Raw genomic sequence first — 72,089 nt, forward strand, 5'->3', positions numbered from 1 at the left:
TAATAAGTTTTTAGAAAAATATTATTAAAAGATGAATTTAAAATAGAAAAAAAAATTATTTTTATGATCAGTTTTTTAAAAATTATTATAAAAAAATTAAAATTTATTTTAATAATTTGTTTCTATTTTAAATTCATTTTTTAATATATTTTTTTTCTAAAAATTGATTATAAAATTAAATTTTAATTTTTTATTGATTAAATAATTTGTTTCTGTTTAAAATTTATTTTTTAAATAATATTTTTCTAAAAATTGATTATAAAAATTAATTTTAACTTTTTTTACAGATTTTAATTTTTTTTACTGATTAAATTTTTTTTAATAATTTTTTCTATTTTAAATTTAATTTTTAAATGGGCCAATAAAGAGCTGACACGTGGGTCCAGAGTCAGCGTTTAAAGGACTTAATGGGCTGGGTACTAACAGATACCGACGGAAGTGGACATTGGGTACTTTTCCCACAAAAAAAGATTGAGTATTAATTCACAAGTTTTTCAAAACATTGGGTACTTTTGCCGCTATTTCCCCTATACTTTTTTTTTTGATCAAGAAGAATAGAACTTCATTAATCAACAAGCAAATACACCCTCAAAAACTCACTGCAAAGAAAGAAGATGCAACAGGCTGCAACTTCCAGCAGAAAAACCAAAGCCTAATATAATTTTAATCTGTGTAAAAAATCCCTCTCTTGACTAGACAATTTTCTATTTTGTATAATAAAAAACCTGTACAACAGGACACTTTTTATATCAAGAACAATCTTCACTTCAGAATAGGAAAAACCTTCAAAAATGCACCTATTCCTGTTTAGCCATAAGCTGTAGCAGGTGCTTATTTCCCCTATACTTTTATTTGGTGCTAAAAGGTGCTTATTTGTGTGTGGATACTTTGATGTTCCAGAAGATACACTTGTAAGTAAATGATTTTGAAATGGGTTTTTTTCAGCTTCAGCCTTCATTCTTTAAGTTTTATGACACTTAGATCCCAAAAGTTGATTTTGTAACACTGAAATCCCCAATCTTTTTAATTTGTATCATTTGGGTCCCCATATGTGTTTTACATCCAATTTCTCAGTTATAATTGATAGAAACACTATAAAGGGAGGGGCAAATATGTCTTATTGATTCAAGACCATTATTTGGGCACATATATACCTTCAAATGAAGCATTTTGTTCAACTTCATCTTTCTCCCTTTCTTTTGAAGTCATATGAACAAGTTACTATAGGATTATTGTAGCAAGAGTACAATCATAGTTGCCATTGACGTTTCGAATCTTGAATGTTACCTTGTCAGCCATAACTCTTGCATATAGTAAAAAACGACATCCTTCAGCACACACACATCTAACTCTCATTTTGTTATTCTTCAAGTATAAAATAGCACGATTATTCTTCAAAGCATACTCTCTAAGTGCATCCCTAAGAACTATCATTAATGGAAACTCCATACCTAAAAAAATGTTTCAAAGTACTATTTTGTAAAAAAAAATGATAAACTAACTAGCAAAGAAGATAGCATACTTACCTAAGCCAAAATGAGGATTCTTCATGTCGATATTTTGGTTGAATAGAAAGTTCTTTTGGCCATTATAACCTTCATCACCATGTGTGACATTTGTTAGAATTTTGAATGAAAAAACAATTGAGATTTTTGTCCCACATTGGTTGCAAAAGGTTTTCCTCTTTTTCCTAGGGCTATATAATGGAGTCTAGCCTTGTAGTTTAAAGTACATCAAAAATCCATTTTCTTTAAGGTATATAATTGATATTAATTATATTTAATTAATATTTTAAAGTTATATGTTTTATATTCTTAGTGTGATAGAGTTCTGGCATATTTGGTCTGGCGAAGTAATTGAGTTACTTGTCGTTCACCGTTGTATCTTGGGAGATAGACGTCAAAACCTTGAAGAGGCGGCGAATCTGTTTTAAGGAAACTGTGTGTTACACAAGCCTCAGCTTTTTTTTTTGTTCATTATAATTATTGTCTAACTTAATTATAATTGTTATTTATATATTATAATTATTTATATTGTGTTATTTATAATTATAATAATATTGTTATTTATATTATAATTATTTATATTGTGTTATTTATAGTTATAATAATATTGTTATTTATATTATAGTTATTTATATTGTGTTATTTATAATTATAATATTTATGTATCTTTAATTCAGTAGATATAAATATTGTATTTATTCAAGTATTATATACGTTATATATTTCGTACAATCTTAAAACAGATTTTCGTTTAAATATAATATTTGAATGTTAGATATATTTTATATTATGATGTTTAATATATCTATTAGTAATATTTCTATATCTATATATTGAAAGATATTGTGATTACGAAAAGTTCGTTTGAACTTAAATCTCACTAGAGAAGTTCTGGGAACTGAATATTTCCAAAGAAACTAGACTGTTGAGGCAGGGGCTAGACCCTCCTAGTATTCTTTGGAAATTATCTAGTAGAGATATTTGGGGCTGGATAAATACTCAAAGAAATATTCTACGAGAGGCTAGAACATGAATGGTTGGGTTTTTTAACCCTTCTAGGCTAACCTAAGAATTTTCTTTAAGTTTGATCTAAGCGAACCTGTATAATTTTCCGTTGTCAGGAAAATAACATTGTTGGTATTGTGATTTTAGAAAATGACAACTGAAACAAACCAAAATAGCGGGAATAATGAAGTGTCAGCTGAGACCCAAGTTCAGGCAATTCAAGCTCATACCCAAACGGTTACGGCCTCGGTTAATACGAGCCATCATTTCAGCTTTGGGGAAAGACCTGATAAATTCAATAGACAGAATTTCAAAAGGTGGTAACAAAAGGTCACTACAAGAAAAAATGCTTTTAATAAGACCAAAAATGTGTTATCAAAACATACCATAACACTTTTTGACGTGTTAAGACCGACTATGTTATCGTAGGTCAGGGTACTTTACATAACAGTTTATCATTGTTATGCATATGTGTTATTATACTGTCAACGATAACACACTTTCTGTGTTATTTTAATAAATAGAGAAGTGTTTAATTATATTATTTATAGTCGATTATATAACACATTTAAATACTTCATTTTTCGTATTATTTTAATATTTAGATAAGTTTAAATTCTCATTGTATATTTATTTATATAACACTAATTTATTCTATTATATTTTTATTTTTATTTATATAATTAAAATTAACTTTCTAATATATACTAGCATCATCAAATGAACTTGATTTTCAAATAACAAAAAGTAAAAACATTCAACATTGTATTAACAATCCACAAATTAGTTTAAAACATTCAACACTGTCATCAACAACAAAATGTTCTTTAAGTATTCAAGTAGTCTTAAATATTCAACATATTGAAAAGTTACTACTTTCAGCACAAAATATTCTACAGCTGCCCAACACAAAGCCTTCAAAATTAAGTATCATTTTCTATTTCGCTTGTCACATCTGCAAAATAAACAAAGAAATATTTTATTCTTATTATCTAGCATCACAAATTACTTCAAGAAAAATGCTATGGAAATTATTTCCAAGAGAGGACACCACATACAAAATAATGAATTCACAACTACACCAAAGCAAACAAAGAAACCAAAAACTAAATTATAAGACATTGGTTCTTTTTTGAGTATGAAAATGTACCTCTTGGAATAAATTTTTTTGAAGGTCATGCAATTGTGGAACCAACTGCTTCTTGTATTGTAAGCATCGCATTATTAGGACGAAATAAGTAAGATTCTGGTACAATATCAGCATCAACCCATACTCGCATAAAGTCTGGTCCAAGAGGCTTTCCATGTACAGTTAACTTTGGATCACTAGAATCCCAACGACCTTCAGCAACAATTACATCTACCCAGTCAAGCAAGTAGCAAGCATTCTTCGCTTCTGTAAAGTATCAAGATCCTGGAAAAGAAAATGATAAAAAAAAAAATTACTATACATATTTCAACAATAATTTCCTAGCACACACACATACAACCCATAACAAAACAAAAACAAAAAAGATTATTGCACTTTTCAAACAGCCAGAATGACCATTTGAATGGAGCCTTCTCGTTTCCAATTCCTTCAAAACCCATTTCTATGATTTAGTGTTCCTTCAAATTTCAAGAATTCTATACTATAATTAGTATAGATATTTACTCTTTGAAAATAAGCAAAATTTGTTTTGATAGTACAAATTGCCACAAAGCCCACAAGAATTTGTAAGAATATCAATTATCTGAAATCATGTGTTCATGTATATGTGTGAGAGAGAAAGAGAGGAAGGAAACGATAGAGAAGTTAAACAAAATTTATATATGTACCATACTAATCCAACCATAACAGTAATAAAATTGTTGAGATTAGCTTTTGGGACCTAGCAACAATAAAAAAGAGATAATAGTGATAAATACTGAAAACAAAAATCATTAACATGCTACTATACAAATTGAAGGCACCAAAATCACCCTTCATGAGTCAAAGTTTGCCATAATCTATACAAGAGATTGTGAAATAAAGAATTTGATTGTAGAGTGCATAACAATAAATCAACAGACCTCGTGAACTACTATAAACTACTATAGAATCACAGAAGAATACAATATTTTGATCCTAAATTATTATAAATTCACTCTTTATCAACATAACTCAAGAAAAATTAAATTAAAAGCATGTCATGTTGTTGAAAACATCTTCTCCAATATAAAATATCGTCCAACAATGCCTACATGAATGCAAGCATCATCTTAAGTCCAGCCATTAAGAAAGGAAAGTAGATATAGCATGGTGTTGTGTCTATCAAGAAATCAAAATGATCTATTTTTATTGCCTAAAGCGATTAAAGTTCCAAAGGCTTTGCAAGATTACGATGAGAATTACTATAGAAAAATAAAAAATTATTCACTTGATTTCCTAGCATTGGAGCCCTTCCTGAGGTTAGAGCCAATAGTCAAGCACATTCTATAACTTGTAAGCTTAGAAAGAATTCCAAAATTAGAATACTTTTGAGTTAAGTCTCTATAAACTATGACTGCAGCAATTTCAGCTCCACAGTAAACCATTTAGAATTTAGATAATATATGTCTCAATTCATGGAAGATTTCAGTCAATAAAAAAGCCTTCTTGACTACTCAAATAGAAAGTGACACACTAGAGCAACAAAGTTGAGAGATGTGCAACTTAAACTAGTGAACCACAAGAATATGCAAGTACAGAATATACGAAAAAAATTAAGAAAAAACAGACCTCATAGTTTAGATAACCACTTTCACGAAGAGAAGACTCAGCCTCTTCAATATTGCTATTATCAACCTTTGGATTCGCTTCTCCTGGACGAGACGAATACCCACTTGCTGAATAGTCCCTAGTGACCAAAGAGTCTGATGAATGATCAATTTCATCCATTTTCACTTGCTCCCCTGAACGCATGCACTTCAACATCTTTCTTACCCTATTTGGAATACCAAAGAATTTTCTTTTGTTCATGAAATTCTTGGTTCTCATACCCGATTGTACCACTTCAAAATGTTCTGTACATCAACCACATACACAGAAATTGAAAACCAAAATAATTGAAAGAACCTAAATTGCAGACATAACATGAGCATTAAAGCTAAGTTAATAATAGACCATTGACATTTTGAACCTTTAAATTTAAGACACTTGAAGCGTAAGAAGAGAAAGAGAGAGATACAAATCTGCTACGTTCTCTAGCTGTGTCAAAAAACGTAAGATAAATAACTAACCACTGCGTTCAAAATTCCAAAACAACTTTATTTTTCTCTTTAAATCAATATGTCATACACTTTGAGTTCTATTTCACTCCTAGTGAAAACCCCCCTATTATTCTCATGGTTGAACTCCAAAACTCCCAGTAAATTTGAGATATTGTATCCGAACCACACCCAAACACAAGAAGAAATTTCAAATCTCATTGACAAAAGTAAACTTAATATATATATATATTATTTTACCTATGAGCAAAAGAGAACAGTCAGAGAAGTAGAGATTGAGAGCCCAAGAAAAACACATATCTGAAAAGAAAAAAAATCAAGAAAATCAAAACAAGATAAAATGCAAATGCAAATGCTTAGTTTTTACAAATATGCACACAAAATACCAATCCCTCCAATAAATAGATTAGCTTATATACATATATATATATAACACCAAAATAACATATAATAAACTTACATATATATAAAACATATACATAAAACCGAAATGACATATATATATATAAAACATAGAAAGCAAAAAAACAAGACATATAATAAAATTACCTGCTGAAAGAGGGTCGAAGGAGAAGTGAGATGGAGAAGACACACCTGAGAGAGAAAAGTTAGAGAGATGAAGGGGAGAGAACCCTCACAGGCGGGGTGAGCATCTAGCCGGCGTGCATGAGGCAGCAGAATAATTTGGGGGAAAATTAGTTAGGGATTTTGGGAAATGAGAGAAATGGGGATTTGGGGAAACCCAAATGAACCTCTGCTGAGAAATGAGGATTTCAGTTTTGGGGTATTGAGAAGGGAAATGAGAAAAGAAAATTGGGGCTCATTTTTTTTAGTGAGAGAAGAGGCGGGAGACATTTTAAGTTTCGGCCCTTTTGCCACTTCTTATTCTTATGCTAAGAAAATATAATACTTTTTCAATAGTATTATATTCATGTGTTGTGGAAAGTGATTTTTGGTGTAGTGGATGTTGTTCTATCTGACCACCATGAATCTTGCGCGATTTGTTACTGATAACGAACAAAAGCTGAAAGAAAATGAGGATGATATCCAAGTCATTAATGTTGTTAATGATTGGATCAAATCTGATTTTCTATGTCGTAACTATGTTATGAATGGTCTAGAAAATTCTTTGTATGAAGTTTATTCTACAAAGAAGATGGCTAAAGAACTATGGGAGTCTTTAGACCAAAAATATAGAACTGAGGATGCTGGCACAAAGAAATTTGGGGTTGGGCGATTCCATGACTATAAAATGGTAGATTCCAAGACTGTGATTAGTCAAGCTTAAGAATTCCAATTAATCTTACATGACATTTCCTCTGAGGGAATGATCCTGAGTGAGACCTTCCAAGTTGCTGCTTTGATTGAAAAACTTCCCCCTGCATGGAAGGAGTTCAAGAGCTACCTTAAGCATAAGCGAAAGCAGATGAACATTGAAGAATTAATTGTCAGACTTCGTATCGAAGCAGACAACAAGAATTCTGAAAAAAAAAAAAAGGAGTTCAAGACAAGATGTGGCTAAGGCCAATCTGATGGAGCAAGGTCAAAACTCCAGGGGAAAGAAGAACAATAAACCCAATGATAAAGGGTTCAAGTTTGGACCAAAAGGAGGAATCTCCAAAAAGCCGTTCAAATTCCTTGGCAAGTGCTTTAACTATAATAAGCCAGGTCACAAGTCATCTGGCTGTAGACTGCCAAAGAAGAACCATGGTCAAGAGACTAATATGATGGATGCTATCTCCAAAGATGTTGGTGATATAAATCTATCAGCGATGGTATCGGAAGTAAACCTAGTCAACTCTAACCCTAGAGAGTGGTTGATTGACACTGGTTCTACTCGACATATATGCTCAAACAAGTGTATGTTCAGATGTTTTGAACAAGTGACCAATGGAGAGAAACTATTTATGGGAAACTCTGCCATGTCTGAGATTGAGGGTCAGGGAAAAGTGATCCTGAAAATGACTTATGGAAATGAGCTGACTCTGAACAATGTGCTGTACGTACCAGAAATCCGTAAAAACCTTGTGTCTGGTTCACTGCTGAACAAGCATGGATTTCGTATGGTATTTGAGTGAGACAAAGTTGTTTTTTCTAAAAGTGGAATGTATGTGGGAAGGGGTTATGTAACTGATGGGTTGTTTAAACTCAGTGTAATGGTTGTTAAACCAATTATCAATAAAGTTAATAACGCTTCTTTTTACTTGCTTGAGTCTTCCAATGTTTGGCATGGTAGACTAGGATATGTTAAATTATTACACTTTGTGTAGATTAATTAATTTGAATCACATACCAAAATTCCACATTGATTCAAAATCATAAGTGTGAAACCTGTGTTAAGGCAAAACTAACAAGGTCATCCTTCAAAACGATTGAAAGGAATAATGAACTCCTAAAATTAATACATAGCGATGTATGTGATTTAAAATTTGTTTAAACAAGGGGAGACAATAAGTATTTTATTACTTTTGTCGATGATAACACTAAATATTGCTATGTGTATTTGCTAAAAAGCAAAAATGAGGTTATAGAGAAATTTGTTCTCTATAAGACCGAAGTTGAGAATCAACTTAACGATAAGTATAAGGCATGACTTGTAGTTCACTACGACAATTATGCCCATATATTACATTAAAATATAACATGTTTTAAAAGTGCTATTGTCGCTATGCTAATAGAAAAAGACTAAAATATTTTACTAAAATGAAATGAAATCAGGCGGTAAAAAAAATACACTTAGGTGCCAAATGAAAGACAAAAGCAAATCCCTAATCTCTCTCTCGCTCTATCTTTCTCTCGGAGTTACTCTCCCGTTCAATCTTTCTTTCTTTCTCTCTATTTGTTGCAGGTGTGTAACATGGTGACGGGGGCCCGCGGCTTGGGTCGTGTGACAGGGATGACCGACTGTGGTCTACGGCGTGGCTCGCTCGTGGGTGCGACGGTGCTTGCAGTGGTGGGTCTACGGCGTGGCTCGACTCGTGGGTCTACGTCGGTCTTGTACCAGGTTAGTTCCAAGTTAATGGTCTGTCTTCCATCAGGTCTCGATCTTCCATCTCTGGATTTTTTTTCCTTTTGTTTCTCAAGAAAATTCTTGGGGAAATTGGTTTTTTTGCAAGTTTGTACAGTATTTTTTAATTATTTACAGGGTGTTCCAATACTTCAGTAGTCTAATGTAAATTCTACATCCCAAAATCGAGATGCAATTTGTGATTTAATATGATTTTCATTTACATATAATCCAACTTAAACGTTTTTATCCAATTTTTCGTTACCTTAACAATCTAAAGATGAAAGTTTATGTTTTTGGCTCTTATGATTATGGTTTTTCCCTAAACACCAACTATGTGAATTTTTATTTATTGATTGAATCAGTCTTTCTATTTTTTTTTCAGTGTATTTTGTGATGTTTGTCTAAGTATACCCTGCCATTGCTATATTTTTGGGGCAGTTCCTTATGTTTGTTTTTCCCAGAGTTGTCTAAGCATGGGTTGCAGATGAATGTGAATGTTAGTTATACATGGTTATACTAGCCTACAAGGTATATATATGCTGAAGTTGAATCCCTTAGTGTTTTCCTTGATGCTTAAGTTATGATGAATGTTTTGCGTCTGTGTTTGGATGGGTTGTATTAATTCTATGTGTTCCTTTTTCTGTTTATAGTTTTTATAGCTAATGTGCTACTACAGTATTTGGAAAGGAACCTATTTTGATTTCTTAACTCACTTTTATAATAAAGTATTGTAAGTAATCTATGTATAAATATATATAATAGGCTGCTGGAGTTGAATTCCCACCTCGAGAAGAGAGCAGTGTACCATTCTTTACTCCACCCCAGACCCAGCCAATAATTTCTCCTGTAACTGAATAAAATGATGCTGCTATTGAGGCCTCTTTACAGTCTGATGCTTTAGGCCTCAGGTACTGTCTCGATGACAACTGAATTTTGTTTGTCATAAACATTTATTCAAATTCTTGGTACTTATTAGGTTTTATTTTCTTATATTAAACACAAGATAGATGCAAAATAAATTTCTAGCAAAGACTAGTTTTTTTCTTATTAATAAATTGGGATATGATTCTCCTTTTCCTGGACATATTTTCTTATAGTTGTTAGTGACTAAAATGAACAGGTCAACATAGCTGACCGAACCAATTCCTACATATAGTATTAGTAATTTTTAGAATAACCAGATACTGCAACATGTAGCAGCTTAAACTTTTCCTATATAGTAGTTCCTAGATGTTGCAATAGATCATTTCAATTATCAAGTGTAATTGCTCTAATGCATGGGCATATGTTATTTGCAGTGCATATAAGTAGACTATTATGGATTTAATAAAAAGAAACCCATTATAATTCATATACATCTTGACCACTATAGTTGCATCACACCTTATATAGTCAGCTGCTAAAATACTAAAACCAAACTAAATCACACCTTTATAGTTCAGCAGAATATTCATCCATAGAAGAGAATCATCTGAGAGTCAAAGTAGAGTCCAAGCCTCACTATATTTAGGCACAAAGGAAAGAAAGAGAAAAACTGATAGTCACAATAGAATTAGAAATTTATATTAGAAAATAGAATCAAAATTATGATCCAGAAACATAAACATGAAGGAAACTGTCTGTCTATAACTGTGTACAAAAACCATTATCCCTTCTAATAGTACAAAGACTAGAACCAATATATAAAATGGTTCTGAACTGAACCGAGCATCTTGCTCTTTAAGAAACTTGTCTCCAAGTATCCGAGCAAGATTCAAGCCTGAAGAAGAGGCAAAAAGTGACTACTTCTTTATGGTAGTCCAAAAAAAAAAAAAAATGAAGTTTAAGTACCGCATAATCGTGTTTCCCCATCTCTCAGTGGCTCTCCTCTTTCTTCCATTCTCAGTCTTTCAGTATGACTAACTACTCTATGGTCCTCCGTCATCTTAATCGGTTTCCCATTGGCACTGCTACAATTAAACATATTCAGTATAAATTATCATGCTGCTGGTATAAATTACAATGCAGGTACTTCTATAATTATATTTGGACCACATCTAATAAGTATTAAACAATAATAATTTTACAGAGATATATTTAAGGAAGAAAAAAATAACATGATACGTGAAAGTAGTTACTAAACTGTATTAAAACATCATAAGTTCATTGTCATGATCATGTGTGCGTTAATGTGTTTCATCAATTGCTTAAGTTTATTATGAGTTTGTGATTTATTTGAATTTCATTGCTGGTTGGGCTGGTTCATGATATTTTAATTTTACAGAGATATATTTAAGGAAGACAAAAATAACATGATACGTACTTCATAACACATGTTGAGTCCCCCACATTTGCACATTGTGCAAAGAAATTTTCAGCACCATCAGTCCATACCAGAAGCACTGTTGCAGTACAACCCTGAGTAAAACTAGTTATATTAGCACAAACTATAGCATTATCAACATTCATCACTACACAAAATTATCAAAAAGATATCAAGTGGATATATGAATACACCATATGTTTGGGGCATACGTTTGTCATTAAAACTTTCTGACTCTAGCCAAACACCTATAGAATCAATTATAGTTGTTATTTCACTAATATCTGCATTAAAATCAATGGCTCCAAATGCAAAATATTAGATTGGATTGGATCTGGAGAAATTGTTGCAGAAGGTTATTTTATTTCAAGTGACCCAAAGGATGAGGTTCACCATGTTCCTCTTGGGCCTAGTGCTATAAAAGTGGGGATAGATCTTGTGAGAAAGAATGATGCATTTCTGTGGAGGCCTTCAATAGTTATGTCTACTATAGAAGATGCTATAGGTAGTATAATTGCATGGCCAGCTGATAAAGTTATAATTAGGTAATTAACTTTTTTATGTACTCTTTTAGTTTACTATAACTTTAAGTTGAAGCATTAATTATTTAAATTTTGTTGTAGCTAAGCAAATGGACTCACAACAAAGAAAAGTGCCAAAGGATGATGAATTGAAGGATGGAGCAAGTTTCGTTTACTTTTGTGTATCTTGTAATGTTTCTATTTTTTATTTTTGAAGTAAAAATTATTCAAGATTATAAAACTTTATTATGTTATGCTTTCAAACTTAAGTTAGAACTAAGATCTCATGAAGTAGACACATTAATGGTTTGAATTAGTTATTGTTTAATGTAATACTTATGGTTTATCAGTCTATTGAGAATTACATTTTATGATTAATTTTGATTTTTTTTATCAAAATACAATAATGAAAATCTTTTAATTAAAAAAAACCATATAAGTATACTTATCAAAATAAAATTTAAAATTTTATTACTATATGTTATGATTTAAAAACATATTCTAAGCGTAAAAAATCGTTATGGTTTATATAATATAACAAACTAAAAATGTTATCAAAATAATCAAATGTAACAGTTGAAAAGTGTTATGAAAAAAGTATAAAATTAAACTTCAAATTTATAACCAAAAACTCTATCTAAACGTTATTATTTGAATATTATAACACCTAAAAATGTGTTATTGAATAGTTTAAGATAACACCGAACATAACATTCAAATACTGTTATAGAAAACACTGGACTTTTAATAACAGGGGCTATGTTAGCATTTTCATTAGTGTTATCAATAGTCCCGGTTAGCAGTTTTTAAGTGTTATGAATACTGTTTTTTCTTGTAGTGATTAAAGGTTATAAGCAGCGTGAAGGCCTTGATTACTTTGACACTTATTCTCCTGTAACGAGAATAAATTCCATTAGGATGATACTTACTATTGCTGCGTTACACAATCTTGAAGTACATCAAATGGATGTGAAAACTGCTTTTCTAAATGGGGATTTAAATGAAGAAATTTATATGGAATAACCTGATAGTTTTTCCTCCCCAGGAAAAGAAAGAAAAGTATGTAAATTGGTGAAATCTTTATATGGTTTAAAGCAAGCACAAAACAATGGCATGAGAAATTTGATCAAACTATGTTGGCAAATGGCTTCAAAATCAATGAATGCGATAAATCTATTTATATTAAAGAAACAGATAATGACTATGTCATTTTGTCTCTTTACGTAGATGACACACTCATTGTTGGAAGCAGTGATAAGATGATCAAATCTATCAAGAGTATTTTGAACTCGAAATTTGACATGAAAGATTCAAAATCTACGAGTGGATATGTGTTTACACTCGGTGGTGAAGCTGTATCATGGAAATCTTCTAAACAATCGGTAATAGCTAGATCCACGATGGAATCTGAGTTTATTGCCTTAGACAAGTGTGGCGAAGAAGCTGAATGGCTTGATCAATTTTTAGAAGATATTCCAAAATGGCCTAAACCAGTGCCAGTTATTAGCATACATTGTGATATTCAATCTGCAATTGGTAGGGCACATAATAATATGTATAATGGTAAGTCTAGACATATACGTCGTAGACACAATACCATTAGACAACTACTCTCAACTGAAGTTATCTCTATTGACCATGTGAAGTCAAAGGATAATATTGCAGATCCGCTAACCAAAGGGTTAAATAGAGAGTTGGTTGAAAAAATCATCGAGAGGAATGGGTCTAAAGCCCATGAATGAATAAAGTCAATACAGTAGACACCCCACCTAGTTGACTGGAGATCCCAAGATCTAGGTTCAAATGTACAACTAAAACTGTAAAGATTATGTTGGATCATTGTGGGGGTTATCCTCATTGTCCATTCCTATGATGAAACAGTGATAACCGTAAGGAAAAGGTTAAGCTATGCTTTTAATGATTTCTTATGCGTCAAAATGTCGAGCAGAGTAATACGGGTTACTCTTAATTAAGAAAATCACCTATGTGAGAGAGACGATGGGCCGCTTCTATAGGGATTGAATAAGGGCTCAATTCCTAGAATATCTCTTGCAGAACCAGGCAAATGTTCAGGGCCAAAACGAACATAATCTTGAGAACCAATATATGTCAGGAAAGATTCATGTGTGTGGTATATCATCGTTTACACAAACGGCAAAACAGTTCAAAGACATCGCGTCTACTGATCAGCCAGTAAAGTAAATATACTTACACAAGGGAAGGTTCAAAGGATAACACCTACCTATCCTATCCGAGTTTCTAACGTTGAACTCTATCACCTAGGTCTTTTTTTCTTTTTTTTGTTATTTTTCCTTGAGTCAGTTTTTTCATTCATCTCAGGGATTGTTAGAATTTTGAATGAAAAAACAATTGGGATTTTTGTCCCACATTGGTTGCAAAAGGTTTTCCTCTTTCTCTTAGGGCTATATAATGGAGTCTAGCCTTGTAGTTTAAAGTACATCAAAAATTCCTTTTCTTTAAGGTATATAATTGATATTAATTATAGTTAATTAATGTTTTTAAGTTATATGTTTTATATTCTTAATGTGATAGAGTTCGGACATATTTGGTTCGACAAAGTAATTGAGTTATTTGTCGTTCACTGTTGTATCCTGGGAGATAGACGTCGAAACCTCGTAGAGGCGACGAATCTGTTTTAAGGAAATTGTGTGTTACACAGGCCTCGACTTTTTTTTTTGTTCATTATAATTATTGTCTAACTTAATTATAATTGTTATTTCTATATTATAATTATTTATATTGTGTTATGTATAATTATAGTAATATTATTATTTATATTATAGTTATTTATATTGTATTATTTATAATTATAATATTACAATTTATATTATAATTATTTATATTGTGTTATTTATAATTATAATAATATTACTATTTATATTATAATTATTTATATTGTGTTATTTCTAATTATAATAATACTATTATTTATATTGTGATATTTATAATTATAATATTTATGTATCTTTAATTTAGTAGATATAAATATTGTATTTATCATATTGCGTTTATTCAAGTGGTGTAATTCTTCTTCAGATTCTTGCTCTTGAATAAATTTTTCTCCCCAAATTATCCATTGAGCATCATTACCAACTTCTTGATCAAATACAAAAAGTGGTTCATCTTGTTCATAGTTTGGATCATTTAATCCATCGTCATAGCCTGTTTCTTCTTCATTCTCTTCCGTCACAGTTGGTTGGACAAGTCATAATTACTTGCATGTATTTTTTTAAAAACAGACAAATTTAACTTAAGAAAAAAAAATAGAAGCAGCCGTGTATTTATTTTTGAACTATCCATAAATAACCCCAATATATATATATATATATATGAGAATTTTTCAATAGGACTTCACTTTAAGTCCTATCAGTCAGTAGGGCTCTTTAGTGTTCTTGACTTGTAAATAGTTTTCGACGCGATTTTTTTTATGACCATGCATATTGTAGTTTTTTAGAGCATCATGCAAATTTTCAGAAAATTCCGAATAGTTTATAGTATCGAAAACTAGGTTAAAAAATGTTGCTTTCCACGCGCATAAAAAAAATTAGTCACACGTATAACAACATGTTTGAACCAAGTTTTTGGTTCTGTAAACTATTCGGAATTTTCTGAAAATTTGGAAGATGCTCTAAATAGCTTCAATATACATGGTCATAAAAAAACATCGCATCAAAAACTGTTCAAAGGTCAAGAACACCGAGAGCCCCACAAGTAAGACTTAAAGTGAAACTCCTGTAACTCCTATGTATATATATATATAACTATCTTCTATATATATCACAGACAAATAAAATACACTAAATTATAATATTTTATTTTGGAATCTTGTAGACCTGCACATGTGTAACTTTGGTCCAATAATCAAAACATTTTCTTATTGAATATAAATAAAATAAATATAACATATATATATATATGATATTTTTTTCTCCACGTCTAGACAAAAGGTGAATTGGAAAAGAAACAATGCCATACCTTTTTTTTATTACTATTATCTTATTATTATCTCACAAAAGCCAATTAAACATAAATATGGGAAAAGGACAATGAAACATAAATTATCTTACTTGTCATTCTTATCACTTTAAATGCATATAGTATACCACCATTCACAGACCAACTACACCATAAGAGAACACGGAGAAAGAAATAGAAATGTTAGAATTTTTGGTCTGCATTAAACATCAATACATATCACCAAAGTTACGTTTTTCTTCCAGTCTTGTTTACCATTTCGCCAGATGAGTCTGCGTTTTATTTCTCGTATTTTTTAAGTTAGATGATAGTTGTAAAACCCCCTATAAATAAGTCTTGTTATCTCAGTTGTTTATAGTGTGAGAGGAGAACAGATTTCATTTGTAAAATAGGAGCTTTTTCAGAAAGAGAAAGAGAGAGAGCTTGAGAGAGAAACACTTGGGTCTTGGGTGAGAGATTTCTTTGTACATGGTCAAGTGTACTTGGGGTTTTGCTTGGGTTCAAGGCATTGTAATCCATCAAGTGTAGAAGTTCTCTAGTGGTGACAAGTTGTAATCTTCATTGCTGTTTTCATAGTGCAGAGAAGAACTTCCCAAGGGGAGTTCAAAGAGGATGTAGGCTCAAGTTATTTGGGCTGAACCTCTATAATTCTTGGTGTTCATTTTATTGTTTTTCTTGCTGATTTTTTCTATTGAATTTGTGTATGTTGTGTCTATTGGTTTGTTGCTTTTGTGTTTGTAGATGAAGCTGGTGTGAGGAAGGTAAATTCCCTAACAGTGGTATCAAAGCCAGGTTCATTGGAAAAGTTCAGCTTCAAGATCAAATGTGACAAAGAAGGGAAAAACTGGCAGAATCAAGTTCTTCATCAGAAAGTGACACAGAAAAAGTTTCAGTCAAGAAAGAAGTCCAAGAATCGAGTTCGAAGGTTCAAGAATCTGTTCAAAGTCTCTTGGATTGGAGTTATTGCAACAATATGAGTAATATGAAGCTTGAAATAGAGAGGTTTTGGAGAAGGAAGATTAAAGGAATGTTGGCTTCTCAAAAGTTATTGCGTGTTCTTGAAGATCCCATTTCATGGCCTGAAGGTACTACAAAAGATCAAAAAGAAGAAATGCTCGAATCAGCCATTGGGATTATGATTTTTCATTTGTCGGACTCCATCATTCGAATGGTTGATAAAGAAGACACTCCATCCAAGATTTGGAAGAAACTAGATGAGTTATTTCAGCAAAAGACTCTCACCAACAAAATCTTTCTTAAGGAAAGAATCTTTGGATTTAAGATGACCAGTAGCAAGAGTTTTGAGCAGAATTTGGATGAGTTCCTAAGGATGAACATTGAGTTGGCTAACTCAGGAGAAGGAGAAGCTTTAAGTGATGAAAACCAAGCAATTATCATTTTAAATTCTCTGCCTGAATCGTTTAAGGAGGTCAAAAGTGCTATCAAGTATGGTCGTACATCAATTACTTTAGAAGAAGTAATTTCAGCATTGAAATCAAAGGATTTAGAGTTAAAATCAGAGAAATCTTCTTCACCAAACCTTGGAGAAAGCAACTACACAAGGGGTCGATCACCACACAAAAACTCAAATGGCTATCATGGTAAAAGGCACAGCAAGAGCAGAGGTAGATCTGGTTCCAGAGGTCCAAACAATTCAAGGGCGTGTTTTCATTGTGGCAAGCTTGGTCACATGAAGAGAGATTGTTATCTCTGGCTGAGAAAACAAAAGGGCAGGAGTTCCGTCTGTGAAAGTGCTAGATCCATCTACGAGGGAAAATCTGAACATACGGATTCAGCAAATATTGGAAAAGCTTGCAATGATGTTGAAGCTTTAATTGCAGCAACAGGAGAAAAACAAAAAAGATTGGAGTTTGGACTCTGGGTGTTCATACCATATGACTTTCAATAAGGAATGGCTTCAAGATTTCAGAGAGTTGAATGGTGGTAAGGTTATTATGGGGAATAATCAATCTTGCCAAGTAACTGGAATAGGCTCAATCAACATCAAAATGTTTGATGGTGTCATTCGAACATTGAAGAATGTCAGGTATGTTCCTAATCTGTCTAGAAATTTGGTTTCACTAAGCGTGCTTGATGATGCAGATTATATAGTAAAAATAGAGCTTGGAACCATGAAGATTTGTAGAGGTTCAATGGTAGTTCTTAAGGGAATTAAGAAGGACTCTCTATACTACCTAATTGGTGAAATAGTAACTGGCAGCAATACTTTAGCTGAGGCACCAGAAGATCACAAGACAATCCTATGGCATAGGAGGCTTGGTCACATAAGTGATAAAGGCTTGCAAGTGTTAAAGCAACAAAGCTTACTTGGAAAGGATAAGGTGAGCAAGGTAGATTTTTGTGAGAATTGTGTCTTGGGCAAACATCACAGATTGGCTTTCAAAGTTGGGCAACACAATTCAAGGGGCATACTTGAATACCTACATGCAGACTTATGGGGTCCAGAAAAGACTCCAACAATTGGAGGTAACAATTACTTTCTTTCTATTGTAGATGATTTTTCTAGAAAAGTATGGGTGCATTTATTGAAACATAAAAATGATGCATTTGAGGCTTTTAAAAATTGGAAAATTCTTATGGAAAATCAAACAAATAGGAAGATTAAAATATTGAGGACCGATAATGGATTATAATTTTGCAATGAGGTTTTTTATTCATATTGTAGAGAGAATGGTATTAAAAGACATAGGACTGTGAGATTAACTCCTCAACAAAATGGGGTGGCTGAAAGAATGAACCGAACACTACTTGATAAAACTAGATGTATGATGGTTAGTTCAGGTATACCCAAGGGATTTAGGGGGGAAGCTATAATGACAGCTGCATATCTAGTAAATAGATGTCCTAATACAACTATAGAGTTTAAGACACCTGAAGAAAAATGGTCCAATAAACCACCAAACTTGTCTTACTTATGAGTATTTGGGTGTGCTGCTTATGCACATCAAAGAGAGGGTAAATTAGATCCTAGAGCAGTTACGTGTGTATTTTTGGGTTACCCACAGGGAACTAAAGGTTACAAATTATGGGTTAAAGAAAACAAAGGTTACAAACTTATAATCAGTCGTGATGTTATATTTAAAGAAGATTGTTTTCCTTGTTTATCTCAAACTAACATTCCTGCAGGTACTAACAATGCAGGTATAGTAGAGACTTTAGTTCAGATGGAAACAAGAGCACCCAACACAAATCAGGTGGAAGAAAATAAGATTCAGAACCCCACTCAAACTCCAGCTGAAATGCAACCAGAATAAAGTGTAGATGCATCTAAAATTCATGCAGATCCGACTGCGTCATATCAGCTTGCAAGAGACAGAGTCAGGAGAGAACCAAAACAAGTCTAGAAGCTTACACTTACAGCTTGGGATGACATGATAGCTTATGCACTGATGTCTGCACTTGAGTTAGCTAATTCAGAACCCAACTCATATGAAAAGGCAGTAAAAGGTTCAGATTCAAAGCATTGGATTGATGCTATGAAGGAGGAAATGAGGTCTTTGTACAAGAATGATACTTGGATGATGGTTAATAGACCCAAAGACAAGAATGTAGTAGCATGTAGATGGTTGTTCAAAGTTAAAGAAGGCATGAATGATCAGGAACCAGTGAGATACAAAGCAAGGTTGGTTGCTAAGGGCTTCACTCAAAAGGAAGGAGTGGATTTTACAGAGATTTTCTCACCAATCATTAAATATAAAACCATAAGACTCATGTTATCTTTGGTTGCCCAGTTCAATCTGAAACTTGAACAGATGGATGTAAAAACTGCATTTTTACATGGTGACTTAGAAGAGACTATTTACATGGAGCAACCAAATGGGTTTGAGATGTTCAAAGGGCAAGATAAAGTTTGTTTGCTCAAGAGATCGTTATATGGCCTCAAGCAATCTCCTCGGCAGTGGTATAAACGTTTTGATGGGTTCATGATAAAGCATGGTTTTCAAAGAAGCTACTGTGATCCTTGCCTCTACTTCAAAGGACAACAATTCAAAGATGTTGAGTATTTATTGTTGTATGTGGATGATATGTTGCTGATTAGTGACAAAAGGGACAAGCTGAATAAATTGAAGGCTCTTCTCAAAACAAAATTTGAAATGAAGGATTTGGGCATGGCTACAAAGATTTTAGGTATGGAGATAAAGAGAAATAGGGATCAACATACCATCTTCATCAGTCAAAATTTTTATGTTGAAAAGGTTCTAAAAAGGTTTTCTATGAAGGGTGCTAAAGCTGTCAAACAGCCATTGAGAAGTCAATATCAGCTTACCAATGCTGATTGTCCTAAAACTAAGTTTGAAAGGGAAGATATGGCCAAGGTACCTTATTCTAATGCTGTTTGAGCTATAATGTATCTAATGATTTGCACTAGGCCTGATTTATCACACTCGATTAGTGCTCTAAGTAGATACATGGCAAATCCCGGAAGAATTCATTGGGATGCTATGAAGTGGTTGCTGCGTTATTGATTAATACTACTAGACATGGGTTGGTGTTCAAGCGGCATCTTAATCAGGTGGAAATCAGTGGGTTTGTAGACTCGGATTATGCTGGAGACCGAGACACTAGAAAGTCTACTACAGCCTATTACTTTCTAGTAAGTGGGAATTGTGTGAGTTGGAAGTCTCAACTACAATCTGTCGTTGCACTTTCAAATACTGAAGCTGAGTACATGGCTGCTACTGAAGCAATCAAAGAAGGTATTTGGATTCAAGGTCTTCTAAAAGAGCTACAGGTGTTCAAAGGAAAAGCTACAATTTTTTCAGATAGTCAAAGTGCCATACATTTGTGTAAGAATCCAGTTTTTCATGACCGGACTAAGCATGTGGAGATCAAGTATCACTTTATTCGTGACAAGGTCACTGAAGGTGTAATCAATGTTGAAAAATTCCCCACAGAAGAGAATCCCGCTGATGCTGGAACTAAGATATTGCCATTGAGCAAGTTTAACTACTGCCTAAGCTTGCTCGGAATTGATCATGGATGATAGTTGATGGCTGAACTGGGATCCTTGGGAAGTTATGTTTATCTCTGCAATCTATGTTTAATGAAGACCAAGGTGGAAATTTGTTAGAATTTTTGGTATGCATTAAACATCAATACACATCAGCAAAGTTACATTTTTCTTCCAATCTTGTCTACCATTTCGCCAGATGAGTCTGCGTTTTATTTCTCGTATTTTTTAAGTTAGATGACAGTTGTAAAACCCCCTATAAATAAGTCTTGTTATCTCAGTTGTTTACAGTGTGAGAGGAGAACAGATTTCATTTGTAAAATAGGAGCTTTTTCAGAGAGAGAAAGAGAGAGAGCTTGAGAGAGAAACACTTGGGTCTTGGGTGAGAGATTTCTTTGTACATGGTCAAGTGTACTTGGGGTTTTGCTTGGGTTCAAGGCATTGTAATCCATCAAGTGTAGAAGTTCTCTAGTGGTAACAAGTTGTAATCTTCATTGCTGTTTTCATAGTGCAGAGAAGAACATCCCAAGGGGAGTTCAAACAGGATGTAGGCTCATGTTATTTGGGCTGAACCTCTATAATTCTTGGTGTTCATTTTATTGTTTTTCTTGCTGATTTTTTCTATTGAATTTGTGTATGTTGTGTCTATTGGTTTGTTGCTTTTGTGTTTGTAGATGAAGCTGGTGTGAGGAAGGTAAATTCCCTAACAAGAAAAAATTGTTGATACCCATAAGAATTAATAAACAACAAACACAATATCAATATCTATTTATCTCACCCAACTGATAATGATAAAAAAAAATGTGAAATAAACTATTTTAAAGTAAAACAATTACATGAGCTTCAAAAAAAAAAAAAAAAAAAAACCAAAACTGAAAGCATAATATTTCGAGGTGTGTGTGTTTTTACTCATCACCATGACAAAATGCTCAAATTTTTGAGGCACCAAAAAGAACGCTATTTTTTTTTCCATCCAAGTTTGAAACGACTCTCCCACCAAATGACTTAATCTTCCCCTTGTTAACGAAAAAGATAAATATAAATGTTTTAAGGACCCGAATGATACATATTAAAAATATTGGGGATTTAAGTATTACAAAATCAATTTTTAGAACTTACGTGTTACAAAATATAAAAAAAGAGACTCGAACGGAAAAAAACTCTTTTGAAATTTAATCAATGTGTATAATCTTTCAATCTTAGCTGCTAACATATTTGGATATATATATATAACATATTTAAGTAATAACATGTCTCATTAATTGTATACTTACATTTTTTTCATTATTGCCAAAATATAATCTTGTCAAAAAAAAAATCATTAAAAATATATGAATTTTTTTATCATATTTATTATTTGTTCGATCCAATGGAATTAGGTGGCATATAATTTGTTTTTGATGTTTCTTTATTTTTTTTTCAGGTTATTGGTAAACCAACGTCATCTATCTTTAAATCTCATATGAAGAAATATTATTCAATTGCTCATACAAATTCTTCTTCTACAAGTTAATGTTTCAAAACCAAGTAACGACTAGAAATACTGTTTGTGCATCCTAAGATTCAGCACGTGTACAGCTGGCAAGTAGACAACTGTAATAGATGACCCATAAGTCCGTATTCCATCCGCAATGGCAGTACATTTTCCCAGGTCAATAGCACGAGCTGGGGAATGCAAAGCAATAAGCACGAGCTTGTAATGTTTATAAGGCATAGCATCTACGACACGAGCTCACGATGTATTTAGCTCAAGGTACGCTAGAGGCCTGACGTATCATTGGATCTTTAGAAACCCAGATACGTTATATCACTACACCAAATACCCATTTTTATAACATAAAAATATAATACTGATGAAAAAGTGTTATGCTATACTTTTATATATATATATATGTGGTAAAAGGAAAAAATGGCGGTAATTTCTTTGGGAGCCCGCCTATAATAAAAGTTGTGTTTTTTTTTTCCAGCAAATTCATTTTTTCCTAGCCCGAATATACCTCCCCCATTTTCTTCTTCGACTACAGTGTCCCCAAAGTCAATCCCAGTGATTTGGCTTCAAATCTCCTCCATCCCTCAAATCTCCCCCCTCTCTCTCTCTCGTCTTTCTCTATCTCTTATTCTCTCCGTTTCCAGTCAGTCCTCCTTTGACCCATCTACGCCTCTTCCTGCTTCGAAATCTACCATTGACGCAATACCCACCATTAGAATCGACCAGTCCCTTCTGAACGATGACCCTTTTATGCTCTGCGCTGTTTGCAAGGACCAGTTCGAGCTTGACATTGAGGCCAAGAAACTTCCCTGTAAGCATCTCTACCATCCCTAAGAGGCACGATCTTCTGTTTTTCACTGGGAATGGTGGTAGCGGCGGCGTTCAGGGCTCATTCTCTCCCAACCAGATTGCGGAGGTGGGGACAGAGACGGAGATGGGAGCGGTCTCCAGTTGTCCAGTTGCAGGTAGAGCTCGTATAAATGGTGAAGATGGAGGGTTGAGTTTAAGTCCTGGGGTCATTGAGGAGGGTGATGTTGCCATTTCTGAAAATTTGAGGTCTGTACTATTTCTTTAGCTACTTGAAATTGGGTTTTGGAATCTTGATTGGTGTATCAGTTAGGATTATTGAAGAAAAGGGTAAATTAGATCTTGGAAAAGTCTTCAAGAAGGACTTTTATAAGACTCAATAAATGGAAGTTTACTTCGTTTTGTAGGAATTTAGGGTCAATATATTTTTCTTCCATATTCAAAATCTCTCATCTAGCACCAGTTCTTTACTCACACTATGTTTGTCTTGTTTTACGAGTACTTTGAAAAATTGAAAGTTCTTAAATGGAAAAAAAAAAGGAAGCACTCTTAGATTCTTCCCTCTGAAAATCATACAGGTATTTATATATATATATAGGTTTAAACTTGGGTGTATAAATTGCGGCATGAATTAGACCGTCTATTTTGCATTTATATTGTTTTATCTTTAAATATATTTGTTGGGTAAAGTACAAAGCTTTGAGCTTGGAATTGGGATTGAAATTTTAAGCAACCATTACATTTTTTTTAATGCTTCAACTTAAATAATTTTTTTAGACTTCAAAGGCATGGCGTAATCGTGTCTGGTTCTTTCTACCATCCCCACGTCCCTCTTTCATTGTCAACAGGGGGAAATCATAATTGAGCTGTAAGAGAACTCTTCCCTCAATCACATGTTTTTATTTTCGTTTCTTTTTTCTACAAATTATTAAGGCTTAAGTTTCTATGGTCTTCGTTATTTATATATATATTGATTGATTGATATTTCATTATTTTATCTTTAGCTGTTTTCTCTTGGTAAATCATTAAAATGTTATTCTATTGATGAATTTTAGTCCTACTTTGAAAGTCTTTGCCTATTGGTATTACTATATTATACGCTCTGTTCATCCTATAATGAATATAACATTATTTAATTATATCATTTGGGTTGTGTGGATTTTTATTGCAATTGTTGTCTACTACTTTGAAATAATTTGGGGTTTAATTGTGGATTTATCTTACATTTCGTGTCTACTGGTTTTAAATGTTTGGAACTTTTCTCTCTCTTTTTTTTTTTATATACGTGTATTTGTTTCTATGTTTGATTATCGTGGACGTTTTTTACAGTAGCTTCTTGGTATTATCAATGATGCAATCATAATTTGGAGCACTAACTTTTTGGGGGAAAATTTATTCCTTTTTTATTTTTTTCACTTATTTTGTTAAGCTTGGATTTATTGGTAATATTTTATTTGAGCTTACTTCAATTTATATGACTTTGTGTTTATATCAGGTATGAAACTTTTCAATTTGGTTATGATGAACAAGGTATCGATCTAGTTGCATAAGGTAAGTATAAGATGAACAAAAGAACCACACCCTAATCAAATGTATAACTACGAGTAGATGTTTTTGTGTTATGTAGCTTTTATTTGTTAGTTTTGTATTCATATGAGTGTCTTTATATATGCTTAAATACGATATTTTTCTTATGAATCATTGAATATATGTCATACACACAATAACAAAAGTGAAGAACTGAAACACTCATTGTTCTTGCTCTTGCAAGTTGTAGGGAATTTGGTATATTGCTTCAGGGGCAGTACTGTAGACTTGTGTAATAATCTAGTTATTGTGTAGAACCAATTGGAATAGAGGTTAATTATTTTCTATGAATCTCTCTAGTGTATGGTACTGCAAGCTTGATTTTAGTGTGTGTGTGTGTATGTTGTGTCTATGCGTGTCTTTCTCATAAGACAGTGTTAACAAAAAGAGGTCCAAAATAATACACATAAGTATTTATTTATTTCTTTATTGATAAAAAAAAGCTTTAATGACTCTGTTTTTGAATTGTAATGTTGATTTAATTACGCTAATATTTTAAATGAAAGGTTTGTTTTGAGTTAAGTGTTAAATATTTACTATATTTTGGCTCTTATATCACTGTTGCATCTTATTCTAGCTAACTTTGTTTTATATGCTTTATATACATATATATTTATATATATATATATATATCTTAACCATTATAATAGTGAGTTTTGCTTCAATAAATAATTTCAAGAATTTATCCAATTTTTTTGTTGGAGCAAAGAAAAAAAAAAGAATTCAATATATATTAGCATATAAACTATATGTGGATATAGCTGATAATCATCAGTGAACATTGTATTTTCTATTTTGTATTACTATATCTCAATTCAAGAAACTTAGTTAAATGGTACACTTAAATTAATCCTTACTCGATCATGGTTGGTTTCCTTTGATGCTACCACAATAGATTATTCCAATGTTGAAATGGACAAGAGGATGTTCATTCAAAGAAAGTGATGGATGGAAAGGTTGCCTGTCATTGTTTCATTGATTAATTTAATCAATTGAACTATATATATGCATTTAAGCAAATACATGTGTAGATCTCACTTTTGTCAATGTTGGAATCATCTTTTAAGCCTTTTAATGTGAGAGAGTTTGATAGTGACCACACAATCTTTATTATCACAGTCCTAACTCACGAAACTAGTCATATTTTTAGTATTTGACTACTTTGTTTACTTGTATCTCATTTAGAGATGGACTCTTTTTTGGGATTGCTAAGTTATTTTTTGGAGTCTATATGTTATATGTTGTGCATGTTTTTTTTTGTATGACTTGTGGGCTTTCTAAGTTTAATGTTTAATGTCTATAAGTTTATATGTTTTATTTGTTTGATGGTTTAATTTTGATTTTTCTCTTATAAATATTTTTTTCTTCCTTAAAGAGATTAATGAGCTGAATGTGGTTTGTGACTTTTTATATATTTTTTTCCACCTTGTTATTAGGTTCATATGGGGCGCAATTGAAGCAGAGAGAGGAAATCTATGTCATGACTCATAATTGTCCAATACATAATTTGGGGCAAAGTGAAATATATAAAAATATATAATGGTATGTAATCTTCATTCTTGTATTTTCTTTGATTAGATTTTGATTTTATTTATTTATTTCTGGACTTGGTCACCTCTATTTTTCTCTTTGAAGTTCTTTCTGTTGAATTTATTTACTATAATAATTTCTTTTTTGGTATAGGCTGCTTTTAGAATCTTAATCATGCAGTTTGCTAACTGTAATTCTATGAGAAACATATATGTTTTACACTACACCAAATACCCCTTTTTATAGCATAAAAATATAATACTGATGAAAAAGTGGTAAGGTGAGTTCAGTCAAAATTATTTACAAATTCTATATTATATCTTGATTACTTTTCATTTTGATCAAATGTAATTGGGTATATCTTAGTTTCTTTTTAATTATTTGGTTTTCAATCCCTCTAAATCATTCTAACAATCATCATTTATGCTTTAAGATTAGACAATGTTTTTGTTGAATTCAATATTTTCTTCATTCGTTGATGTTTTTTTTAATAGCTGATTTATTGACTGAAGTTGCAATATGATGCCTTTTATATTGAACTGTGGTCCATTCTGTTTCACAAAAATGTTTATTCTTTGTTTGTAGTTTCCTTTCATCTTCTACTTAAATTTACTCTTTGAACTTGGAGTTAGAGGAGAAAATCAACAGTAAGAATCTTATTAATTGTTTTTTTGACACCTTATTTTAAGACATAAGAAATCTTACTAAACAGTGAGACTAATGTAGCTAAATGCTATCAGTCATTAAATTTTCATGAAGTTTAATTTTAATTTTCCTTTAGATGAAGACAACCCTTGATGTGGTAGCAGGTTCAATCAGGTAAAAATTCTTGGAGACGATATAGTAATTGTGGCGTAAATTTATTGCTTCAACAAAATCAACGTTTGATTTGTTTTAAGCATTTGTTAATATTTTTATGTAGTTTTTTTTCCTTTGAAAATTTTCTCAAATAGGGCTTATCGGACTCCAATTTCCAAAGCTAAGCGAGGAGGATATAAGGATACTCCAGCTGATGATTTACTTGCAGTTGTTTTAAAGGTAAACAACCCATTGATTTTGGCTTGTAATACCATTACTGTATATGATTTTGTTTTGATTTGGCTTATATACACAGGATTATTGATTTTTTTTCTTTCTTATATGTGATTAATATACAATTTAGGCCATGATAGAGAAAACAAATCTGGACCCAAGTGAAGTTGGGGATATAGTTGTTGGTACTGTTTTGCCACCTGGTTCACAAAGAGCAACAAAGTGCAGAATGGCAGCAATCTATGCTGGTTTTCCTGGTAAGTTTTCACTTTTATTTTTTCAGCTGCACGTTTTATGAGTTTTTTCCAATGGTATATAGTTTATGAGTCTACTTTAATATCAGATGGCAATGCATGTTAAGATTTTAAAAAGATGATTTTTATTTTTAATACGAGTTTAGCAGAAAAGATATAAATAATATAAATAATACGAGTTAAGCTATGGAATTTGATTTATCTTCATTTATGAAAGGTGCTCTCACAATCAGGTAAAATTTAGCTGAAATAGTTCTTTTTTTTTTAAACAAAAAAACTTGTATTAATAATAGAATATATAATACAAGTGAGTGGAGAAAACAACCACAGGAAACTCAAGAAAAACAAAAACTAAGAAAAAATGAAAAGGTAGCTTAACTACCACAACAACGATATACAAAACAGAACATTACAACAAAAAATTCCCTCTCTCAACCAATCTGTGAATCAAAAGTCTTTGAAGTCCTTATTTGAGTGGACCCAAAGAGCACCACTTATTATAAATTTATCCCAAATTTCTCCACCCTGTTTTCCATTTCCTCAAAAAAATTCTTATTCTTCTCTAGTCAAATAACCCAACAGATAGTTGTTACTACAATCTGCCAAAGAGTCTTCTTCGCCTTTGAGCCGCTCACCTGAAACAAAAAGCACCTAGATAGTTTGCTGGAACACACCAGACCATTTTAAATTCGTCCAAATTCTTGTACCAAACTTGGATTGAGACCGGGCAGTGGAAGAACAAGCCATCTGAATTTTCAGAATTCTTCTTATACAAAACACACCAATCTTTGGCTGAACACCATAACTACAAACCAGCTATGATTACCGCTTTGGCTTTACAGTCTTTTCATGTAACCGTTATATGTGATAGATGATGAATATGATGATAATTGCTCTAGAAAAGTTTCCCTTTCCTGTTTTGATATGTGAAGGTGGCATGTTGCTTTTTGGACATTCATTTTGCATTAAAAAAAAGCATTATAGAAGTTTTTATGATCTGTTGTTGGCTGTGGTTTTTTTGTTGTTGTAAATATACTCGGGTCTCCATTGCCCCTGTTTTTTTATGCACTGCCATTCTAACTTTGGCCCTTTTAACTTTCAAGTGTCTTATTTTAAAGTTTGAGGGCCAAATAAATACTCTCTTTAAAAAAATGTAAATTGAAGGAGATAAATAGTGTAATTCAAAGATGATGACAAATGTTGAATTAGTAAATTGTAGTGGAATTAGTGAAAGAAGAATTAGAGTGGTAGAAGAGAATGAAGAGAGGAAATCTGAATAATTTGTACTGTATATATTTACACGCACTACAAATTTATATTCGCTTTCAGGTCTTGAGAATAAAAATAATAACTTAAGATTTGCCAAGTTTAATATAGTTCTACACATAAGAGGTCAATATTTTAAAGACTGGTTGTTCTTGTTTTGGTATCGTTATCACTGTTTTGGTATGCATTTTCTTAGAATCGTTATCACTGTTTTGGTATGCATTTTCTTGTTTTTTTCTTCATTATTTTGCATTTTTGGTAACTCTAAGGTTTTTTTCTTTTTTACATTCTCCCTATATCAACATTTTAGAAAAAGAAAATCTCTATTTCACCATTGAAGATCTGCCCCTACTTGCTTCTCTTCTGGTCATCTTGAGTGTCTCTAGTCATCTCTAAAGTTCTTGGTCAACTATGTCTCATAGTCTACTCTATTGGAAGGGTAAGTTCTCCATTCTTTTTGTCCTCTGCTATAATTTAATGCCCTGAATGTTGATATTTTTGTATTGTGCAAATGAGGTTCACCATTATTTTCAGTTTACTTTTAGCAACAGTGCTAGCTAAATTATTTTTATTTTTCTTCTGAAATGATTTTTTGAGATAGTGTTTCATAGTACAGATTGAAGATAAAAACTTAAAGCTTTTGTGATAGTTTACCATATACAGATTTATGATCTATTAGTTTAAGTTTTCAAGTCTTTGTCTCTTGTGAGCTGTGATTTGCTACTGATTGCTTGCTTTATCTCTATTGGGTGTCATATAGCTAGCTGTGTATCTCTTTATTCATTGCACAAAAGCTCCTCTTATTTAGCTTATGATAAAACTCTATATGCAGGTTCTTAAAAGCTTGAGAAATTGGTCTACCTGTGTTGTCTTCTTATGGTACTTATACTATTTTCTTTTTAAGTATTATTTTTTATTTGGACATTGCACTTTATATCAATTGTTGGCTTGCAGTTAGTAAGCACACATAATTAACTATGTATATCTTTCATAATATAAAAGTGTATGTTATTGACTCTGCTCCCATATTTGCCTCATTCCATTGGACTCATGTGTATTAATTCTATTGAAATAGCACCATAGAGTTAATTAATATTATATAATTAGGTTAAAAGTTAGAAGACACAAGATATTTATTTATATATATAAAACTTTTTTGGAATATTTAATAACATAGGATAGTGTTTTGAAACTTCCTTTTTTTTCAAGGTTATTCGTACAGTGTGTTGATTTGTTTTATTTTGATGGCATTAATTATTATAGGGTCTTATGCTTGCCTATATGTTTTTCTTGTCTTTTGCAAAGCAGTATATAAATGTTATTTTTTTTTATCTAGCCTTATGTCGTGTTCGCCTTGTGATGCTTTTATTATTGGTAGATGTTATCTTTCTTTTTCTGTGTTTCTTCAGATTTTTTGTAAGCGGATTAAGCTATAATGACTATTGTAATGCATGTTGGTGAATTGTATTGCTTACTTATTTATAGTAGTGTTTGAAACTAATTTGTTTGATGTGATCTGAACTAGTAACTGAAGTTGTTTCATGAGTTTCAAAAGCTTGATTCATGAATTGGATTGCTTACTTCTTCATGCAGAAAATGGGATCAATAGCAGATGAATTGGATCCATGTTGAACAATTGGATCCATGTTGAATAATCAGTAAGTTGCTTAAAATTTTTGTTGAGTTATTTATGTCAAGCATAAGTAGAGAAACAAGTATCAGGTTACTACTTGGGTATATTGTTAAATGAGTCCTTTGATTACAGTTTTTAAAAAGACGATGCTTCTTCCTGCCCTTCTTTATTATTGAAATTAATTCCCCTGCTCATGTATGTTGTTCGGTGTGATTATATACTGAATATCATTCCTTGTATTTTTTGCTGTGTGAATTGATTTTGTTATTAATTTTTAAATTCTATACAAGTGTAACTTAAATAAGTATGTGAATATTTCAGCATGATCTAGAATATGATATTTTAGTCATGAATTTACGAATTTGATATTGTTGTTAGAAAGTTACTTAGTAGACTTTGTCTATTTTCAGTTGGTGAACACAGGAAAGGAAAGGGCAAAAGTCAGCCTTCTTTTTACATGGGCAGTAAGCATCTCTTTTCCTAACATAATTGTGTATAATTACTCCTAGATGTTGAAATTCTTGATTTCAGGTATTGACTTGCATGAAACTTATATAAATTTTTCTTCATTTTGTTTGAGACAACTGTCACAAAGTTCAGAGTGGGGTTTTCCTGATTATCACATATATGGCTGTCATGAAACATCTAATATCTAACAATATTTGAACTAAATGTATGCTCTGGTGTATTGAGCAAAACTCATATTGCAGTTCTGAGAGCAAAATATGGTTCTTTTGTTATTTCATTGTTGCTATTAGATGGCTGTCTTCACTTGTCCCTAACTGACAAAATAATATTTTTTCATCACTCTTTTTTTCAAAGGCAAAAAATGTCCAGTTAACAATAATTTCCGCAACTAGTGTTATGGTGCTCTAAATTTGATTATTGTACCCTTCCTAAGACTATTTCATGGTTTGGAAAACTATCTATGGCTCTGAGGTTTTTTTTCTTAAAAAAATAGATGTTAAAGGAGATAGCTTCTGACTAGACAATATCTAGAAAAAGGTTGAGATATGACTTTACTTGTCCATTCAGGTCATTTTTGCCAAGTACTTCTGATTTCTGTTTTCCATGGTTGGACTATGTGCTCTTTCTTCTGCATTGCTCAAATTTTGATGCTTCTCTGAATTTTCATAATGTGTTTTCTAACCAGGAAGGCAATGTTGCCAACCAGAGGGAACATCTAATTATTCTCCTTTCCAATATTCATATTCAGAAAGCTAATAAGCAGTCTGTCTTGAAGGTATTCTGATTGTTAATTAAGGTTGTAAAGCTTTGGCTTTAATTAATCCTCTTATATAAATTTGACTTTATGATATTTGGAGTCTAATGTCAAAATTGGATATTTATGCAACATTTTTCCTTTGTAAATTTCTATTTAATTAGCATTTGAAACATTAGTGGTGAAATTTGGGTTTTCAATAAGGTCTTCTATTTCTTTGAAACTCTTTTATGACTCTTTAATTTAAGGTCAATCACTAGAGTCTTGCTTGGTTTCTCACCAATGTTATTGGTACTGTAGCGTTATACATAGTATATCCCTTTGCCAATCAGTGACCTTGATTCTTGGTTGAAGACACCGTCCATATATGTTTTTGATTGCTCTGCAGCTGGGGGAATATTGTGAATGTTTTTATTGAGGTAAAGCTTTAACTCAAAACATATAATGAATTGATATATGTATTGATAATTAAGGTGCTACGTGACATGAATTCATTATCTGTAATTAAGATATTTATATATTAATATATTTGTAAATATAGTGACTTGATTTGATGGTTTGGCAGCTTCATGATTGGGTTGCTTCTAGCTCCTCTGGATCCACAATGGATTGCATTCTACTTGGAGCTTGTGAAGCACATGAGACTCTTCCACAAAGTGCTGAATTTCCTGCAGATGTGTTTATGTCTTGTCTCACAACACCTATTAAGATGGCTTTGAGATGGTGAGCTTCTTTTCTTGTTCGTCTGTTAGGATCGCCTATCGCGTTTATGCATCTTTATTTGAGATCATGCAGTTTTCTGGTTTTTCCTTGTGGTGTTTATTTCATATTGGTTGCTTCCTAGTTATTTTTAGTTTGTCAACTGAAAGTCTTTTAGCTGTGCTGTTTGTTTAAAGCTGTAGGAAGTTAGAAATGGCATGGTATTTAAAATACAGAGAAATCAATCCTTATTCCCGAATCCAACTCGACCGATGCCTTGTGACATGATTGGTTTGAATATATGCTTTGAAATATACACAAGTTAGCTAATCTCTGCCTCTATTTTGGGCAGTGAATGCTTTTTCTTATGAGACTAAATTTTTTTTTTTGTATTTTAAGTTGTGGATAACAATTGGTTTTTATTTTTTAAGATAACAATTGGTTTTTGTGCTGTGGATCATTAGATCTGTTTTATTAACATAAGGATGTAATATTTGCTTCTACATGTACTATCATTCTAGTCATAGAAATTTAGTATAGTTTAGTTACAAGTTAATTGTTTTGCACCTATAAGGGCTTTATAACCCATGCTTGCAAACTGGAAGTGACATCAGGGAAATAGTGTTTGAAGTGTTTGTTGATAAGGAAGTTTTATAGTGTATTTCAGATGAATCTGAATCTACTTTTCATGAGCCTTTTCTTAGTCGTCTTATAGAAACTGGTGCAACAGAAAGTTCATCTTTATGTGACCTTCCTAAGCAGATGGAAGGTGATCAACAGAGAGCCTCTGAACAGACTCAGAACATCTTAAGTAATTTAGTTGCTGCTGTTGACAATTTGTGGTATCTAAAAGATGGAATACATACTGTACTCTTGAAAAAACTTTCAAAAAATAGTAAGAGCTATGTGGGTTTTACAGTTTTATTTTTGTATGATACTTCAAGCACTGATTTGTAGACTTATCTCAGTTTTTGGTGGATCCTACTCCATTTTCTAGGATCTTGCAGGCAAAGGACACCAAATGAATTAGATAGAGAGGTTAAGAACTTAAGGGTGGCATTTACTGACCTGTTTTTGAAGCATAACACTTTCAAAGAAACTGCAAAGCCATCGAGATATTGATGCAAAGAATGGAAGAATGTATTTCACTAATTTTTGTATACATTTCTTGTTTTGTATTTAGTGATAAAGGAATCTGAATTGGGCATAAATTATGTTGTAATATGATTTCTTAAGCCTAGACTAGTAGATTAAATATTGTAATTACATTTGAGTAATTAATAAAAATCTATTTATGTTACCTTATTTGGCTTCAACTTTCATATTTGTTTTCCTAGTTTTGTGTAAGTAAAAAAAGATTATGTTTCTCTAAGCTAATATAACGCATGTGTTATACTAAAGTGTAGTATAACACAAAAAATGTGTTATACTAAAGTTTAGTATAACACAAAAAATGTGTTATACTAAATTGTAGTATAATACAAAAAAAGTGTTATACTAAAGTGTAGTATAACACAAATTTATAAGTATTGAAATGTGTTATATAATCGACTATAAATAACATAATTAAACACTTATCTATTTATTAAAATAACACAAAAATTGTTGACAGTATAATAACACATCTGTATAACAATGATAAAGTGTTATGTAAAGTATCCTGACCTACGATAACATAGTCGGTCTTAACACATCAAAAAGTGTTATGGTATGTTTTGATAACACATTTTCGGTGTTATTAAAAGCATTTTTTCTTGTAGTGTATAGATGTGCATGGTCAGACATAGCATGTCCGCAAATCCCTAAAATCTCAGACACGTAATATAAACGTGCATGGCCAGGCATGCCATGTCTGATTATCTCTGAGGATCCATGATTAGTTTTACTTAATGATCTGACCATACCTTAGGGAAAATTGTAATATTTATAATTAGTGTGGTATAGGTCACACTGGGGGTTAAGTCATGTGATGACCTCAAGGCCTATCCAGGGTTTTCTCTATAAATACTAGGATATTGGATAGGGAAAAAGAGGATGTTTTCTGTAATACAAAACTTCTGTCAAAATTTAGAGAGAAAAACAATAATAATATAGACTCGTGGACTAGGTGGATGTTAACTATCGAACCATGTAAAAAAGACAAGTGTTCTTGAGAGATCTTTTATGGTATTCTGAAGTATTATTTTCTTATTGTGGTTTACCATTAATCATTAATCCATCCCAACTATTTTCATAATTCACTGTTGGCTAAAAATTGCGTCAACAGTTTGGTGCTTTCACTGAGAGTTGCAGATTAGTGCTTTCATTCCAATCAGAGTCCATCATGGTGGTCACTCGATCGAGGAACGTCAATGAAATGGATCAGCCTGGTGGCCAGGAGGCTCACCATACTGCTGTTTCCGATGAACATAGCTCTGAAATCCAACAACGATTGGGGAAACAACTGATGGGCCATGAGGACATTGGGGTTCAGCATCATTGTCGCTGAATCCAAACCCAGATTACTTGACTGCGGTAGGATTGAAAATCAGGCAGTCAAGAAGCCATTTGGTCAGAGTAAACAAGCAAATCGAGGAGGTTTTGGCTCGGCTGCCCTTTCTTGCCACCGACGTTAATGTCGGGAAGAGACAAGATGGTTCTCATAAGTCCCGCCGAGATAGCCGATCCAGACCAAGACGATCAGTTAGGACCTCGACCCCAAGTTCAGTGCCCATGGCACAAGATCACCAAAATGTTCAGCCTGATGGCCTTCCCAGGGGTCATCGGCAAGTCAGCTAGTCGGCTAGAACATCGACCCCAAGTTCAATATCACCGTCATATGCGCCCATGGCAGTCCACGAGGAAGGTCTAGGGCAAACTCACAAAGACAACATGTTCCAGCCAACCCTCCCCCATCAAGATCAGATTTCCAGACGCATAGAGCTAGAAGCGGTGGAGCAGAATGACCGTGGGCTAATTTGGTTCATCCTGACGGGACAAGAATTGCCTCACCAGTTAGGCATCCCCCATCACCCATAAGACATCCAACACCGCCTCGTTCTACGCGAAATGTTCCTGCTTATGGGGACAGCAGGAGAGATCCTCCTCCTACTACCCCTACATATGCATTGTGGACATGCGACAACATCCCAGATCCTCATCCTCAGCCGTGAGCTCTAAGTTTCTCCCAATGGAAGTTATTGGACTGAGGGCCGTCGACGTGGCAGGTCCGATACAGATTTGATAAATCACCTGAGTTCGGCTCAAAGCCCTCAAGTCGATCCCCACACCGAACTTTGAGATCGCCTAAACTCACAGAGGATAAATTCAGCCTAAAATGGAGTTAGTTACACTCATCATGAGGGAGTTCCTTTCAAAGTACGTGATACCGGGAATGTCCCACCAAACCAAGCTCGAACTTGGAGGGACAACAACCCGCCGAACGTGCACGATGGGACAGGAGCTGCGGAACAGCCCTAGAATAACCAAGGAATCAAAGACCAAACCCTCGAAAGGTTAGCCCAGATGGAGGAGCTAATGAAAAGACTCCTATCAGAAAAGGAAAAAGATGAATATGATTCAGGGGATGAGCTCGATTTTTTCGCCCCAAACATTGCGGCAACCGCGTACCTGCTGGGTTTCAGGATGCCCCATTTATCAAAATTTGATGGAGATGGAGATCCGTCTGACCACTTGGGAATGTTCAACACCCTGATGATGGCCCACAACATTGGACCCGAGCTAAGATGTCTAATATTCCCTTTGACTTTGATCGGACCGACTAGGCAATGGTTCAAACAATACAAAAAGCACTCTATTAGCTCGTGGAAGAATTTCTCTATGGACTTCAAGTGAGCTTTCAGGGCTTCTCAGGCATCTTAGATTAAGGCCAACTCCCTGGAAAATGTAAAGCAGTAGCCCGTGAAACCTTTGAAAGCATACCTAAGTAGGTTTTCCAACGTTGCCGCCCGAGCTAGAGACGCCGACGAGAGTTCTAAACTCATGGCAATGAGGACAGGAATCCTTGTGGGAGGAAACCTATGGCAGGAACTACAGAGAATTGGAGTTAACACTGTGGATGAGTTCCTGAACCGAGCTCAAAGGTGGATTAATCTAGAAGAAGCGCGTGCTTCTGTTGTAGGAACCGGCTAGGCCCTTGTTCAATTCGTTGGAGCGGCAACAACTGTGGCTGGTGCTACAGCTCAAACCATTGCCCAGAATAACCAACGGGGTGGCAAAAGAAAGGGAAATGGTGAAGGCAGCCAGAGCAGGTTAAAACAAAACAAGTTCGTGGAGAAATTTAAACCGATCTATGCAACTTATTCTGACCTCACGGATACTAGAGAACGCATATTCTTGGCGAATTCTTCTCGCCTTCCATGCAAGAAGCTAGAACCATTAAAGAATCAAAGGGAAAAGAGAGATCCCTCTAAATTTTTTCGATTCCACAATGATATCGATCACAATACTGATGACTGCAAACAATTAAAGGATGAGATCGAGACTCTCATCAGGGCAGGACTGTTGGCTCAGTATGCTCGGAATCGAGGGACTCCCAGACAGCCCGTTGGACAAAACATTCCATCAACTCCGGAGGCTCCAATAAATCAAAATGGAGGTGAGGTGAATCAGGACAACCCTCCTTCGATCACGAGAGGAGATATAGCAACCATCTCTGGAGGTCCTCACCTGGCAAGCATGGGCAGAGGTGCCCAGAAGAGGTATATCAACGAGCTGAAATCCCACAATGGAGTGGAGTTCATCCCGGAGCAACGACTATCAAAGCACCAGCGGTTAGAAAAACAACAAATCATTTTTATGGAAGAAGATGCCAGCCATGTCTAGTTCCCACACAACGACCCTTTAGTCGTAACGGTTCAGCTCGCCAACCAAAGAGTTAGGAGGATACTAGTAGATAATGGAAGTTCTGTGAATATACTATTTAGGTCCACCTTAGAAAAAATGGGGTTGTCTGTAGCCGACCTAAAGGCGACTTCCATTATTCTATATGGATTTTCCAGTGAGGGATCAGCAGCCATCGAAACAATCGAGCTAGTGGTGACATTGGGAGAACGCCCACGAACTATCTCAAAACTCCTTGAGTTAGTGTTCATCAATTGTCCAGTGGCCTATAACGCAATTTTGGGTCGACCTGTGTTGATGGCCTTTGAAGCCATAACCTCTATCCGCCACCTAGCAATCAAATTCCCCTCCTCTGTGGGAATATGCACTGTCAGGGATGATCAGCTCACTGCCATGGAATGCTATAACATTTCCATGAAGGGAAAATCACAAACTGGCCAGCAAGCAATGGCCATAAATGACGGAGGCGAGGAGTCGCAGGAAGTGGAAGCTGCTTCTGTGACGGAGGAACCTCAGGAAACCAAGGATAGAGGCATCACCCCAAGTGATGATATTGACCCACAAATGGGTGAGGATAGATTAGAGCTCCAAGATATCAAAGAGCTTGAGGAGGTATATATAGATCCCAAGGACACTTTGAGAATCGTTAAGATTGGGAAAAATCTTAACGATGAGAGAAAAACGGAGTTGATAAATTTTTTGCAAGGGAATCTAGAAGTTTTTTCCTGGTCTCATGAAGAAATGGTGGGAATAAGCCCGAGTGTGATCATGCACACCCTAAACATGGATAAAAACATACCTACAAAATCCAAAAAACAGAGACGTTTAGGAACAACCCGAGCTGAGGCGTTGGAGGAAAAACTAGCTCGATTATTAAAATGCGGGTTCATTTGTGAAGAAAAATATCCGACCTGGGTCGCGAATCCTGTTCTGGTCCCAAAGCCAAATGGAAAGTGGTGGACCTACATCGATTTCTCCGCCCTAAACAAATCATTTCCCAAGGATTGTTTTCCATTGCCGAGAATTGACCAGTTGGTAGATGCCACTGTGGGGCACGATCTCATGTCCTTCATGGATGTGTATTATGGATATAACCAGATCGTGATTAATCCTATGGACCAGGAGCATACTAGCTTTATGACTCCAACAAACGTATATTGTTATAAAGTCATGCCCTTCAGATTAAAGAATGTCGGGGCTACCTACCAACGATTAGTTAACAAAATGTTCATTGGTCAGATCGGAAAAAACATGGAAGTGTATGTTGATGATATGCTAGTCAAATCCAAGACTGCCAACAACCATGTATCTGACCTAAATGAATGTTTTGAGGTCTTGAGGAAATATAACATAAGGTTGAATCCCTAGAAGTGTACTTTCAGAGTGGCGCCGAGAAAATTTATGGGATTCATAGTCAATACAAGGGGGAAAGAGGAAAATCCAGATAAAATCAGGTCGTTATTGGAAATTCCTTCGCCCAGCTCGCGTAAAGAAGTCCAGAGCCTGATTGGAAGAGTGGCAGCCCTTAATTGGTTCATTTCAAAGTCCACGGACAAATTCTTGCCATTCTATAACTTGCTCCGAGGGAATAAGAAATTTGAATGGACTGAGGAGTGCGAACAGGCATTTCTCGATTTGAAAACGCATTTGGCCGAACCCCTAGTACTGTCTAAGCCAGTTGTAGGGGAGCCCCTATTTCTTTATTTGGCTGTGACAGAAAATGTTGCCAGCGCCGTATTGGTCCTGGAAGAAGACCAGGTTCAAAAACCAGTATATTATATAAGAAAAAGACTTCTCGGAGCTGAATCGCAGTATCCCCTAATGCAAAGGATGGCGTTCTGCCTGATATTAGCCTCTAGGAAGCTTAGGTAATACTTCTAGTCCCATTCAATCCATGTCATGATCGACCACCTTTAAGGCAGGTATTACAAAAACCTAAAGCATCAGGACAACTCCTAAAATGGGCTATTGAACTCAACCAGTTCGAAGTATTGTACGTACCATGGACATCGATTAAAAGCCAGGCCCTTGCTGATTTATGGCTGAATGCACTGGATTTCAAGAAGAGCTTTTGAAAGAACCAATGCAGATGTTGTGGAGAATATTCATGGACGACTCCTCTAATGAGAACGGGTCCGGAGCTGGGATCATATTGATTTCTCCGGAAGGACATCGATTCCATACCGCACTACGATTTGGGTTTGAGGCATCAAAAAATGAAGACGAGTACGAGGCTTTGTTAGTCGGGCTTAGAGTGGAAAAGGAATTGAAGGCCAGGGTCGTCCAGTGTTATAGCGATTCCCAGCTCGTGGTTAATCAATTTTTTGGGGAATACCGAGTGCAAGGTACCAAGATGGCAGCTTACCTAGCTAAGGTAAAGAAAGAGCAATCAGAAATCGAGTTTGGCGCCGTCGAACAGATCCCTCGTGAGCAGAACGCTTTGGCGAAGCTCGCCACCAAGGAAGCTGAGACTTTGAACATAGTACCGATGGAATTCTTGGAAAGTCCAAGCGTGGCAGGAAGTGCGACAGAGGTCGAGATGATCGACACTAGGCCGACCTGGATGACCCCCATGATAGAATATCTTACAACAGGAAAACTGCCTGAAGAAAGAAAAGACGCGAGAAGGATACTCTATCAAGCTCCAAGATATGTGATAGTGGATGGAACATTGTACCGACGGGCCATTCCTTGCCTCTGCTACGGTGTGTTCTGCTATAGGAGGCTGAAACTGTAATGCGGGTAATACATGAAGGCTTCTATGGGGATCATGCTGGGGGGCATAACCTGGCCTTAACAATATTAAAGCAGGGTTATTTTTGGCCCACTTTAACAAAAGATTCCATCTCCCATGTTCGAAAGTGTGACAAGTGTCAGCGATTCGCCACAGTTACACAAGCTCCACCGGTCAAGCTAACAATGATCTCATCCTCGTGGCCATTTGCAGTGTGGGGAATCAATTTAATAGAAGCTTTGCCTACGAGAAAGGGAGGAGTTCCTTATGCGGTGGTGGCCACTGATTACTTCACGAAGTGGGTAGAGGCCGAATCATTGGCAACCATCTGGACCTCTCACTGAACTTCTACGGGACACACCCCTTTCTCCCTGACTTTCAGAAATGAGGCAGTCCTTCCCGTCGAAACAAAAGTAACCACGCACAGGCTCCAGAAATTCAACCAGGAGCGGAATGATGAGTTGCTCAATGTGTCTCTCGACCTAATTGATGAGAAACGAGAGGATTCGTAGCTACAGCTCGCACATTACCAACAAAAAATCACACGTTATTTTAATTCCAAGGTCAAAAGTCGTAGCTTTGTTTTGGGCGACCTAGTCCTCCGAAGGGTCTTTTTGGAAAACAAGAGCCCCAAAGACGGTGCTCTAGATCCGAACTGGGAAGGGCCCTATCAAATAGTGGAGGTCGTGGGTGAAGGAACTTTCAAATTAGCTCGACTTAGTGGGGAAATAGTCCCACAGACCTGGAATGCCATGCACCTGAAGAAGTATTATCAATAATGATACCATCCATCTATGTAAGGCTTAGTTATAAAAGCCATTTGATTAAGAAATGAAGGAATTGTTGTGTATTTCTTTTCTTTCATATAGGTCATTTATGTATTAGTTCGTGTAATAATATTTGTCCAAGCAACCAAGAAAGTTCACTCTTTGGTTACTTGGGGGGCATATAACCCGAAACGAATCAAAACATTCGAAGCACTTAAAATCCTGGATACAACCAGGTCCAAAACTTGGAAGTTAGTAAAATTGATTAACCGATGTTTTTTCTAAAAACACGAGGTGTCAATAAACCTAGCACGAACTGAGTTTTAAACCATTTAAAATACTGGATATAACCAGGTCCACAACTTAGAAGTTAGCAAAATTGAAAATTTGATGGCTTCCTTTGAAGCTCGAGATAGCAATAAACCTAACAAGGACTAAGTTTGAAATATTTAAAATCTCGGATATATCCGGGTCCAAAGCCTGATACTTAACAGGTATAATATAAATCAAAAAAATCAATTTTGGATATAACCAAGTTCAAAATATCTATCTCGATCTAAAAGTTGATTCCTAAGATTTTGAATGTGCAAGTCTAAAAAAATCATAAAGATGAGAGACAATCAAGGAAAAGAAAAATAGATAAAAGGTAGATATATGAATTACAAGTAAATTGTTTTGAGAAAAAATAACCTCACACCAGGCCAAATGGCAAATGTTTACAATAAAGAAAAAGAAAATCAAGCCCCACTAGGGCACTTTGAGGATGTAACCTCTTCGGTCTCCTGCTCTCCCGCAATGGAAGCATTCCCGGTCTCAGATTGCTCTTGTAGGATCCGAGCTTTGAACTTCTCAAGGTATGGATCCCACACTTAAGAAGCCAAGAAGGAGAAGTTGCCATCCTGGTTGAAAGCCCAGCAGTGATACAACATGCTTTCCATGGAGGATAGCGAGGCTTCCCTCTCCTCCTTAATAGCAACCTCAGCCTCTATCTGCTTGGATTTGGCCTCCGCGACCTCGACTTGAAGAGTGGCCAAGGAAACCTTTGTAGCCTGCTCGCTCTCTTGAGACAATGCAAGGGAAGCCTTGGCATCAAGCTCGCCATGTTGAGCAACTGCGAGGGCAGCTTGGGCAAAAGTCAAGGCGGTTTGAGCAGCCTGGAGCCCAACCTGAAGCTCTTCATTCCTAGCCCTTACTCGAGCTATGTTGCGGTACTGAGCCAAAATCGACTGCAAAAAATAAGGAAACAAGTTAGACGCATATTGGGGTAAAAAAAACGTGTTCCCTAAGCAATCTGATTTTTCTTTGAACCCTAACCTTTCATCTTCTATACACCGGATGGGTATTTTCAATAGTTACCCAAATCTACCCAGAAAATATCCTATGCCATGAATATCATATTCTTAGGAAAGGTTCAAAACCTTCGGTGTAAACCTAAAGTTGAAACCTATGTGCCAAAAAATTAAGATGACCCTTTAATATTGACTACGGCGAAGCATGAAAGAACATGGTAAATAAAATGCAAAAATCTATAAGGAAAGAGCCCATAAGAAGTGATAGGACTTATAGTATGATCGTCGATAGAAGAAGTGTGCTTCGTAAGGATAGGAAAACTCACTCCGGAGCAGCTGAACGACTGGGTCTTCGAAAGATTTTGGGAACAAATGGTTTTTGAAGGCTTTTCTTTTCTTTGGAAAGGAAGAAGGTTTGAAAGCACAGAAGAAAGAATATGAGGAAATTTTTTGAATGAAAGGTGGTAAACTGTGGAATTGACCTGTCCCTTTTTATACGTAAAAGTCATAAAACAACGTGAACCGTCTGATCAGACCAGTTTAAGATTTGAGGGTAGTGTTTCAAGAGGCGAAACGGCGGCAAAAAGTTGGCCAGACCATTATTGCAGTCCTCGAAACCCGTACAAACGCCAATCGTGGTGTTCCACGTGGCCAGTACTCAAACAGTGGGAAAGCCTGGGCAACCGCGGCGGAAGTTTAAAAGTCCCCACCGTGTAAGTCAGAAGATGGCATCATAAAACACGGGCAGGGACTTGGGGGGAAAATGTGCATCCTAAGATTCAGCACGAGCCTTTTATTTAGCTTGTGTACAGCGGGCAAGTAAAGAATTGTAATAGATGACCCATAAGTTCGTATTCCATCCGCAATGGCAGTACAGTTCCCCAGGTCAATAACATGAGCTGGGGAATGCAAAGCAATAAGCATGAGCTTGTAATGTTTATAAGGAATATCATCTGTGATACGAGCTCACGATGTATTCTGCTTGAGATACGCTAGAGGCCTGACGTATCCTTGGATCTTTATAAACCCAGATACGTTATATAGACGTGCATGGGCAGACATAGCATGTCCGAAAATCCCTAAAATCTCAGACACGTAATATAAGCGTGCATGGCCAGGCATGGCATGTCCGATTATCTCTGAAGATCCATGATTAGTTTTACTTAATGATCTGACCATACCTTAGGGTAAATTGTAATATTTATAATTAGTGTGGTACATGTCACACTGGGGTTTAAGTCACGTGATGACCTGAAGCCCTATCCAGGGTTTTCTCTATAAATACTAGGATCTTGGATAGGGAAAAAGAGGATGTTTTCTGTAATACAAAAACTCTGTCAAAATTTAGAGAGAAAAATAGTAATAATATAGACTTATGAACTAGATGGATTATAACCCCCGAACCACGTAAAAAAGACAAGTGTTCTTGAGAGATCTTTTCCAGTATTCTTAAGTATTATTTTCTTATTGTGGTTTACCATTAAGCATTAATCCATCCCAGCTATTTTCATAATTCACTGTTGGCTAAAAATCGCGTCAACACTGTTGAAGGACATTCTTTATCTCAGATTATTTGTTCATGTTTTATTTTTTTTAATTATATTTTTGTTCTTACAAAGCATCATGTTACGTTTTTTTTGTCCTTATTATGTGTTTAAATGCTCCAAGTTACTTTTATAATATCCAAAAAGTACCAGGTTACTTTATGTTGTAGTATTTGTAGGATCTTAGAATTTAAATCTAGATGGATAGTCCCTATTATTTTTTCAAAAACATAATAGAAACATAAAATAACATGTCATATATATATGAACATCAAATTCATAAATTATAACAAATACAAAGATATAGAAACCTACCAATACGTAGTAGAACAATGACTCTTTCCTTTAGATACTCTAACATTTGATTAATGGTGGTAGCTGTTGGGTTTTATGCCTTTATAAAATCATGTCAGACATGTAACGCGATTTTATATTGTCAATAAAAGAAGTGTAAATTATTTAGTTTGACAACCGTGTCACTTGCTTGTTTTATTACATTACTAATGGAATAATACAAACATTTATAAAATCTCGAACATATAAATAATTACAATTATAGTGACTGGGTCACAGTGGATTACAATTGTAATTATATGTTCAAAAGAACAAGTCTTAAGATTAAGTTAGTGCATTGGATTTTCACTGATCTGGCAATCTATGATATGATCTACTTACACGTTCGGGGTGTGATGTCTTATCCAAGGCATTGACCAAGTAAACAAGATCGGATGTATTTTGTTACATTTGACTGGACCGATATTGATTATTGATAAGATAAGTAAGTAACGTTATTATCTAATCTAATCATATCACAACGTTGACAATAGGTTAATTCAATCTTAATTCTGAGTGATTAATATTCTGCTAATTGTATTATTCAAGTCTTTTGATATGTTCATTACCAGCTTACCCTACGGACTAGCTCATACTTACCTATTGGAGATTTGGTTGTATAGTTGAGTGAGAGTATTTATCATAGACATGAAATCTATAGCTTTTGTTTAAGAAGTGAAACAACGATTTCCTTATAGCTTGGTTCAAGTGTTAAATGATAGAGTACTCATTTCTGTAATAAAGTTTATGGAAATATCATTTACAAGGAACTTAGTGGGAGTATAGGATAAAATATCAATAAGGGGTAAAATGGTAATTTGCACCCGTCTCATTAGTAGATCATCTATAGAGGATTTAATGACGATTATAATTATAACAATGGATAGTGTATTTACAATTGGTGCAAAGTGTTCAATCAAGAGTGCAATCCTGAGTCTATAGTGGAGTCATGATGAATTAATAAGGTAGTGAGTTTATTTGTTATAAATAAACTCATGGTAACTTATTGGAGCTTGAGTTCATGGATCAATGGTCTTCATGTCATCTCTTATCAAAATGAATCTAGTAGTCTTTGAATAATTAATTTAATTATTAATTATAAAATATCATATTGACTAGTTCAATGGAAATAAATAATGTTAAATTATTTATTGATATTTTGTGAGAAAAGAAATAGAAGAAACTTTGAGGATTTTATTGCAAAGTCTCAAAAATAGAGTATTATAGCTAATGTGGACAATTTTGTTAATATTGATAGTTTGGTATTAATATTAATAAAATGAATTAAATAAAGGTCAAAATTATAATTGGTTAATTTTGACAAGTATTTAATTAATTATAATTATTAAATAATTATTAAAGCAAAATGGGAAACAAAAACCTATTTTATGTACTAGCTAATTGTCTATATATACTACTGTTATAGAATGCATTAGGTCAGATGAATTTGACAAGGAACCTAGCCACTCACTCTCTCTGAGTTTTGTCTCTAGGAATTCTCTTCTCATGTGTTGAGACTTGCCCACATAAACACTAGGTTGTTTTAGAGAAAGACTTGGAAGACTGTGGTCTTGTTTCAAAGAGCGTGGTTTGGATTCCTTGCAATACCTAGCATTTAACAAGGACAAAAGGTTAGAGAATCTAATTGGTGTAGTCAATGTTCCACTACGGATCTCGTAAGTACTTTAATGGTTTTGTTATTGTATTTACAAATCTCTGTATGAAAATCACATCTATGCATGTATTTATGTTTTCCATTGTATGTTATTTTATGCAATAGGGAGTGTTATCCCCGTTTCCTCCCTCGCTTCTTGGGTCCGTACATTCAGTCCACGGGCCACCCTGAAGGGACCAAAGGCTCAGATCGGGCCCAATAGAGGAGATGAGTCCCGACAGTCCAAATATCGATACAGCCCAACGTTGTCCCAGAATGAAAGAGGAGATCGTGAGGTTCGCATGTTTCATTCTCTCGGACCCTTCATATGATGTGCCCGGAATGCGGTAAGGATATTAATTCCTCCAGGTTTGAAAATGGACTGGGAAGACCGTTGACGACCCTGGATCCTGGTAAACGAACCAGGATCTTGGTTAATGAAGAGGGATGTTAGTAAACGAACCCGGACCTGGCGACCAGGTTGGGCGTGATAAGTTGTCCCTGATACTGACATTGCCCCAAGAAACACGGAGTTTTGTCCCCATAACTAACCTACAGAAGAGGTTACATACGAAATGTACGCCGTTATTCAAGAACCGTACCACCACTGCTCTAACAGATTCTGTCCCCTGGATCTCCTTAAAAGCCCTTGCGAACCAAACTAGAGCTACGTACTACTGTCGGCCTTGTGGCGTGGTTATGCTAGGGTCGGCCCAATGGGACCCTGATGACCATATTCTACGTAATAAAATCTTTTGTGTTAAGCTTCCATCAGCGAGCAAATGATGTTTATACTCCTATTGGGCCCGAATTAGTCCGGCCCAAACCCAGAGCACTCAACTGCCTATAAATATGAACAGTTGTGCACTGTTGAAGGGATCTGATTTTTCTCTTGTAAGCATACAATTTGCTCAAATTCAGAGAAACTTCATTACTAAAGCTCCTAAAAGCTCTAATACAATTGACTCATGGACTGAGGCTCTTTAACGCCCTAACCACGTAAAATTATTGGTGTGGTAGTTTCTAATCCTTTCTTTCTAAGGTCTCTTATCTTTTATAATTCTAGTTTCTAAAAAACTCGGTTGTACGCCCTGATATTCTGCCCGGGTCTTTTATGCAGCTTGAGTACAGCTGGCTAGCTAAGAATAGTACTAAAGGACCCACAAGTTGATATTTCCTCTACGAAGGCAGTGCGACTCCCCAGGTAATAGCATGAGCTGAGGAATACGAAGCATTAAGGCACGAGCTAGAGATGGATATAAAACACAACATCCTGGGCACGAGTTGGCGTTATGTTCAGGTCGTGGTTCTCTGACAACCTGCCATGTCCAAGAGTCTTTATAAACATGGATACGTTATTTATAAACGTGCGTGGTCAGAAATTACATGTACGTCATCCCTGAATTCTTGGACACGTAACATAACACATGCATGATCAAACATCACATGTCAGATTATGCCAAATGACCCATAATCAATTTTACCTAATGATTAGACCATACCTTAATATATATTGTAATATTCATCATTTGTGCAAGACATGTCACATGTAGGATGGGTATCCATGTGATGACCCCTACACCTATCCTGGGATGGTTCTACAATAAATACCAAGACCTTGGATAGAAAAGTGGTTGGGTTTTCTCTGTGTAATACAAATACTCTGTCAAAATATAGAGAGATATACAGTAATAATATCTACTCGTGGACTAGAGGGATTTTAGCATCTGAAGCACGTAAAAAGGAACGAGTGTTCTTACTATATCATTCTAAGCATCCTTAAGACTTATTATTCTTATTACGGTTTATCCTTAAGCACTAGTTTATTCCAGCTAATTACGTAATACACTATTGGCAAAAAACTGCATCAACAGTTTGGTGCTTTCATTGACAGCTGCAAATTAGTGCCATTGAAAAAGATTCATAACAAAGTTGGTCACTCGTTGAAGGCACGGTAACGAAATAGATCAGCATGGTGGGCAGGAGGCTCACCATACCGCTGTTTCAGACGAGCAAAGCCCAAAGATTCAGTAGCGTTGGGCCACGACGACACTAGAAGTTCAGTGCCTCTACCGCCGAATCCGAACTCGGATTACTTGACCGCGCTAGAGTTGGAGAACATGCAGCTGAGGAGCCATCTAGCCAAAGCAAACAAGCAAATCGAGGAGGTCTTGGCACGACTACCCCTCTTGCAACTGACGTTAACGTCGAAAAGAGGCAAGCCAGGACTCGTAAGTCCCACCGGGATAGTCGACCCAGGCCAATTCGATCGTTTAGAACCTCAACTCTAAGTTTTGCGCCCATGTCACACAATCACCAAGGAACCCCGTTTGGTGGCTTTCCCAGGGATCATCAACGAGTCAGCCGGTCGGTTAGAACCTTGACTCTGAGTTCAGTGCCACCGTCAAATGCCCATGGCAACACACACAGATGATCAAGGACGAACTCGCAATTATGGAATGTCCCAATCGACTTCCCTGTACCGCGATCAGATCGCCAAGCGCAAGGAACCAGAAATGGTGGAGCAGAGCGACTGTGGGTTAACTTGGTCCAACCTGATGGGACGAGAATCGCCTCACCAATCAGACATCCTCCATCACTGATAAGGCATCCGTCCTCACCTCGTTAAACTCGAGATGTTCCTACCTACGAAAACAACAGGAGGAATCCCCCTCTCGCTGCCCCTGCTCATGTCTCGCGAGCACGCGTGAATATCACAGAACCTCATCCTAGGCCGCAAGCTCTGAGCTTTTATAATGGAAGCTATCGGATGGAAGGCCGTCGAACTGATAAGACCAGTGCAAATTTGAGGAATCAGCTGAGTTCGGCTCAGAACCCTCGAGTTGATCCACTTACCGATTTGCGAGATTGCCTAAACTCACTAAGAACCAATTCAGCTCGTGATGGAGTCAGCGACACTCACCACGACGGAAGTCCTTCCAAAGTGCATGATAATGGGAATGCCCCTACAAACCAAGCTCAAACTTGGAGACACAATAACCCGCCAAACGCATACGATTGAATGGGAGCTGTTGAACAACCCCAGGGAACCAAGGACCCAACCCTCAAAAGGTTGGCCAAAATGGAGGAACTGATGAAAAGACTCCTATCAGAAAAGGAGAAAGACGAGTATGATTCAGGGGACGAGCTCAAGCTCTTTGCCCCCAACATCGCGGCAACCTCATATCCGCCGGGTTTCAGGATGCCCCATTTATCAAAATTCGACGGAGATGGAGATCCGTCCGACCACTTGGGGATATTCAATACCCTGATGATGGCCCATAACATCGGACCTGGGTTAAGGTGCTTGGAATTCACCTCAACTCTGGTCGGACCGGCTAGGCAATGGTTCAAGCAATACAAAAAGCATTCTATCAGCTCATGGAAGAGCTTCTCCGCTGACTTCAAGAGGGTGTTCCGAGCTTCTCAAGCAGCTTAGATAAAGGCAGACTCCCTTGCAAACGTAAAGCAGCAGCCCAGAGAGCCTATGAAAGCTTACTTGAGTAGGTTCACCAACATTGCTGCGCAAGCTAAAGACGCAGATGAAAGCTCTAGGCTTATGGCGATGAGATCAGGAATCCTTGTTGGAGGTGACTTGTGGAAAGAGATCCAGAGAAAGGGCGTCAACACCATGGATGAGTTCTTGAACAGGGCTCAAAGATTTATCAACTTGGAAGAGGCGTGAGCTTCGGTCACAGGAACCAGCCAAGTCCCTGCCCAGCCCGTTGGAGCGGTAACGGACGTTGCAGCTACAGCTCAAACATTTACCCAGAATAACGAAAGGGGAGGAAGCAAGAGGAAGGGAAGTGGCGAGGGCGGCTAGAACAGTTCAAAGAAGAATAAGCCTGTGGAGAAATTCAAACTAATCTATGCAACTTACGCCTACCTCAAAAATACCAGGGAGCGCATCTTCTTGGAAAATTCTGCCCGCCTTCCGTGGAAGAAGCCGGAGCCTCTAAAAAATCAAAGGGCAAAGAGAGACGCTTCACAAAATTTTTGATTCCACAATGACATTGTTCACAACACCGATGACTGTAGGCACTTAAAGGATGAGATCGAGACACTCATCAGAGCGGGGCATTTGGCTCAGTACGCCCGGAATCGAGTCACCCCTAATCAGCTCACTAGGCAAAATATTCAATCAGCTCCGAAAACCCCCACAAATCATACCAGAGCTATGGTGAATCAGGATACCCCTCCTCCGATAATAGGGGGAGAGATAACAACCATCTCTGGAGGACCTCATCTGGCAGGAACGAGCAAAAACACCCAAATGAGTTATGTCAATGAGCTAAGGTCTCACAATGGAGTCAAGTTCATCTCGGAGCAACGTTTATCTAGGCAGCAATGATTGGAAAAGCAACCAATCAGTTTTACTGAAGAAGACGCCAGTCATGTCTAGTTCCCACATAACGACCCTCTGGTCATAACCATTTAGCTCGCTAATTTGAGAGTTAGGCGGACACTGGTTGATAACGGGAGTTCTGTGAACCTACTATTCAGGTCCACACTAGAGAAAATGGGATTGTCTGTGACCGAGCTAAATGAAACCTCCATGATGTTGTACGGATTTTTCGGTGAGGGATCAGCAGCTATCAGGATGATCAAGTTGGTGATAACCTTGGTGGAGGGAACACAAATTTTTTCCAAGCTGCTCGAGTTTGTGGTCATCGATTGTCCGACCGCATACAATGCAATCTTGGGTAGGCCCACGCTGATGGAATTTGAAGCCATAACTTCTGTCCGCCACCTTGTGATCAAGTTCCCCTCATCTACGAGAATATGTAATGTCCGAGGCGATTAGCTCGCTGCCAGGGTATGCTATGGCATTTCCATGAAGGGAAAATCATAACCCGGGCAGCAAATGATGGTCGTGCAGGATGGAGGCGAGGAATCCCAGGAAGTCAAAGCTGATCCTGGGATGGAAGAACCTCAGCAAGTCAGTTGCAGGGGAACCACCCCGAGTGAGGATATTGATCCACGAATAGGTGAAGATAGGTCTGAGCTCCAGGCTATTGAAGAACTCGAAGTGGTAAACATCGATCCCAAAGATGCTTCGTGGATGGTTAAGCTCGGGAAAAATCTTGACGCTGAGAGAAAGGCGGAGATGGTAGAATTTTTACAAGAAAATCTAGATGTTTTTGCTTGGTCCCATGAAGACATGGTAGGGATCAGCCCGAATGTCATCATGCATACGCTTAACTTGGACAAAAGCATGCCTGCAAAATCCTAGAAACAGAGGCGTCTGGGTACAACCCGTGCTGAGGCCCTAGAAGTGGAAGTAGCTAGGCTTTTGAAATGCAGTTTTATTCAAGAGGAAAAGTACCCAATCTGGGTCGCTAATCCCATTCTGGTCCCAAAGCCAAATGGAAAATGGCGGACCTGCATCAATTTCTCAGTTTGAACAAAGCTTGTCCCAAGGATTGTTTCCCCTTGCCAAGGATTGACCAATTGGTGGATGCCACTGCGGGGCACGAGCTCATGTTCTTCATGGATGCATACTCTAGATATAACCATATCGCTATGAACCCCGCAGACCAGGAGAATACTAGCTTTATGACATTGAGCAACATTTACTGCTATAAGGTCATGCCCTTCCAGCTAAAGAACGCTGGGGCGACCTACCAAAGATTGGTCAACAGAATGTTCGTTGATAAGATCGACAAAAACATGGAAGTGTATGTTGATGACATGCTGGTCAAGTCAAAAGCTGCCGACAACCATGTTTCCGATCTGAAGAAATGTTTTGGGATCCTGAGGAAGTATAGTATGAGGTTAAACCCCCAAAACTGTACTCTCTGAGTGGCGTCGAGAAAATTTCTGGGGTACATAGTCAACACCCGAGGAATAGAGGCGAACCCCGAAAAAATCAGATCGCTGCTAGAGATGCCTTCGCCCAAGTCTCATAAAGATGTCCAGAGTCTAACAGGAAGAGTGGCAACCTGTAATCGGTTTATTTCTAAGTCAACTGACAAATGTTTGCCATTCTATAACTTGCTCCGGGGAAACAAAAAGTTTGAATGGACTGGGGAGTGCGAGCAGGCTTTCCTTGATCTAAAGATACACTTGGCCGAGCCGCCAGTATTGTCTAAATAACCGACCGAAGAGCCCCTTTTTCTTTATTTAGCTATGACGGAAAATGCGGCCAGCGCCGTGTTGGTCTGAGAAGAGGACCGAGTTCAAAAGCCAGTATATTATATAAGCAAAATACTTATCGGAACTGAATCTCGATATCCTCTAATGGAAAAAATGGCGTTCTGTCTTATTACGGCCTCCAGAAAACTTAGGCCATATTTCCAATCCCATTCAATCCACATCATGACTGATAAACCTTTAAGGCAGGTACAGCAGAAACCTAAAGCATCAGAATGTCTATTGAAATGGACAGTCGAGTTCAACCAGTTTGAAATACTATACGTACCCTGAACTACGATCAAAAGCCATGCCCTGGCTGATTTCGTGGCTGAATGCACTGGATTCGAGGAGGAGCCCTTAAGAGAACCAGTACAGGCATTGTGGAGAATCTTCGTGGACGGTTCATCTAACGATAATGGGTCCAGAGCTGGGATCATTTTGATATCTCCATAAGGGCATCATTTCCACTCCGCACTACGGTTCGGATTCGTAGCATCCAACAATGAAGCCGAGTACGAAGCCTTATTGGCTGGGCTTAGAGTGGCGAAGGAATTGAAGGCCAGGGCCATCCAATGCTACAGCGATTCCCAGCTCGTGGTAAACCAAGTGTTTAGGGAATATCAAGCACAGGGGACCAAGATGGCGGCTTACCTGACCAAGGTAAAGAAGGAGCTATTCGAGTATGAATATGGCCTAGTCGAGCATAATGCCAATGTCGATGCATTGACTAGACTCGCTACCTCCAAAGAAGCTGACACTCTGAGCATAGTACCAGTGGAATTCTTGGAAAGTCCGAGTGTGGCAGAAAGTGGGATGGAGGTCGAGATGATCGATATCAGGCCAACCTGGATGACTCCCATAATAGAGTATCTTACGACAGGGAAATTGCCTGATGAGCGAAAAGATGCGAGGAGAATAATCTACCAAGCTCCAAGGTTTACAATCATAGATGGGACGTTGTACCGACATGGGCATTCCTTGCCCCTTCTGCGATGTCTTCTGCCAGAGGAAGCCAAAACTATTTTGCAGGAGGTGCATGAAGGATTCTATGGGGTTCACACTGAGGGGGAAAACCTGGCCTTAAAGATATTAAGGCAGGGATACTTTTGGCCCACGTTATCAAAGGACTCCATCTCCTATGTCCCAAAGTGTGACAAGTGCGAGCAATTTGCCACAGTCTCCCGAGCTCCACCAGTCGAGTTGAAAATGATTTGGTTCCCATGGCCATTCACGGTGTGGGGAATCAATTCAATTGGAGCCCTACCCACGGGGAAAGGAGGAGTTCGCTATGCAGTGGTGGCCATCGATTATTTTACGAAGTGGGAAGAAGCGGAGCCCCTGGCAACAATCACCTCAAAAAGAGTCCTCGACTTTGTGGTCAAGAATATTGTTTGCCGGTTCAGACTGCCAAGAAAGATTGTATCAGACAATGGAACCCAGTTCGATAGCGATCTCTTCACCGAATTTTGTGAAAGACACGACTTAATTAAAAGCTTCTCCTCGGTGGCCTACCCGCAGGCTAACGGGCAGGTCGATGCTGTAAATAAAACTCTCAAAGCAAGCCTGAAGAAGAGGTTAGACGAGGCCAAGGGAGTCTGGACCGAGCCGCTCCTGCAGGTACTGTGGGCATACCAGACCTCTCACCAAAATTCTACGGGGCACACCCCGTTCTCCTTGACTTTCAGGAGTGAGGTCGTCCTTCCCGTCGAAACAAAGATAACCACGCATAGGCTCCAGACCTTCAGCCAGGTGCGGAATGACGAATTGCTCAGTGTGTCCCTCGACCTAATTGATGAAAAATGAGAAGATTCGCAGCTACGGCTCGCGCATTATCAGCAAAAAATCACTCGTTATTTTAATTCAAAGGTCAAGAAACGTATCTTTGGTTTAGGTGACCTGGTACTCTGAAGGGTATTTTTAGCAGGCAAGGACCCAAAAGATGGTGCCTTGGGTCCAAGCTGGAAAGGGCCCTATCAAATAGTGTAAGTCATATAGGAGGGAACCTTCAAATTGGCTCGGCTTAATGGAGAAACAGTTCCACGGACCTGGAACACTATGCACCTAAAAAAGTATTATCAATGATCATACCACTTGTCTATGTAAGGCTCAATTTTAAAAGCCACTTAATTTAAGAAATAAAAGTCATTGTATATTTTTTGTATCTTTGTATGGTTTCATCTGTGTGTTAGTTCGGATGGAAGCGTTGGTCCAAAGTAACCCAGAAAGTTCACTTCCTAATTACTTAGGGGGCATATAACCCGAGAACCAGGTTCTGAAACATAGAAGTTGGTAAAATTGATTAACCAGTGTTTTTTCTAAAAAATGCGAGTTGTCAATAAAACTTACACGAACTAAGTTTTAATTAAATATCATGGATACGACCAGGTTCTGAAACTTAGAAGTTGGTAAAATTGATTAACCAGTGTTTTTTCTAAAAAAACACGAGGTGTCAATAAAAGTAACACGAACTAAGTTTTAATTAAATATCCTGGATACGACCAGGTTCCAAAACTTAGAAGTTGGTAAAATTGATTAACCAATGTTTTTTCTAAAAAAACGCGAGGTGTCAATAAAACTAACACGAACTAAGTTTTAATTAAATATCCTGGATACGACTAGGTTCTGAAACTTAGAAGTTGGTAAAATTGATTAACCAGTGTTTTTTCTAAAAAAACGCGAGGTGTCAATAAAACTAACACGAACTAAGTTTTAATTAAATATCCTGGATACGACCAGGTTCCGAAACTTAGAAGTTGGTAAAATTGATTAACCAGTGTTTTTTCTAAAAAACCCGAGGTGTCAATAAAACTAACACGAACTAAGTTTTAATTTAATATCCTGGATACGACCAGGTTCCGAAACTTTGAAGTTGGCAAAATTGATTAACCAGTGTTTTTTTTTTTAAATGCGAGGTGTCAATAAAACTAATAGGAACTAACTTTTAATTAAATATCCTGGATACGACCAGGTTCCGAAACTTAGAAGTTGGTAAAACTAATTAACCAGTGTTTTTTCTAAAAAATGTGTGTCAATAAAACTAACACAAACTAAGTTTTAATTAAATATCCTGGATACGACCAGGTTCTGAAACTTAGAAGTTGGTAAAATTGATTAACCAGTTTTTTCTAAAAAAAAACGTGAGGTGTCGATAAAACTAACTCGAACTAAGTTTTTAATTAAAAACCCCGGATACAACTGGGTCCAAGGACTGATACTTAACAGGTAGGATATAAATCATTTTTGGTTACGACCAAAATTAAAGTATCTACCTCGAACTAAGGGTCATTTCCTAAAAAAATTTAGATGTACAAGTCATGAAGCATAAGAAGGAAATCAAGGAATAAATAAAAAATAGATACTGAAATTATAGATAAATTGTCTCGAGGAAAATAACCTCGTACTAAACGTTTACAAAAAAATAACATGTAAAAAAAATGAAGGAAAATAAAAACTAAGACCCTCCAGGCCGCTCTGAGGATGTCACCTCCTCGGTCTCCTGCTAGCCAGTGGCAGAGGCCTCCTCGATCTCAGACAGTAGTTCTTGTTGAAACTGAGCCTTGAACTTCTCGAGGTAGTGCCCCCACACTTTGGAGGCCATGAATGAGAAGTTGTCGTCCTGATTGAAGGCCCAGCAGTGGTACAACATGCTCTCCATGGAGGATGTCGAGGCCTTCTTTTCCCCCTGAATAGCAGCCTCGGCCTCCAACTATTTGGCCTTGGCCCCCGCGAGCTCAGCTTAAAGGGCAGCCGAGGTAGCCTTTGCAGCCAGCTTGCCCTCTTGAGTCGCGGCTAAGGCAGCCTTTGCCGCCTGCTTGGGCCGCCATCAGGGAAACCTTGGAACTTTGTTCGCCTTGTTGAGCGGCGGCGAGGGCAGCTTGGGTCGCAGTCAGGGCAGCCTGAGCAGTCCGGAGCTCAGCCTTAAGTTCATCATTCCTGTCCCTAGCCCGAGCTATGCTGTGATGTTGAGCCAAGACCGCCTGCAAAAAGCAAGGAAACAATTAGGCACATGCTAGGGTAAAATAAAAAAGAATGTTTGGTCATGGACAGTGCTTACTGTGAGGTTCATCCCCTGAGCGGATTCCATAACATTCTCCAGGCTCCTCTCCTCAATCGCCCTTAGGTCCGTGGGCTTGGCCTTATAAAAGTGCTCCACCGCGTGGTTCGCCGTCTCGTAGACAGTCCCCCGAAAAGTGTCTGGAATTTGCTCCAGGTCCTGGGTGTTAACCGGGATGCGAATGGTGATGGCGGGGACTATCGAAGCTGGGAAACCAACTGGTGCTCCCTGGTCCCGAGCAGGGGCTGAGGGAAATCAAGGAGGAGGTGTAGTCGGACCCTTCTTCTCCTGGGCTGCGGCGGATGGAGCATCCGAGCCCGGGCCTTGGAAACAGTTGCAGCCAGGGGAGGCGTCTTCTTTGAGGTGGGCCAGAGTTTCTTCACGAGGGGACCCGAGCTGGAACTCTCTTCCTGTAAATCGCGTGGATGTCAGGATCCCCTTGTTGTGCCATCTCCTCACCTGAAAAAGAATGGGAAGAATGTCGTTATGTGTACAAATTCATTAGATTACATAAATTATGTATGCGTGTACAAGATATTATAAAGAGTCCTACCCTCTGAGCTAGAGGAGGAGTCTATTACCACGATCTTCAGCCTCGGAACCATTACGGGAGAGGGAGAACCTAAATCTATAATTTCTTGGATTAGGGGAGGCTCAGGCTCACGTTCTAGCTCAGAGCTAGACTCCTCTACATATTTCCTAAGCCCAGGGGCGAGAATCCCTTGACGCAGGGAGTCCCACGACCTAAGGTTGGTCCCATACTCTTCAAAAAGGGCTGACCTAAAGGATAGAGTGTTGTCCATGATTACAGTTCCTCTAGGACAGCCCATGTCGTATCGTGCCACTAATTGATCCACACACTGAAGCAAAGTTGTGTTTCGGGAAGGGTCACTAGGGTGGTGATGTACGAGCTGGTTGGGGTTAAACCTAACTAGCCTAAGGTCTGCAGCAGCCCTATCTAGATCCCTATGGGTTACCTTGGCCGGAGGGACCAGCTGCTGCCCCCGATACAGCTCGGTTCATGTCTGAGCTTCGAGCGACCTCAGGAGCTCGCCTCTTTCGCACGAGCGGCACCTTGTCCTCTTCTTGCTCCTCTCCATCATTGACAGCAGCACCTTCCTCTGGGATGGGCACTAGCTCGCGGGCTATCGGGAAATTAGCCTGCGTCTTCCTCAAGGCCAAAGTCTGGCCTTTAGAAATTAATTTACATGCCAACATCGTGTCATCAGACACGAGCTGGTGGTAGTTGTTCTCGCTGGCGGAAGCCCCACCAAGGTATCGTATTGACCCCCAAGGGTCACTAATTTGGCCGTCCTCGCAAAAATGGCTGCACGAAGATACTCCAGTTAGCATACACGTGAGAAGACTAAGTATGAAAAGAATAATTATCCAAGCTAAGAAGGGAAAGGAAACTTACGAGGATGATTGAACTACTGGTGCTCGCAGTTGTGAAACCCGTTTGACATAAAGAACTGATCATTGAAGTCATTGGGGTGACTGGACAGCTCGATGACTAGGGGTGAATTCGGGAAGCGGGTCAGATAATAGAAGCCATTGCCTCGTCCCCGTTGGTCCAGGCTAGCGTTGAGGCAGAAGAAGTACAAGATATCTGCAGGGGTAGGGATGTCCCACATATGCTTTAGGAAGAGGTACTTCAGCCTCGCCAGCAGTCGGTATGAGTTTGGGGGGAGCTGGAATGGCGCCAACTTCACGTAGTTGAGGAAGTCAGCGAAGAACTGATCGAGGGGGAGGAAGGCCCTGGCCTTTAAGTGTTCATCACTCCAGGCCGCGAAATCGTCCTGGAATGGTGCACAGCTCCTCTCCCCCTCCAAGGGAGGTCGGCCGATGAGAACGCTCGTCCCAACCTTGATGTTGTGGGACACATGATCTTGTTTACCCTTCCTTCGTTATTTTGGAGACTATCCTCTCGGCCTTGAAAAATACGTCAGGTGCGACCGCGACCTCCTTTTCCACCACGGGGCCGAATTCAGGAATGGGGGAATTGGGGACAACTACCTTTCCCTTGTGGGTTTGTTGGGATGACGAGCCAGCTACGTTCTTTTTGGGCGCGCTTTTCTTGGGTGCCATCAGCTCGCCTATCGAACAAGAACGACATAATTTTTAGTGGGTGACGTAGAATTTTTGGTAGAGGCAAGAAATAACAAAGGTTGAGGATTCTAACACATGAGCTGAGGCAATCTCAGTCCGCGGTGTGGTGCCACGCGCTACCTATGCTACGCGCCTAAATTTTCCCAGTAGACCCCTGATGATTAGGAATTCGTGTGTTAGGAAATCAGACCACTGCCCTCCTAGGGGATGGTTTAGACCTATGTCACCCTAGAAGCGTGGCCCCTAAGCAACCTATTTTCAAGCCCTAAAAACCTTTCATCTTCTACATGCCGAATGGGTATTTTCTAAAAATTACCCAGGAATCACCCAAAAAACTACCCAGTTAATGAACATCGCAATCCTAGATATATTTTAGGATATACTCAATAAATCTAAATTGAAACCTATGTACCAAAAATGTTTGGAAACAGCCTAATGCTAATGACGGTGAAGTGTAGATTAGCATCATAAATAAAGAAGAGAAACGCACAAAAACCAGTAAAAGAAAAGTCCCAGTAAAACAGAAAACTGACAGTGTATTCTTTGATGAAAGGAATGAGCAACGTAGAAGGAAAGTTCCTGGAGAGATCCTTAGTGACTGGGTTTCCAAAGGTTTTGGTGGCAGATTTATGGGATTTTATGAGAAAAGGATGAGGGATTTTTGAAGTTCAGAAGAGAGAAAATTAGGAAAAGTTTCAAATGAAAGGTGATGAACACTGAATATTGCCAGCCCTATTTATACGTAATAGGCTTAAAGAAACGTGGACCGTCTCATCAAGCTAATGCGGGATACGAGGGTCATGTTTCAAAAGATTAAACGGCGGTAAAAAGGTGGCCAGGCCATTTAATGCCATCCTCGAAACTGGAACAGACGCCAATCGCGGCATTCCACGTGTCCAATACTTGAGTAATGAACTAGCATGGATGATCGCAACAGAAGTTTAAAAGTCCCCACCGTGTCAGTCAGAGGATGACGTCATAAGACATGGGCAGGGACTTGGGGGGCAAATGTACACCCTGATATTCAGCCTGGGTCTTTTATGCAGCTCGACTACAGGTGGCTAGCTAAGAACAATACTAAAGGATCCATAAGTTGATATTTCCTCTGCGAAGGCAGTGCGACTCCCCAGGTAATAACACGATCTGAGGAATACGAAGCATTAAGGCATGGGTTGGAGATGGATATAAAACACAGCATCCTAGGCACGAGCTGGCGTTATGTTCAGGTCGTGGTACTTTGACAACCTGCCATGTTTAGGAGTCTTTATAAACCTGGATACGTTATTTATAAATGTGTGTGGTCAGACATTACATGTCTGTTATCCCTGAATTCTCGGACACGTAACATAAACGTGCATGATCAAACATCACATGTCCGATTATGCCAGACGACCCATGATCAATTTTACGTAATGATTGGACCATACCTTAAGATATATTGTAATATTAATCATTTGTGCAAAACAGGTCAAATATAGGATGGGTATACACGTGATGACCCCTGCACCTATCCTGGGATGGTTCTTCTATAAATACCAAGACCATGGATAGAAAAGGGGTTGGGTTTTCTCTGTGTAATACAAATACTCTGTCAAAATATACAGAGATATACAGTAATAATATCGACTCGTGGACTAGGGGGATTTTAGCCTCCGAACCACGTAAAAAGGAATGAGTGTTCTTACTATATCATTCTAAGCATCCATAAGAGTTATTATTCTGATTACGGTTTATCTTTAAGTACTAGTTTCTTCCAGCTAATTACATAATACACTGTTGGTGAAAAACCGCGTCAACATCGATAAACATTTTGGTGCTTTCATTGAGAGCCGAAGAAATATTTTTGAAGAAGATATCGAATATCTATAATGATGGTGAACACGAGACATACTACGTTCGATCCTACTCACCAGGAACAAGGCAATGGAGAGTCACTGTCCAATCAACCTCTCCCTCAAAATCAACCTAAGGATACACCTTATCAAGTGCCCCAGTCTGACGAGTCCCAGAACTATGAAGATGGGGCAGATTACGAGGAAGATTACTATGAGGAAGATGAGGGAAATGAAGGGGAATACCACAATCACAAAGCGGAGGATCCTGCGATCCCAGAAGAAGTAGACCCCGACCAGGAGGACCCGGAGGTGATCAAGCTGAGGCAACAAGTCCTGGACTAAGAGGCCAGGATAGCCGAAAAGAAAGATGGCACTCTCCAGATGCAAGAATCCCTCCTTGCCCTGCAGGCTTTCATTGCTACCCAAGGGTTGGCGGCCAACCCTCCAGTCATTCCGCCGCCAGGGACACGGCCGTTTGCCCTATCAGTTAGGGCCAATGTGCTCGAAAATGCGAGGCCGATCTATCCTCTGGGATAAGATCCTGGATACGGCCTGTCTAACTTGGCTCAAGAAAAAAGGAAAGCCAAAGCGGCTGATCCCGTGGGAAAAGCAAACCCCTAGAGGAAAACTCCTCCCGTTCTAAAAATCGGGGCTGTTATACCCAAAAATTGGAGAATGCATCCTTGGAGGCTAAGGAGAATGCATTCTAGGAGAGCTAAAGGGAGTGGTCCTAGGAGACCCCAAGGAGGATGTGGTCCTAGGAGACCCCAAGGGAGTGGTCTTAGGAGACCCCAAGGAGAAAGTGGTCTTAGGAGACCCCAAGGGTGTGTAGGAGGCAAGCCTCCCAAGGTTTCCTAAGTGTTGGCTCGAACGTGTCCAAGGGAAGTAGCTAAGGAGGAGGAGTCTCATGCAAGAGGAAGGAGACTTAGATTTTGATAAGGAGAGCCTATACAATGTTCGATCAGACATGTTTTGAAGGTGCTAAAGGAGAATGCCTTGATCTTGTCCAAGGTGAGATGTTATGGAGGAGGTTGCCTCAATGTTGTCCAAGGTGAGGTGATAAGGAGGAGGTTGCCTCAATGTTGTCCAAGGTGAGGTGCCAAGGAGGTTGCCTCAGTGTTGTCCAAGGTGAGGTGCCAAGGAGGTTGCCTCGGACCACCTTGGTCCGAGGAGAAGCCAAGGAGATTGGTTCAAGGAGGAACATGGCATGGTAGAGGGGAGTGCCATGTTAGAGGAGAGAAGTGCATGTCCTACCACCATGCATGTTCAACCCACGAAAACATGTCCTACCACCATGCACGTCCGACCAACACTTGCATGAGTGGTCAGTAGGAGGTGGATCAACTAGCTAGAGGAGACTAAGCCAAGATTCCCAGAGACGGCTTCAACAACATACGCGGGAATCTCTCATTCTTCCCTCAAATGGGGGGTTTGTTACATTTCGAATTTTGAATGTTTAAATGTAATAAATATAATAAAATATCCCTATCATAAAGGGATATCAGTTGAGGATCCCAGGCCTATAAATAGAGAGCTTATGGGATGAGAGAGGGGTCTTCTTGAGCTGTTTTTTTCTAGAGAGAGAAAATTGGGACTGTCTATTCTATAGAGAGAAAGCGCTGAAATAAGAGAGAATTCTTGTATTTTTGCAATCTGTATTGAAGAAACTCAGTTGGCTCAGTCCATCTGATCTTGAGTACGGATCTATAAATCAAAACTCTAAGTGGATTACGCTATTACCGACAATCGGGGCTGAACCACTATAAAAATCTCCTGTGTTATTTACTTTTCTTGTTTATACCGTCTGTTGTCGTTTTCATTTCTCTTGAAGGCTTGTCGTTATTGACGTTCTCACGTCGTTGGCTAAAAAGACAGTCAACATTTTGGTGCTTTCGTTGAGAGCCTGAAGAGAAGAACAGACAGTCCCTGAAGCAAGATGGCGCCTAAGAACACCACTGCTGCTTCCAAGAGGACAAGCTCCTCTAAAGAGCCTGCTAGATCAGAAGGTCCTTGCCCACAATATCATGAGAATGAGCCTAGAGTCATGCTTGAGGACGTGACTCCAGGAGTTGAAGAGCTCCAAGAGACCATGGGGGCCTTCCAGGAGGAGATGGCACAATTCCACGCTAGGCAAGAAGCGTTTGCTGAAGAGATGGCCAGGCAGAGAGCTGCCTTAGAGCAGCGAAAACGCGATATGGAGGCTAGAAGCGAGGAGCTCAGAAAACAACAGGAGGAGGTCAACCGGAAACATCGTGAAGCAGCGCTTGCTTTGGAGGCAGCTACCAAGTTGGCCCAGGCCAATGCCCAAGCTGCAGCACGAGGGGCAACCACCCCAGAAGCAAGGACCACATAAGCTGGTGGTAAGAACAATGATAGACCAAGGAGGGATGGTAATAACCCACCTGGTGGGGGAGATGGAGTCCGATCGCACACTACCTCAACCCAAGGGGAGCACTCTAGAACCCCCTCCAGAAGTCATCGATCGGGCGGTAAGAAGACTCCACCTGGGCAGGAGCAAAATAAAGCTCCTAGAGAGAAGAGGACCTCACAGTTCAAAGATAGGCATGGTAGGGATAAGGCTGATAGTCATCCCACCAGCCAATCCAAGGAAAAGGAGGGCCACAACCCACAAGGAGGAGAAAACTGCTAAGAGCGTGCCAAAAAGCCTCCACTACACCCGGACCAGCAGCGTAGCACGAGAGGGGAAGTCCCGCGTAGTAAGCCCTCTGGGAAGTCGAAGGATCTAAGGGGTGTTATCACCGACAAGAGGAGGACTATCTCGGTCGAAGGGCAAAATCTGGACCGCCCTACCAGTCAAGTAGAAATACTTGACGGTGGCGCGCCAGATGGTAATGCCCGACCAGACAGTCAAGACCTTGGAACCTCATCAGTTGCACCAGCCATCCAAGCCCAGCTTGACATGCTAGCAGCTGCAGTGCAAGGTTTGTCGAAACGACCTTCCGAGATAGATGCGATCGACTACCGGAGTGGTAGCCCATTTTGTGCTCGAATTAGAGCAGCCCAGCCACCAGCAAAGTACAAAGCACCGGTACTGCCAATTTATACCGAAAAGGCAGACCCGATAAGACATGTTGGGAAGTTTGAGGACCAGATGGAACTGCTCGGGGTGAGTGATGACTATCGGTGTAGAGTCTTCCCCACCACCTTGACGGACACTGCCCAGGAGTGGTATTGGAGGTTTAAACCAAACTCCATTACCTCTTGGGAGGCATTCAGGAAGGAGTTTTGTAGACAATTTAGCACTGCCCGGACTCCACCAGTTTATGCCAACGATTTGGCAGATATCAAGCAAGGAAAAGATGAATCTCTAAAGAACTATATACAGAGATTCATGAGAGAAGCCAATAGAGCAACCGCTGTAGGAGACGAGGGGAAGATGGTTGCCATATCTGCTGGGATAATTTATCAGAGTCCTCTATGGGACAGCATCCACCGCCATCCAATCTCAACACTTCAACAATTTCTTGACCGGGCGGAAAAATATATGAATTTGGATGATGCGATAGAGAAAGGGGAGAATGGCATAAACAACCCAAGCAGACCAACTGACTCTCCTAGTGATGGTGGAAGGAAACGTGGAAGTAATGGGTCTGACCACCATGAACAAAAGAAAGCAAAGGTGGATTCAAGTGAGAAGCCAACCAAGTATGAGCCTCAATTTACCAACTATACTACTCTCTCAACCAGTAGAGCAGAGATATATCTTGCTAGTCAAGAGGAGGTTCCTTACAAGAAGCCTCCACCCATCAGGAGAGAGATGAGGAAGAGAGACATGAACAAGTATTGTCGCTTCCATGAAGATTATGGTCACGACACGAATGAATGCAACCACCTCAAGGACGAGATAGAATTTCTTCTCCGGTCGGGCATGTTGAAGAAGTACCGAGCAGAGACACCCCAAGGAGAAAGAGGTAGAAGCAACTCCGGATTGAAGCGACAAAGATCTCCACCCTTGCAGCCTGGACCTGTGGACTTCACCGTAGACACTATATGTGGAGGTCCACCCTTAGCTGAGGAGAGCAACGAAGCAAGAGGAGGAATATGCTGAGGAGGAGTGTTAGGAGCAGGAATCACTGGAGTGGCGTGCACATAGAGCATCGAAGGAGATATTATTTTTAAATACCACTTTCAGAGTGGTAGCTTGATTTCGAGTTTTTTAGACTTGTTATTTAAGTTTGGTGTATGAACTGGTTATTTGCTAGCTAGTCATTTTATTTTGAACAATTTTGGTTGTTTAAGACTCGTTGTTAGACATGTTTTGTCATTTTTAATTTACGAGTAATAAAAGAGATTACGCGCAGCGTGGTCGATTCTTGCTACAAATATGCATGTGTGTTAGTTATCCGAGCAGTGTTCAACTGGTCGATATGTTCAAGCAGTGTTCAACTGCTTGAGTATTTTCCATATATTCTATGTGTTTCACGAGTAATTAACTGCTCGAACAGATTCAGTCAGGTAGCAAGTGACTAAGGATCTTTCAACCTCCAACCACCTGGGGGGCACATGGGGTATGCTGGTATATAACTTAACACAGGCAATAAGAGCAGGAGTTAATATATCTGTTTTTAGGCTGACTTGTAAATTTTCGAAGTCCAAAAAGGCCATTAAGCTAACTTGCTTGGCAAAGCTTAAGTAACTTGGAATTTTTAAAATTTCAAGTTAGGGGCAGATATTCGTGTGACCGTAAACATCATGCTTATAAATTTTCAGAGCAATAAGAGTGTGAGAAAGTATACTTAGCATGGACTTATGAAATGCCTAGAATTTCTAAGTTAGAAAACTAAGTACTCATGCGAAAATATGAGGCACACACCAGAGTGACTTTACTCTTCGCAAAAAACTTATAACTTTTTAAGTCTAGAGGAGACTTAGAATGTTTAAGTTAATAAAGAGAAGTAAAGTATAAGTGCCAACAGCTACAAGTTTAGCTCATCAGGTGTAAAGTTTTCTTGCTCAGGAGAGCAGATATAACATCCCTGGTAGGCTAAGCATGTATCATCAATCAACTTCCCTAGAGTGAATCAAACAAATGCATACAAAATAAATGCTACATGGTGAAAATTTGTCTTTGGGAGGAGAAGTCAAGTTTTCACCAAGATTGATTGAGAAAAATCAATCTCTCAAAATAATTTTGGGAGGCTCGAACAAGGTGCTTCGATGGTTTTTATTAAAAGGTCCTAAGAGTGCCTAAAGGTGAAATGTTTGAAAAAATTATAGCATGGAGTATACCATGTTTGGTCCGAAAGGTGTGTCTAGTTCCAAGGAGAAGCGTCCAAATGGTGATGCTGCCTATGTCCGATCGGATGTGCATACTTAGAAGGCTGGCTACTGTTCCATGCATTGCATTACATTCATGTCAACACGGCTTATGCCTGTTTTTCCATGCTCACGATCAGTACAAGTGCTTAAAGTTTGAAAAATGTGGTGTCCAAGCATACCTTGAGATGGCCGATCGGATGCATGTTGAGCCAAGGAGCATCTCGCCTACGTCCAAGGATCTAGGCCGAGAAATATTGGTGCCTAAGGTGCTGCATTTGAGGAGGAGAAACACGCTTAAGTTGTTGGAAGCTACATTATGTCCGATCGGAGAGGACATGGCCGAGTGGATGCCATGAGTACTCAGATAGGCTCGTGTGCATCCAAGCCAAGAAGAAGCAGCTGCGTCCAAGTAGATGGACCTTGGCCAAGGAGAGGCCACAAAGTGTCCGATCGGACACTTAGTTGGAGGAGCCAAATGCTTGGCTCGGGCCATGTCCGAGGAGAAGCCAAGACATTGGCTTGGGCCTTGGTTCAAGGAAATATCATGAATGCACCGATTGGACTATGTCCGAGGAGAGCCATGCATGTGTGCCAAGGGATTGGCTCGGACCTTAGCTTGGTGAGCTTCCAAAAAGGTTGGCTCGGACCAAGTCCAAGGAGAAGTCCCATGGACTTAGATTTTGGACGAGGTCAAACACGGTCCGATCAGACATAATTGGAGGAGCCTAGTGCTTGGCTCGGACCTATCTGAGGTGAGCTTCAAGGAGGTTGGCTCGAAGCTATCCGAGGTAAGCTTCAAGAGATTGGACTTAGATTTTGGCCAAGGAAAGGCCACACAAGCTCCGATCGGACCATGTTCGAGGAAAAGCCAAGTCATTGACTTGAACCTTGGTTCGAGGAAAGATCATGTAAGCTTCGATCGGACATGTCCGAGGAGGACCATGCATGTGTCCCAAATGGTTGGCTCGGACCACACTTACCTGTCTTTGCATTGAAGTGCCCGACTTACATGGCAGTAGACTTTGAACCCCCTTAGACGCCCATGCCCGATCGGACTACACAATTGCCTAAAGTTTTCAATGCCCGATCGGACATAAAGCGTTGCTGCTGGCTAGGAGCTTCGGAGGCACAAGGCATACCAGGCGTTGGACACTCGGACCGTGGGCGTGTATCCTCTCCTCGGGTGTGCTACGTCCGATCGGACATCCTGGGGGACTTCATGCTGGGCTCGCGTGGAGGCAAGGCTGGACGTTTCCTTGGTCAGGTTTTGTCCGATCGGACCATGTCATGAAAGCTCCGATCGAACCATGTCCGAGGAGACCATGCATGTGTTGCAAAATGGTTGGCTCGGACAAGTTCGAGGATAAGTCCCGTGCATGCCAAGAGATTGGGTTTAGATTTTGGCCAAGAAGAGGCCACACAAGCTCCGATCGGACATACCCGAGGAGAGTACCTGCATCTGGTCGGATCACATCCAAGGAGACCATGTTTTGCATGGTGCGGGCCGAGCATGTCCAAGGAGCCTATTGCATGTGTCCGATCGGACAATCTTGTTCAAGGGCCCTAATCCTAGCATCCGATCGGATCACAATGCTAAAAAAATTGAGGATATTCAACAACCTGTCTCTATACCATGATGATCTTGCAACATATACAAAGGGAGCTTATGTTTTCATTATATCAAGAAAATGGAGTTTGAAGAAATCACCAGACAAGTTCTGTCATGGGAGTTTACGGGAAAGTTATCAACTGGATAGAAGCTTTTGAATGATCTCAAGAATATTTTGCCAGAAGAAAAGTTTATCATACGAGGGAAATCGTATAATAAACTTGGGGGGCAAATGTTATACCCAAAAATTGGAGAATGCATCCTAGGAGGCTAAGGAGAATGCATTCTAGGAGAGCTAAAGGGAGTGGTCCTAGGAGACCCCAAGGAGGATGTGGTCCTAGGAGACCCCAAGGGAGTGGTCTTAGGAGACCCCAAGGAGAAAGTGGTCTTAGGAGACCCCAAGGGTGTGTAGGAGGCAAGCCTCCCAAGGTTTCCTAAGTGTTGGCTCGAACGTGTCCAAGGGAAGTAGCTAAGGAGGAGGAGTCTCTTGCAAGAGGAATGAGACTTAGATTTTGATAAGGAGAGCCTATACAATGTTCGATCGGACATGTTTTGAAGGTGCTAAAGGAGAATGCCTTGATCTTGTCCAAGGTGAGATGTTATGGAGGAGGTTGCCTCAATGTTGTCCAAGGTGAGGTGATAAGGAGGAGGTTGCCTCAATGTTGTCCAAGGTGAGGTGATAAGGAGGTTGCCTCAATGTTGTCCAAGGTGAGGTGCCAAGGAGGTTGCCTCAGTGTTGTCCAAGGTGAGGTGCCAAGGAGGTTGCCTCGGACCACCTTGGTCTGAGGAGAAGCCAAGGAGATTGGTTCAAGGAGGAACATGGCATGCTAAAGGGGAGTGCCATGTTAGAGGAGAGAAGTGCATGTCCTACCACCATGCATGTTCAACCCACGAAAACATGTCCTACCACCATGCATGTCCTACCACCATGCACGTCCGACCAACACTTGCATGAGTGGTCAGTAGGAGGTGGATCAACTAGCTAGAGGAGACTAAGTCAAGATTCCCAGAGACGGCTTCAACAACATACGCGGGAATCTCTCATTCTTCCCACAAATGGGGGGTTTGTTACATTTCGAATTTTGAATGTTTAAATGTAATAAATATAATAAAATATCCCTATCATAAAGGGATATCAGTTGAGGATCCCAGGCCTATAAATAGAGAGCTTATGGGATGAGAGAGGGGTCTTCTTGAGCTGTTTTTTTCTAGAGAGAGAAAATTGGGACTGTCTATTCTAGAGAGAGAAAGTGCTGAAATAAGAGAGAATTCTTGTATTTTTGCAATCTGTACTGAAGAAACTCAGTTGGCTCAGTCCATCTGATCTTGAGTGCGGATATATAAATCACAACTCTAAGTGGATTACGCTATTACCGACAATCGGGGCTGAGCCACTATAAAAATCTCCTGTGTTATTTACTTTTCTTGTTTATACCGTCTGTTGTCGTTTTCATTTCTCTTGAAGGCTTGTCGTTATTGACGTTCTCACGTCGTTGGCTAAAAAGACAGTCAACAGGGGCCAATCTAGGCTCACTCCCTAGGAAAGAGAAGGTGTGTCCCGTCCCAGGACGGGATCACCCGATTAATCCACAAGGGATGCACCCGCAGGGTACCAGGCCCCAGGCTATCCATAAACAAACTGGACAGGAACAACATTTCCATCTCAGCGCCTCCGTGAATAAAAATCACCAAGGACGCCAGCGCATTGACTAGCCAGACACTGTTAGTTCAGGGGACGACACGTCCCGAGTAGACCTACGCGATGGGCTAAACACTCGAAAGAAGCGGGCCCGTAAGGAGAAGATCTGCCTCCGAGAGGGAGACCTGAGAAAGAACCTCAACGACAGGACGAACGAGAGGGTCCCCCTGGATGATGGAATGGTTCGACAGTTCATGGAACAACTGGTCGTTTTAAAGAAAGTCACGGACCGTCTAGTCCGTAAACAGGAGGGAGGCAGTTCTGATTCTGAGGAAGAGGAAAAGGAACCATGCGCCAAACACATCCTAGATGTGGTGCTCCCTAAGGGTTTTGAAATGCCAAACTTGCCCGCTTATACCGAGAATACAGACCCCAGGGACCATCTGTCCCGCTACAATCAGTTAATGACCGTAGCCCATGTCTGTGATAATGGAAAATGCCTCTATTTTTCGATCACTCTAGATGGATCTGCAGAAGAGTGGTGGAAGAGGCTCAAGCTAGGATCCATCTAGTCCTGGTCTAGGCTACAGTCAGCATTCTGCAAGTAATTTGTGGCTTCCATGAGGATGGACATGTAGATCAACGCCTCGCTAACATTAAAAACTCCCCATGGAGACTCTGAGGGCCTATATTCAGCGCTTCACGGAAGAGGCCTCAAAAACCAAGGTGGATGATGGGTAGCACCTGGTGGCCCTACAGTCTGGGATCTGAGCCGGATCCCCTCTCTGGGATGACATGAAGCGCAGTAAGGCGGCCACCCTCGAAGAATTCATAAGGAGGGCACATGGTTTTATCAACTAGGAGGAGGCCTGAATCTAGGCAATCGGTTGGCAACCGGCTCCCAAGCCGAGTGCCAAAACTTTTCCCAAGTACGGGATACAATATCTGCCCCCTCACTATTCCACACCCCCGCTGGCACCAGGATCGACGGGTACTCCCGGAATGACTTTTGCAACCCCAAAAGTCTACGGTCCTACGTCCTCAGGGTACGCGCTAGCCCAGTCCACCCCATTTTCTGGATATATGTTATCCCCAAAATAATTTCTCAATGACGTGCCAATTGGATAGACAAGTGTCAATGCATGGTCAGTAAATGACACACTAATAGTCAATAAATGTGTTATTTAAAGAAGTGAAAATGTTGAGAGTTGACCTGGGGAGTTGTGATATTACTCGTTAGGAAATAAATTTAGCTGATCATAAGTGATTTTTCCGACCAGTGATACGCCATGCCCGACCAGTGATATGCCATGGCCGACTAGAGATGTGCCATGTCTGACCAGTGATGTGCCATGCCCGACCAGTGATGTGTCATGCCCAACCAGTGATGTGTCATGCCCAACCAGTGATGTGTCATGCCCGACCAATGATGTGCCATGGCCAACCAATGATGTTTCATGCCTGACCAGTGATGTGCCATGGCCAACCAGTATTGTGCCATGCCCGACCAGTGATGTCCATGCCCAACCAATGATGTGCCATGCCCGACAAGTGATATGCCATGGGCGACCAGTGGTGTGCTTTGGTCGACTAGTGAGGTATTCGTAACTACCGCGCGAATCTCTCAAATATCCCGAGTAATAGCTATATTGTTGTAATTTAAATTTGTTTATTATTTATTAATTAAAGTTGGTTGAAACAACCAAGGACCTCGTCAAAACAGGATATTTCTCATGTACGATCCATAAACCTGCAAATAAATGGCTCATGGCATCATTTGGGGGGATCGAATTTTTTGGAGACTGAAAAACTCTCTAGTTTGGAGATTTTGAGACCGTCACTTGGGGCATTCTGGGAGCATTTTCTAAGAGTTTAGAGAGAGAAACACTGTACTTTTCTATTTACACTTGAGAAACTTAGTTGACTCAGGCTCATCTGATCTTAAGTGTAGGCTACATATATTACAACTCCAAGTGGATTAGGCTATCACCAACAAATTGGGGCTTAACCACTATAAAATTACTTGTGTTATTTATTTTCTATTCAAGGTTTATTGTCGTTTTTGCGCCTACTCACAGTTGGCCAAAATTGTTGTCAACATTTTTTGTGCTTTCATTGAGAGCCTGAATAGAAAGAACACACTATTATCCTACCAATATGGCGCCCAGAAAGCCCGGTACATCAAAAGAACCTGTTAGATCAGAAAGTCCTGCACCTGAGAACCCTGACACTGAGCCCAGGGTCTTTCTTGAGGAGACGACTCCAGAGGTCGAACAAATCCAGGAAGCCATGGGGGCTTTCCAAGAGGAGATGGTGCAATTTAACGCTTGGAAAGATTCTTTCGCTAAAGAGATGGCTAGGTAGAGAGCTGCGCTAGAACAACAAAGGTGTGATATGGAGGCCCGAAGAGAAGAGATCAGACAACAACATGAGGAAGTCAACCAGAGACATCGTGAAGCAGCACTTGCTCTAGAAGCGGCTACTTAATTGGCCCAAGACAATGCTCAAGATGCAACACGAGCAGCCGCCCAAGTAGCACGAAAGGACAATGCTAGTGGGAAGTCCCCTACTGGAGGGACGGACTCTCGGGGACCTGATCAAAGTTGAAGAAATCAAACTGGTTGGGAAGATGACAGAGTCCGCTCTAGAACTGCATCAACGCAAAGGGAGAACTCTAAAACCCCTTCCAGAAGTCAGTGATCGGAAACCTCCTGATCAGAGAGTTACAGGTCGAATAGTAAGAACACTCCACTCAGAAACAACCAAACCAAAACTCCTAAAGATAAAAAAACTCCTAGCTACAAAGATGGACATGGTCGAGACGAGGGTGACATTTATCAGACCAACCGATCAAAATAAAAAGAAAAGGAGGAAACTAACCAAGAAGGAGGAAAGGACTGCCCGGGCCGTGCTGAGAAGCCGCCACTGCATGATGGCCAGCATCATAATGGGAAAGAGTGGGTCCCGCACAGTAAGCCCTCTGAAAAATCTAAGAGCACAGTGTTTGATCTGTTAGGAGGACATGCTTCCTGAAAGGATCTAAGGGATGTTATCAGCAACAAAAGGAAGACTGTTCTGGTCGAAGGGCAAGATCTTAACTGCCCTGCCAGTCAAATAGAAAAACTTGACGACAGTGCTCTAGATGGAAATGCCCGACCAGGAGGTCCAAACCTTGGAGCTTCATCAGTTGCACCAGCTATCCATGCCCAGCTTGACGCGCTAACAGCTGTGGTGCAGGGTTTATCAAAACAACCTTCCGGAATGGATGCGGTAGACAATAGGAATGGCAGTCCATTTTGTGTCCAGATTAGAGCAACCCAGCCACCGGAAAAATATAAAGCACTAGTACTGTCGATATATACAGAAAAAGAAAATCCCATTAGACATGTTGGGAAATTCGAGGACCAGATGGAACTGCGCGGGGTAAGTGACGATTATCGGCATAGAGTTTTCCCGACTACATTGTCGAATACTGCCCAAGAATGGTATTGGAAGTTTATGTTGAATTCCATTACATCTTGGGAAGCATTCAGGAAGGAGTTTTGTAGACAATTCAGTGCTGATCGGACTCCACCAGTTTATGCCAACCACTTGGAAGATATCAAGCAAGGAAAGGATGAATCTCTAAAGAATTATATACAGAGATCCATGAGAGAGGCCAATAGAGCAACTACTGTAGGAGACGAGGGGAAGATGGTTGCCATATCTTCTGGGATCACTTACCGGAGCCCTTTGTGGGATAGTATACATAGAAATCCAATTTCAACACTTCAACAATTTCTTGATTGAGTGGACAAGTATATGAAATTGGATGATGCAATCGAGAAAGAGGAGAAGGGCATAAACAATCCGGGCAGATCAGCTGACCCTCCTAAGAATGGTGGAAGGAAACGTGGGAATAATGGGTCTGACCACCATGAAGAAAAGAAGGCTAAGTTGAGTTCAAATGACAAGCCAACCAAGTATGAGCCTCAATTCACTAATTACACCACTCTCTCAGCCAGCCGGACGGACGGAAATATATCTCGCTAGTCATGAGGAGGTTCCCTACAAAAAACCTCCACCCATTAGGAAAGACGTGAATAAATTTTTTCGTTTCCATGGAGATTATGGTCATGACACGAATGAATGTAATCACCTCAAGGACGAGATATAATTTCTTCTCCGGTCGGGCAAGTTGCAAAAGTACCGAGCAGAGAAACCCCAA

General features: G+C 38.7%; 2 long non-coding RNA genes across 3 annotated transcripts; both read left to right on the forward strand.

Moving 5' to 3' along the window:
• The first annotated feature begins 26,903 nt into the window (after positions 1-26,903).
• Positions 26,904-30,144, forward strand: LOC133816614 (uncharacterized). Of its 2 annotated transcripts, XR_009885373.1 has the most exons (5): positions 26,904-26,990; positions 27,115-27,241; positions 28,815-28,943; positions 29,337-29,383; positions 30,030-30,144. It is a non-coding gene; the product is annotated as an uncharacterized LOC133816614 (long non-coding RNA). The 2 variants fall into 2 exon arrangements; XR_009885374.1 differs by lacking the exon at positions 28,815-28,943.
• A 408-nt stretch (positions 30,145-30,552) lies between these two features.
• LOC133816615 (uncharacterized) lies at positions 30,553-33,358 on the forward strand. Its single transcript, XR_009885375.1, has 2 exons — positions 30,553-30,601; positions 33,056-33,358. It is a non-coding gene; the product is annotated as an uncharacterized LOC133816615 (long non-coding RNA).
• The last annotated feature ends 38,731 nt before the right edge of the window (positions 33,359-72,089 follow it).

The sequence above is a fragment of the Humulus lupulus genome, chromosome 2 (genome assembly GCF_963169125.1).
Source record: "Humulus lupulus chromosome 2, drHumLupu1.1, whole genome shotgun sequence".
In the NCBI taxonomy this organism is placed as follows: Eukaryota; Viridiplantae; Streptophyta; class Magnoliopsida; order Rosales; family Cannabaceae; genus Humulus; species Humulus lupulus.